The sequence below is a fragment of the Zingiber officinale genome, chromosome 9A (assembly GCF_018446385.1).
Source record: "Zingiber officinale cultivar Zhangliang chromosome 9A, Zo_v1.1, whole genome shotgun sequence".
Lineage (NCBI taxonomy): Eukaryota > Viridiplantae > Streptophyta > Magnoliopsida > Zingiberales > Zingiberaceae > Zingiber > Zingiber officinale.
In genome coordinates, this window is record NC_056002.1 from 100,074,255 (window position 1) to 100,146,343 (window position 72,089).

At 38.5% G+C, this 72,089-nt stretch overlaps 1 protein-coding gene across 1 annotated transcript; it reads right to left on the reverse strand.

Moving 5' to 3' along the window:
* Window positions 1–4,983: 4,983 nt before the first annotated feature.
* Window positions 4,984–24,745, reverse strand: LOC122019383 (probable protein S-acyltransferase 22). The gene is made up of 7 exons (XM_042576855.1): window positions 24,675–24,745; window positions 24,526–24,597; window positions 24,176–24,304; window positions 23,999–24,079; window positions 23,466–23,660; window positions 6,451–6,556; window positions 4,984–5,060 (listed from the first exon to the last, which is right to left on the reverse strand). Exons 2-7 carry the CDS (start codon window positions 24,544–24,546, stop codon window positions 4,984–4,986), a joined length of 609 nt encoding a protein of 202 aa, XP_042432789.1. The 5' UTR covers window positions 24,547–24,597; window positions 24,675–24,745.
* Between the last annotated feature and the right edge of the window lie 47,344 nt (window positions 24,746–72,089).

Genomic DNA, 72,089 nt, shown 5'->3' on the forward strand with positions numbered 1-72,089 from the left:
TAGAGCATAAGCCGTCGGTGGTACTGTAGGATGAACATAGGTGGCCACGACTGGAGGTACAGTAGGTAGTGATACCGGAGGTGGAGCAACTACTGCTACTGTAGGCACTGGGGGCACAGGTGCCACTGGTGTCGGGTACACTGTAGGTCCAGGTGGCTGTGGTGCCGAGTACGCCGTAGGCTGGGCTGGAGCCGGTGTCGGGTATACCAATGGTACTCCTGGTGGTACCGGGAATACGGTAGGGATAGGTACACTCGGCACAGTCGAGGTAGGAACCTCTATAGGAGTCATCGGGGTCTGAGAGCCCGACACGCCCGCAGTATGCTGAGTCTGTCCCTGACTGACAGGCTCATCAATAGTAGGCATCTCTGGCATATCCATAGATCCTGTGGTCCTCGTACGTGGTCGTCGAACACCACGTCTCGCCGCAATACGCGTAGATCTCCTCATATCTGTTAAGTTATATTACAGATATTACTACCAATATAACAATCATAAAATAAACATCATACCTATTTGTTGTCTGGAGATGTTTCGTCGTTGTCCAGTCCCCAAATTGACCTCGGAATTTCGTACAAAAAAATCACCGAAAATCCATATAAATCCAAAATGGAAATCCAAAACATAACCATAACGAAAATCCGGAAATGCCCAGTTTGACTCACAAACTTGGCTCTGATACCAAATAAATTGTCACGCCCCGGAGGAGTCCCTGTCCGAAGAAATTTCGACAGCATCTCCCCTGTATGGCGGACAATCTGAAACTTTTCTACATCCTCATATACCTCAGCCACATGCGGCTGGAATAAAAACAATAATAAAATACAACCACACAAACATCCACGCTGCTTATATATAAGTAAACAAAAAAGTAATACCACGACTTGAAACCAACCCTACTCCACTACACCCATAAAACACAAATCCGACAAACTCACCTCTTCTGCCGTCCAGGTAGGCATGTAGTAAAACATATCAAATAAAAATCCATCGACATCATTAAATCCATACAATGTCTATACCATCAACCAGAACAAGTTTATCATAATCTAAGTAAGAAAATCAAAAGACCAACAATATCTTTGAGATCTGCAGGGACTAGCAACTGGAACTCTCTCCTGACAGCATCAACCTGAAAAATAACAACAATGGAGGCAGGGTGAGTCCAACACTCAGCAAGTACAACTGATATACAAAGTAGGGAAATAACACCTAGCACTGATCATGCGTACAGTCTCCTGATATAAGAAAGATAAAAATGCATCTGAAGTAAACAGGAGAGAAATTGTACTAACCAGGACCTGGGTATAAGGACAAACAGTCCGAGTGATATAGAAATCCAGTATGCATGTCAAACATAGGTATCCAAACAATATGCAACAAATAAATGCAGCAAAAACAAACACAAGCAATAAATGCATCATGCATATGATGCCAATGATGCATCCTGGTCACCCCTGACGCAGTCAATCATCTCACACACAATAGTGAGGTCGAGTGGGTAGGGTTGTGACAACCGTGCACTCTGTCGTCACTACTCCTGATGAGTGACGGAGTGGATGGGATGCTGTCAGAGTACACCTATCCTCCTACCCCAAATCATAAATGGGGGAGCGCAATGCTCTCAACTCCCGGTACACGATGACGGGGAGGAATCCCTGCCGGCTAACACGTTGCATCACGCTACCCATGAGCGGACCAACGGAGCCAAACAAAGTCTCTGCTGCAACACACACTGCTTGAATCGACCACTAACCCATGAGTGGTGGTGTGTGCAGATCCATGTAACTGGTGATGTGTTCAACAATAATGGAGTGTACTATCGCACAGCATGCAATCATGCAAATTGTGCATGACACTAACCACAAAATATCCTGAGCTAATCCATATATATATAAAAGTGCACCATAGGTCAACGAATCAAATTAAAGGTACACTGAAGGTATAAAACCTAGGTTTTGAACATGGTGAAGCATGGTGTATCACTACCCCTATAAGCATGTATCAACAGGTAAGGAATACATGAGATGCAAAACAAGCAATCAACCAATCATGTAACAGGTATCGGGTAGTGATTAACCGAAACAAATAAGAGAACATAATTATTGCTACTTGTTAAATTCACTACTATGCATATCAAAGACATAAAGTCAAAAGTAGCCACCTCCAATAGAAAAGTCCAAACCGGTAGTCGAGATACTCATCTCGAATCAGACTCCTGTAATACATAATATACAGATTTAGCTAATTACATATAAATTAATTAGCTAAATCAAATCCTCAAACCTACCTAATTCAACAAATATAATTTAGCAATTCAACATGTATCAAATAGCTAAATCAACTACTTATCTAACAAGAACCCTAATTCACACATAATTCAATATATGTACCCAAATTACCCGTTCTGGTTAACTCTGTTGACGATTCCAACTTCACAGAACAGTACCTCACCTTCTGAAATCCACCGTACTGCTTAGATCTATCTTCACATAAGCTAGTTGCTATCAGAACAAGGGTAGCTGCTGGAAACCTAAGTAACGCCCTGCAATTTCACTGTCCTGATCAAAGAGATCAAGGAGTCAACAAGATAATCTATCACCAACAAATTTCTAGCAACAATTATATATATTACCTATTCCCTCTTACTGCCTGTGATGACATAGGATCCGACAAGGTTACTGCTGTCACTTGACTGCTAGCCGACCGGTACTAGGGCACAAGGAGAGTGGCGATAGGGCACTGCAGGAGAGCAGTGCCGGAGATGGCTAGGGCACAACTTGTACCTTTAGCGTTGGGCGGCGATCTAGGGCAACGACTCAAGAGAAAAGATGACACGAGTATCACTCGGACCGATCTAGGGCACAACCAAGTGGAGGCTCGGATGAGGCGTCAGCGCTAGGGCAGCGGCAAGGGATCGGCGGTATCACAAGCCCAAAGAGGAGGAGGAGTCGGCCGGAGAACTAGGGCTGAGGTGCGATACGCGGTGGTGCTAGGGCACAGGCGAGGGCGGCCGGCGCTGGGGTTCCTTTGTGCGGGAAGAAAAACTTGGCCGGCAGCAGATTAGGGCAGAGAAGCAGATGATCGGCAGTGGCGAGGGAAGAAGGAAAAGAATTGATGAGAAGAGGAGAAGAAAAGATCGCATCGACAGTTTTTGAAGAAGAAAACCGTCGGGCATGAGTAAGGGCACGGCGTCGGCGAGAAAGAAAAATAAATAGAAAAAGAAAAAGGAAAAAAAAATTAAAAGAAAACTCAACTTTTCCTCGTTAAAATAGGGGAGCCTAAATAGGCTTTTTCGGGCCCCGTTTTTATCCCCGTAAACTTGTCCACACGAGCTCCGGAAAATTCCCGAAAAATTTCTAAAAATTTCGAAAAATTCCCTTATTAATATTCTCTATTTTTCGGTATTTTACATTTTTTATGACATGCCATATGTTTTGTGCACTTTGTGCCATCATGTTATACTTATGTAAGGCTTATGTATGATGAAAAGCCTAAGAGATGCTTCCCTTAAGTTGGGATTAAGAGCACTCTTCATGATATGACAAGAACAAGATATGCTATGATATGACAAGAACATGATATGCTATGATATGACAAGAAACATGATATGCTATTTTACTTTTGTATGGCTTGTACCGGGGATGGGCTCCTAAGTTGCCCCTAGGTCGATGGTCAAAGAAACGGGCCTAGTAAAAAGGGATGGGCTCCTAAGTTGCCCCTAGGTCGATGGTCAAGGAAACGGGGCTAGTTCCTAGTAGGTTCAAGATTAGCTACCTTGGATCTATTTAGGATGTGCGCAAATTCATGTATGTGGTACAAAGTCGGGCCCTCATGTTGAGATTATGTTTAAGTACCTATATGATATATGTTTTCAAAAGAACATCTTGCATCTACTCATTTCATGCTATAAGTTACATGTTTTCAAAAGAACATCTTGCATCTACATGTCTCATGATATATGATTTCTTATGCTTTAGAAGAATGCTCTATGGAGAAAATTCATGTTATGTGATCTTTATGCTTTAAAAAAAAAATGCTCCCTTGAGATATGTTTATGATGCCTAGATGAACATGCTACTACCTTTTGATTATGCTCTCATATGTTATGCTTATTCTCTTTTGAGATATGCCTATGATACTTAAATGAACATGTCACTACTCTATGGCTAGTTTATGATTTATGATTTTTGTGAGTAGGAAAGGAACTTACTAAGCCTATGTGCTTATAGTTTTATCTTTTCTTGTACTGCAGAAAAGGGTAAGGAATGGCTACACTAAGAGGAGCAGCAGGAAGGGCGAAAGATGTGTGTGGCAGTGGCATGGTGGAATAGATCCATTTGTGTTTCAAAACTTATATATATCTAAGTTGTGCATGTGAAACATGTTTTGACTTTATGCTTATGCTTTTGATAATAACTTGAGCTCATATGGATAGTTTATGGACTTATGTTCTTCTTGTTTCATGTTAATATGCTTATGATATCATGAATCATGTCTCAAATGGTTGATATTAAATCAAGTTATATGCATGAATACTAGGATGTTCACATGTTATGTTAAAGGATTAGCTTGTTAGCATGTTTAATATGTGATATGATTATATTGTTCACATATCATGTTTAGTTAATATGCATATGATCAAATTGAATTTTTAACCTCGCGTCCACTGTCATGATTTCATATGCATATATATGTGTATATGTATGATTCAAGTAAGTAACCCCGTTCCTCCCTTAGGGTAGCAGAGGGGCGGACGTTACAGAGGGGACATTCTCGGGGTCTACATCAGTGATTACCCAATTAGCTGGGTTACCAATGGAAGTTCGTTCGGGACAAGGAAGAGGTTGAGGAAACCCATTCCTCCTAGGAAATGCGAAACCATTCTCATCCTGAACAATCATTTTCATGGCAAGACATGCATCTATGTCGATCATATCATTGCCATGAATAACTTCCAACCCATCTAAATCAAGTTCCAAGTTAATTGCTATTTGAGTAATCAACCCACCAAGAACTATTGACACCGAAGACACCCTCGCGGCTCTCACTAAGGTTTGCTGAAAATGAAAACCGGAATCAAAATCAACCTTATGCAACATAGCCCATAAAGCATAAAGTTCTACTTTCTTAACGACTCCATCACTTTCCCCTCTACCAAAAATAATTTTGCTCATGACACGATGTAGGTATCTAAAAACAAGGTTTTGCATGAGAGAAGCCTTGGCTCTAGAGGGCTCATAGGGATGATCTAATCCGGTAATAGAATTCCAAAAATTGTTCCAATTAAACCTAGAGTCAAACCTCCGAGAGCTACTGAAAGACAATCCAAAACAAGTGTTGAAATCACTAAGTGCCCATTGAAATTCTTGATTCATTAATCTAAAGGTTATCTTGCCAACATAATCATCCTCATTGGCAAAATGGGCATCTAGTGAGCTTAGAAACTCCAAAACAAGGCGAGGATAAGTAGGTAGATGTGACATATCACTCCAATCTAAGAACTCAATCATCCAATCTATATCATCCCTAATTCCCATCGTATCTAAAATAGTTGAGTTCATATACCTAGTACACACGATCTTTCTATTGACAAGAATTGCAAATCTAATAATTTGATCATCATTTCTAAATACGACATTGAATTCGTTGTCATTACCTTCGTTGCGTGAGGTCCTCTTTCCTTTGCCTTGCACTAGTTGTTTCCTTTTCTCTTTGGATGGTTCCTTTCCTTTGTCTCCACCAGCCTTGCGAAGTCTCTTCAATAGGTTGGACATATTGTCAAGCTTGAGTGGGGAAGGATATTGTTTAGGGTTGGAGGAAATAGATCTTAGGGTTATGAAAGTGGAGATCTTGGATCTAGGAGAAGAGAAGAATTTAGATCTTGGTGAAGTTTGTGAAGAAGAAAGGGTTTTAGGTCTAGATCTGAAAAGGTTTGTGAGAAAGGTTGAAGAAGAGAGGAATTTTGGAGAGAAGAGGGTGTTGAGATGAGGTGGGTGTGTGGGGGACACGGCCTAGATCTGGTCGTGTATAGGAGACACGACCTGAATAGGTTTCTCCACACGGGTCGTGTAGATCTACATGGCCCCTGCCTTCTCCTTCTCGGGTATCTTTGCACGGCCGTGTCTGGGACACGGCCTCACCAGCCTCCTTCTCTAGAATCAGCACACGGCCGTGTCAGATGACACGGCCAGTGCATGCTTCCGCACAGGTTCCTTCACACGGCCATGTGTGAGACACGGCCAAGAAGTTCTCCTCCTCTGGATTCTTCACACGGTCGTGTGTGAGACACATCCAAAAGGTTTTCCTCCCTTGGATTCTTCACACGGCCGTGTCTGGGACACGGCCATGCACCTTTTCTTCTTTGGAGACTCCACACGGTCGTGTCATGTAGACACGGCCAAAGCATCTCCCTTCTCTGCACCATAAGCCTGGCCGTGTACAACACACGGCCATACTCTGTTTTGTTCCACTTGATGCTTCTCCTTTCTAGCTCTTCCAACACTTCCATGCACATGAAGAAGTCATGGCCAGCTAATGGAAGTGAAATTTCAACCTGATAACAAAGAAAAAACCAAGTAAAAACACTACTAATGAACAATAGAAATATGGAATGAAACTAATTAAAAGAAACCCTTGGGTTGCCTCCCAAGAAGCACTTGTTTAAGGTCTTTAGCTCGACCAATCTTGATTACTCCTCTGTTTTCCTTGCCCTTGGAGGGCAGACATATTTGTCACTTTTGTTGGGAGGTCTCCTCCTAACATCTTCCACCACATTATTTCCTTCGTTTGGTGGCCTCCCATGAGGGTGGAAGTTCCATTCTTCCAATTTGTAAATGCTTGTCCTGCTATAAGCATTTAAGAGAGAAGATACATGGTTAGAGGTTTTAGATAAATCATATTCCAATCGTTCCTTACCAATCACCAAAGAAAGTTTATGATTTTTAACATCTATAAGAGCTCCTACTGTAGCAAGGAATGGTCTTCCCAATATGATAGGGATTTTTGGGTCCTCCTCCATGTCTAATACAACAAAATCGGTGGGAATTATACTCCCACATACTTCTACCGACACATCTTTAACGATACTCTTAGGGTACCTGCAGGAGTGATCAGCAAGTTGCAGTGCCATGGTAGTAAGTTTATAGTTTTTGAGACCTAATTTATTACAAATAGAATAAGGAATGAGGCTAACACTTGACCCCAAATCACAAAAAGCTTTCTCAATAAATTCAGTTCCTATATTGCAAGGAATATAAAAGCTTCCGGGGTCTTTCAACTTTGGGGAAGTGTTCTTTTCAAAAAGAGCGTTGTATTCCTCTGTAAGTGCAATGGTCTCTATGTCTCCCTTTCTTCTCTTGTTTGACATGATGTCCTTCAGGAATTTGACAAACTTGGGCATTTGAAGGATTGCATCAATAAGTGGTACTTCAACACATATTTCTTTTACCTTCTCCAAGAATTTGTCAAACTCTTCATCCTTCTTTAACATAATAAGTCTTTGAGGAAAAGGGACTGCTATACTTTGATGGTTAAGTGGAAGAGTCTCTTCAACCTTAGTGGTACTCTCCTCATTATCTTGAATCTGATTTGGTGTTGGAGAAGAGAGCTCTTCTTCCGTGTGCATCCCTTTTGGAGTAGTCACTTGGGGATCTCCCAAGGTCCGTCCGCTCCTAAGCTCAATTATGTTGCATTGCTCTATGGAATTGACATCAGGCTTGCCAGGTAATTGTCCTGGTGCTCTAGAAGATGAGGAAGCTAGTTGGGCAATCTGACTTTCCAAGATCTTTTGATGTCTATCAGAATTATCCATTGCTCTGAGTGAGTTTTAAAGTTTCTTGTTTCATTTCATTCTAAGTGGACATAATTTCTTCAAACATCTTTGCAATTTTAGACGTAGGAAAGCCTTGAGGAGATTATTGCTGAAAATTTTGCTACTCCAATTGAAAATTAGGCCTTGCCCCCATGAATGGTCCTTGATCTTGATTATTTCTATAGGAAAAATTGGGATGACTTTTCCATCCAGGGTTGTAGGTATTTGAGTATGGGTTGTTCTGCCTTTGATTGAAACCCATGATTACATCACATTGCTCTAATTGATTGATTTGTGCAGTGATAGCTCCTAATGGGCATGAGTCATTTGAAAGTTCAGAACTTCCACATACTTCACAAGAAGAAATAATGGCATTGACCGTACTTGAGCTAGCTCCCATATTCTCAAACCTTTTTGTAAGAGCATCCAGTTTTACAGCCAATAAGGTCACTGCATTAACATCAAGTTTTCCTGATGCTTTTGTTGTTGGGTTCATACAAGAATAGCCACCACTTCTTTCATTAGCCCATTGATGGTGGTTTTGTGCTACACTTTCTATTATCTCATCGGCTTCATCCAAGCTCTTATTCATAAGTGCCCCTCCAGCAGCTGAATCAAGGGACACTTTTGTATAACAATTAATGTCGTTATAAAATGTATGTAGCACTAACCACCTTTCCAAACCATGGTGTGGGCATTTTCTGAGCATACTATTGTATCTATCCCAAGCTTCAAATAAAGATTCAGAGTCCGCTTGCTTGAAACTTGCAATAAGATTCCTCATATAAGCAGTCTTACTTGGGGGACAAAATTTGTCAAGAAATTGCTGCTCACATTGCTCCCATGTGGTGGTGCTATTTGGAACCAAAGAATTCAACCATTACTTGGCAATATCTCTCAAAGAAAACCCAAATAATAGTAGGCGTACTGCCTCTGAAGGAACACCATTCATCTTCATTGTCCCGCATATCTCATAGAAGACCTCTAAATGTTGGTTCGGGTCTTCATGCGGTCCTCCACCAAACTGATTTTGCTTCACCATAGATATAATTGCATGTTTTATCTCAAAATTGTTTGCTTCAATAGAAGGCCTTGAAATACTAGATCGAAAACCCCTAGCGTAAGGTGCTGTATAATCGTTTAGTGGTCTATTCGCCATGATAGAATGTTCTTGTTCTTCTTGTTTTCTTTGTAGAATTTTTCTTCTATGAAATGTTCTGCATATCTCAGGATCTAAAGGAAGAAGTTCTCTTGCAAAGTTAAACCTTCACATACACAAGAACAAGATAGCAAGATATGTTCAAAAGAAAAGAAAGAAGAACGAAACTGAATTAAAGACAAGAAAAATAGAGAAAAGTTAGGTTAGAATGTTAAGAATTAAAAAGTGCAGAATTAGAATTACAAAAGAAACAAGATGTAGCAAAAAATACAAGAAAAAGTTATGAAAACAGAATTCTAAAAATTAGGTTTAACTATGCAAATGAAAATAAAAGTTATGTCTAGTCTAACTCAATTGAAAATCCCTAATGTTATAGCGCAGTCCCCGGCAACGACGCCAAAAACTTGTTGTCTCTCTAAAAGTGTACGGAAATATCGCAAGTAATATAAAAGATTATCGTATCCACAGGGACTGGAATAAGCACTAAGAATATCTCAACGCAAATTAGCTAGACAACAAATCAATGGGTTGACAAAGTCTAAGTGTAACTATGAAAAGTAAACAAAGGAATGAAAGAATAGGTAACAAGAATAAAGGCAATGATAAGGTATATTCTAGGAGTTTTGGTTTCTTTGTAAGGTTATTCAATGTAAATGATCTACCAAATCTTTTTTCTCAATTGTCCATCATTTGTAGAAGGTTGTCGGTTCTCTCTTGCAATAGAGAACCGACCTAGGACTGAAATCCATACATTGATTGATCAATTAGGCATGAATCTATGTTGTCCTTACATGGGCTTGCCTGTCACGTGCGTCCCTCGAAAAATCAACATAGGAATCCATCACTCATCAACCCATCCAGATATAAAGATTAATACAACATATCTATCCTACCCCCTTGAATGACCTTATTTCACCTTCAAGATTCTCCCTCAAACGTCCTTACACGGGCATGTTCCTGTCACGAAGATCCCTCAGAAAATCAAATGAGAAATCACCTCTACAAGATCCACAAGGTATCCAATCATTCAATCAAGCATGGTAATTATGCACAATCTCAACAATCCACACAAGAAAGAATAGATACAAACAGGACAAAATCATAGAAATAGGAAATTGGCATATTCACAAGAGTTTTACATCAAGATATCCTTACAAATACTCCCTCCATTCCTAGAACAAAAGATCTACTCCATAAATCCAAGAAAGAAATCCCAAGAAACAAAGATTACAAGCATTCTTAATCCCTCAAATCTAAGAAATGAGAGAAAGAAAACTTATCTACGGAGAAGAATTGTCTTCAGATCCAATCCTTCGATCTTAGAGTCGAATCGGTGAAGATCCTCCCTAGAATCGACAGAAAATCCCTCCAAGATGAAGGGAAATCGCCCAAATCTTCCTCTCTCCCAAAGGGGAGAAGATCCCCTTTCAAATCTTGAAGGAAGCCTTATATAGAAGAGGGGTTTGGGCGCCACAAGGCCCCGAAGCACGGCCGTGTGAGGTTGACACGACCTGCTCCATTCTCTTCTCTGCCAACTTCACACGGCCGTGTGAGGTACACGGCCATGGCTTGCCTCTACCAATGATCCCCTTGCACGGTCATGTAGATCTGCACGGCCTGTACTACCTTCGCCTCTGGAAACCCGGCACGACTGTATGGTGCACACGGCTAGCACTCTCTTGCTCACTGGAAACCTCACACGGACGTGTAAGGTACACAACCGAGGCTTCTCTGGTCCCTGGAAAACTACATGGTCGTTTGGTGTACATAGCCTAGCCTTCATTGGGCTTCAAAACATGGCACGACAGTGTGAGGTTCACACGGCCAGGCCATCTCCCTTCTCTGTTGTAGCTACATGGCCTCTCATCTCCACACCACCTGGGCAAACCCCCATGGCAGGGTCGTGTGGGGTTCAGGAACAATGCCTTCCTACATTGCTTTGTTTGCAGATTTGGCCTCGAACACGCATCCTTCACCAAATTTGACTCCTGTGTACAGAAAATGCACAAAAGCAGATCTCTGAACAAAAAGAGTAAATATGCTAAAAAGGAAATCTAGATGTACGAAAATGCATAGATCAAGCATGCTCAAAATATGTGAATGTGCGTCAAATCATGCTAACAAGTGTATACAATCTACGCACATCAGCTCTCACTAACAATCTCCCACTAGCACTAATGTCAATCATTGTAGGCTCTAAGGCCCAATGACCTAGTGTGACCATCATGCTTTCTCTGTGCCAAAGCCTTGGTCAAGGGATCAGCTATGTTAGCTTCTGTGGGTACTCTGTAAATTTTCACATCTCCTCTATCGATGATCTCTTGAATGAGATAGAAGCGCCGTAGTCTGTGTTTGGTCTGCTGGTGTGAGCGAGGTTCCTTAGCCTGCACAATTGCTCCATTGTTGTCACAATAGAGCTCTATAGGATCTGCTATGCTAGGAACCACCCCAAGCTCAATAATGAACTTGCAGATCCAAACTGCCTCCTTTGCTGCTTCTGATGTAACAGTATACTCAGCCTCTGTTGTAGAATCAGCAACTGTGTCCTGCTTCGAACTCTTCCAGCTCACAGCACCACCATTCAAGCAAAACACGAACCCAGACTGCGATCTATAGTCATCCTGGTCAATTTGGAAGTTGGCATCACTGTAACCCTTTACAGCTAGCTCACCATCACCTCCATATATCAAGAAATATTCTTTAGTCCTTCTCAAGTACTTAAGAATATTCTTGACCGCTATCCAGTGACGCTCACCTGGATCTAACTGGTATCTGCTCGTCATGCTCAAAGCATACGATACATCAGGACGAGTACATAGCATGGCATGCATGATAGATCCTATAGCTAAAGCATAAGGGATCTTATCCATGCGGTCTCTCTCCTCTCTAGAAGAGGGACTTTGAGTCTTCGAAAGACTCACACCATGTGACATCGGTAGAAATCCTTTCTTGGAATTCTGCATGGCAAATCGTAGTAATACCATGTCAATATATGTAGTTTAACTTAGGCCAAGCAATTTCTTAGATCTATCTCTATAGATCTTTATGCCTAGAATACAGGCTGCTTCACCTAAGTCCTTCATTGAGAAACAATTCCCCAGCCAAGTCTTTACAAACTGCAGCAAAGGGATGTCATTTCTAATGATTAGTATGTCATCCACATATAATACAAGGAAGACAACTGTGTTCCCAACAACCATCTTGTAGACACTGGGTTCATCTTCATTCTTGATGAAACCAAACTGTTTGATCGCATCATTGAATCGAAGATTCTAGCTCCGAGAAGCTTGCTTTAGTCCATAAATGGACTTATGCAGCTTGCATAGTCTGCTAGTATGTAGTGGATCTACAAAACCCTCAGGTTGTGTCATGTACACATCCTCGAGCAAGTTTCCATTCAGAAACACGGTTTTGACATCCATCTGCCAGATCTCATAATCATGGTATGTTGCAATAGCAAGCATGATCCGAATGGACTTAAACATCACTACTGGAGAAAAAGTTTCATCATAGTCAATACCATGAATTTGCTTGAAACCTTTAGCTACCAAACGACCCTTATAGGTAATAATTCCATCCATGTCAGTCTTTCTCTTAAAGACCCACTTACGCCAAATGGGTTTGATGCCTTCAGGTGGATCAACCAAAGTCTATACTTGGTTGGTGTACATGGATTCCATCTCAGATCTCATGGCCTCTAGCCATTTCTCAGAATTTGGTATCATCACAGCTTCCTAATAGGAGGTAGACTCATTCTCAACGAGCATAACATCGTCATGGTCAGACAAGAGAAATGAGTATCTCTCAGGCTGACGACGTACCATGTCAGACCTGCGAAGAGGTGGTCTACTTGAACTGGTTGTTGTTCCTCAACCTCTTGTGCAACAATCTCATCATCCACAACACTTTGCAGTTCCAGTTCAACTTCCATCAAGGTTTCAGTGCTATGGTGTAACGCCCGCCCTCCCTGCTACCCTAAGGGACGGGGCTACGATACTCTACGTATAAATTTTTCTTTTTAAAATAGCGGAAGACTTAAAATAATTTTTATAGTTTTAATAAAACTTTTCTTTTAAATTTCTTTTGAACTATACTATCACATGGCATCAAAATCATAACATCAAATCTAGTGGAATCATAATGTCAAGCCACACATGTTTAGGTATCACAAGTCATAAAATACCAATGCATAGTTCTTTAAAGAAACTTTAAGCAGGTTCTTATTTATTTGGTTGCCTAGCCACTGCCACACACATCTTCATTGCCCCTCCTGCTGCTCCTCTAACTCATCCAGCTTTTTCCTTTATCTGTGGTACAAGGAAAGTAAGCTATGAGCACTCATGACTCAGTAAGTTCCTTTCTTACTCACTAAAACCAACAATCAGCACATAATCAAGAATGCATCAACAAGTCATAATCTCAACTAATCATGGCATAACATAGCATTCTATTCAAGCAAATCATGCATCATAATATAATCACAACTAGTCATAGCATATCAAGCATCACCATGGCTGAAACATATACATAGTGCATTGCATAAAACATAGCTAGACATGGCATAACAAACAAGTATCATGGTATATCAAAGCATGGCCGAACATGTATATCAAAGCATCATACTATGGCCGAAACATGTACATCAAGGCATCATCTTATCCATGGCCGAAATCTATATATCAAGCATCAACAAATCAATGGCCGAAACATGTCTATAAGGTATAGCATGAACATAACGTAATCATACCTTATCATGGCATATCATAATCAAGAGCATAACATGAAACATAGCATAATCATAAGGTGTATGCAATATGATTTTGGAAAACATGTATCCGAAAAACATGTGTATGTCTCATGATCTTTTAAACCATTTTCTTTTACATATATACTTGAAAATAATCTCAACATAAGGGGGATCCCGGCTATGTACCACTTACATATTGAGCGCAACCTTGTAGGTCCAAGGTAGCAAGTCTTGAACCCTACGAGGCAAACATACTAGGCCCTTAGTCCTAGGGGTACTTAGGAGCCCATCCCTAACGAGGTCCTTAGTCCCCAGGGCGCTTATGGAGCCCACCCTTGGTACAAGCCACTCACATATAAAGTAAAGTACATGTCATACATATCATGTATCATAAAAGCATGCATCACTTAGGCACACATCATATCATAAAAGTATGCATCACTTAGGCATACATCATGTCATAAAAGTATGCATCACTTAGGCATACATCATATCATAAAGGTATGCATCACTTAGGCATACATCATGTCATAAAAGTATGCATCACTTAGGAATACATCATATCATAAAGGTATGCATCACTTAGGCATACATCATGTCATATCAATATGCATCACTTAGGCATAGATCATAAAAACATGCATATCTTAAGCATAAAGCATATCATCAAGCATGCATGATTTAACCACATATCATATCATGAAAGCATGCATATTTTAAGCACTAACATAGCATCAATCATGCATAATTTAACCACATATCATAACATAAGCATGCATAATTTATGCACAAAGCATATCATATCATAAAAGCATGCATATCATATCATAAGTCATAAATCACAAGCATACATATTAAGCATAAGGGTGTATCTTGTGATTATCCTATCATAGGAAACATGGTATCATATTTATCTTGGTTTTAAGCTTCCTAAACCCTTGTGGCCGAAACCCTTTAGAGCTCAATTTAGGTTAAACACAACATCCAAGCATGTGGCACCTAAATTATCATCATAACATTTTCATAGGAAGCATTATAAACATGATTAACTTAGTTTCTAAGTTCCTCAAGTCCCTAATTTCATATGGCCGAAACCTTAAGGTGTGAAACAAGGTTCCATATGACATAAAAGCATGGACAACTTTAAATCATATTTATAACATTTTTACCAAGGAACAAGGTAAACACATTTGACACATTTGAATTAGTTCCTAAGTTCTTTAAGCCCTTAACATATGTCATGGTCAAAATTTAACAAGTTCTCATTAGGGCAACAAACAAGCATACAAGTATGTGAACTTGGACTAATATTATGTATAAATTCATACAAGGCATCATCCAATAGGTATGGCCGAAACATACCCTAGCATCATTTTAGGTCATAAAACAACATATAGCAATTGAACCTTGGCTTTCTACTTATCATTTTTCATGTAGGGTGACATGAGCATAATTAATTTAAGTCCTAGGGTTTCTAGGGCATCTAAACCTCCATGGCCGAGACTTACAAAGGTCCATTTTGGTCATGGAAAAATCATACAAGCATGTGACACAATCAATAGGTTGTCATATTTTCATAAGAAGCATTTTAACACCTTCGGTTTAAATTCTAGGGCCTCTAGGTCATTTAAATCCTACTTGGCAGAAACTCATCAGTGTTTAAACTTGCTTCAAGTAACATAAAAACATATGAAGTCATACAAGTTTCATAGCATGTGTAAAGACAAGCATAATGAGCATACATATAAATTGTGTCTTAGGCTTTCTAGGTTTCTTTTTCTCTTTTTCTTTTATTTTTTTCTCATGGCCGAAACCTACCATTCTTTAGCTAGGTTTTTAAGTGGCCTAAAGCATGAAAAACCTAAGTAAGTTTCATGGTAAAATTTACTAAGAAACATATATATAAATTTGGTTCATGAACAAACTTGGACTCTTGTGATCATACATGTCATATGTCATATAACAAATTTTTCTACACCCTAATTAAGCATGAGGGCATTAGAAAACTCTCATATCTAAACATCACAGAGGTCTTGAGCATATTAAAATTTTATTTAAGCTTTTCTAAGCTATCCATCTCATCATGGCCGAAAAACCCTAAGAAGAGTTCATGAAGTTCTAGCAATATTCAAACATACAAATCTTTTAAGATCTTTGTATTCTATCACATGAGCATGTTTATTTAAATTTAAGGGTCTTCCTAACCCTAAACCCTTTCTTGGCCGAAACATATAAGTGGGTTTTCTTTTAGTTTCAAATATCTTCTAAGCAAGAAAACTAATACATGATCCTTAATATTTCATAGGGAGAACCTTGTACTAGTTGGGTAAAACAATAAATTTTCCTAGCCTCTTAAAAATGTTTTTGGCCGACATTCTAGGGTTAAGTACTTCTCTGATCAAGCATCATATAGGTATAAAAACATGAAGAAGAACCCTTTTCCATGGCATAGAAAATCTATCATGTAGTGAAGACTAGTTAAACATCACTAGATTTTTGAAAGCTCTTCTTAGCCGAATTTTCTCAAACTTGTTTCTAGGTTTTAAGATCCTCATAAAATCCGAAAAAAAAACACATAAAAGCCTTGTACCACAGGTGAGGGGAAGCTTACATCCTTTTTCGCTTGTGGATCTAAGGTATGGTGAAGAAGAAGTAACCTCTTCTTTTAGTTCCTTTCCCTTGAATTCCCTTGCTTAGTCCTCCTTGTGTCTTAGGCTTCTTAGGGGAAAAACCTTGGCTTTGGGGCTGAAGATGGAGGAGAGGGGACTGTGGTTTCGGTGAGGGAGAGGATGAGTGGAAGAAAATGAGAGAAAAATAATTCTCTCTTTTCTTGCTCTCTTTTATGTTAAGGGGGAAGAGGTAGCAAACTTGATTTTTGCTTTCCTTCTCCCTTAGCCTTTTTTTTCATTTTATTTTTCTTATTTTATTTTCTATTTATTCTCACCATTCATGATAAAATAAGGGGGAATGAATCCCCTTAATTCCTCTTTAAGATTTCGGCAAAACCAAAGAGGAAGAGGGAGAGAAAGGGAGGAAGGCAAGTTGCCTTTCTCTTGCTCTTTACTTGTTTTCTTTTGGCTATCTTTTATTCTCACCTTTATCATGAGTTTCCCTCCTTTGCTATCAATATCTTCTCTCTATCCCAACTGGTTATTACCCATTAATTCTATGAAATATAATATAAGAGGTTCAAGGTTCAATCCTTGACCTCTCCCTATTTTTATTTCTTTTTATTTCCTTTTTGGTTCAACTCATTTCCTATTATTTTCTAAGGTTAAATCCCACATTCATATATTTATCTTACAAGCTTAGTGGGTATTACAGTACCCCGTACCTCATAAAAAGTTCGTCCTCGAACTTTAAAATAGCTCCGGGTACTTTTGTTTTATATCGTCCTCGCGCTCCCAGGTGGCTTCTTCAAATCGTTGATTCCGCCACAATACCTTTACTAAAGGTATTTCTTTGTTCCTCAATCTCTTTATTTCTCGGTCCAGAATCTGGATGGGTTTACTTTCGTAACTCAGGTCTTCCTGCACCTTTACCGACTGAGGCTCAATCACTTGATCTGTGCTGGGAGTACATTTCTTGAGCATCGATACATGGAACACGTTGTGAATGGTAGTCATGTCTGAAGGTAGTTCTAGTCTGTATGCAACTTGGCCCACTCTTTCCAAAATCCGATACGGTCCTACGTACCGTGGGCTTAGCTTGCTTCTCTTTCCAAACCTCATTATCCCTTTCATGGGGGATACTTTAAGGAATACCAAGTCTCCGATGTTGAATTCTAGCGGTCTGCGCCGTTTATCGGCATAATTCTTCTGTCGACTCTGAGCAGTTTCTATTCGTTGACGGATCTTTTGTATAGCTCGGGTGGTGTCATCAATAAGTTCCGTTCGGAACCCCATTTCCTTCTTTTCACCACTTTCATACCAACATATAGGAGATCTACACTTCCTTCCATATAGAGCTTCGTAAGGTGCCATTCCAATAGTAACTTGGTAGCTATTATTGTAGGCGAATTCTGCCAGGTATAAATATCGGCACCAGCTCCCCTTGAAGTCCAGGGCACAAGATCTTAACATATCTTCCAATATCTGATTTACTCTTTCAGTCTGCCCATCAGTCTGTGGGTGGAAGGCTGTGCTAACAACAACTTCGTGCCGAGGGCCTTCTGAACGCACTCCCAAAAGTGCGAGACAAAACGTCCTTCTCTATCAGAAATAATGGTCTTAGGGATACCATGTAATCTGACGATTTCCTTAACATATAGTTGAGCTAGTTGTTCAGTTGAATAAGTCATCTTGATCGCCAAAAAGTGTGCAGACTTCGTCAGTCTGTCCACGATCACCCATATAGCATCATACCCGTTTGTCGTCTTGGGTAGACCTGAAATGAAATCCATGGAGATTTCTTCCCATTTCCATTCTGGAATTTGGACAGGTTGTAATAATCCACCGGGTCTCTGGTGTTCAGCTTTTACCCTTTGGCACGTCAGACAAGTACTAACGTACTGAGCCACTTTTCTTTTCATACCGGACCACCAAAATTTCTTTTTCAGGTCCTGGTACATCGTAGTGGAACCCGGGTGCATTGCATAAGGCGTTGTATGAGCTTCTTCCAGTATCTTCTTTCGCATCTCTGGATCCTCTGGAATACATAATCGATCCCTGAGGTATAATATTCCATCGTCTGCGATACGGAACCCGTCATTCTTTCCTTCTGCGGTCTCTTGTTTAATTCTTTGAAGGCTCGGGTCCCTGGTTTGCTTCTCTAACATGTTCTCGAATAACGTCGGTGTTATGGTGAGGGTAGAGAGTCGTCCGGACATGGTTTCAACTAATGGATATGAAACATGTTTCAGTTTCTCGATGGATTCCCTTATTAGTTCGCTTTCAGCACTGAATAAAATTCTAGCATACTAACTGAAATTGGATATCTGACCTGTGACGATAGTAGAGGTGTTCGCCACGTCATCCTGAGCGAGGGAATAGACTCTGGCATTGGTCATAGTGGGAGGGGCCTCCAATCTTCCTTGGCTGATTGAAGTCCCTTCTATGGCAGCTTGCATCTGGGGAAGCTGTGCAGGGGCACTCATGTTCTGGAAGTTCTGCGGAGGTAGTGCCTGAGACTGAGTAGGGCAATTTCTCGCCAAATGACCTTCCCTTCCGCAGTTGTAGCAGAAGACATACTCCAGAATGCATCTTCCCACATATGACACACTGAGGGTACTTAGTCTGCTTATTGGCCGGACCACCTTTTGTTTTATTCCACTGTTTCCTCTTTCCACCTGAGTTTCCTTTCCAGTCAGTTCTGGTACTGTGCGATTTTTGTCCTCCGGTCAGTGCTTGGTTCTTGCCCTTATTCATTGCTTCCTGATAGTGCTCGGTAATCAGGGCGCTGCTGACCAGCTCCTCTGTAGTCTGCGGTCTATTAACTCCGCCGGCTACGTTCAGAGCTATCTCGGGTCGGAGCATCTTTATCATCAACCGGACCCTTTCTTTTTCAGTACGGACTAGTTCTGGGCACAATCGAGCTAAGCGGTTGAACCTCTTGACGGCTTCATTGACTGACAGATCACCTTGCCGGAACTCAGTGAACTCGTCATAGTGCTTGTTGGTCACTCGCATATGGAAGATTTCCTCTAAGAACTCTGTCTCAAAATCTGCCCACTGCATTTGGTTTATTTGTCTTTTCGCCTTTACTCTGTCCCACCACATCCGGGCATCTCCGGTAAGACAGAACGACGCGCATTTGACCTTCTCGTGTTCAAGCCAATCCAGTAGTTCCATTATGTTCTCCACGGTTTTGAGCCAGGCTTGCGCATCCCATGGTTCACAGTTTCCCGAGAATGCTTCCGGCTTAAGCCTTTGCCACTGAAGTAGATAGGCCTCTTGTCGGACCATCGGAGTAGGGGCTGCCAGGGGCACTGGTGCGGCTGTAGGTACCACAGGTAGTGGATTCTGATTTGCCGGTGACCCATTAAGGTAGTGATCAGCTGTTGTTGTTCTGCGATCTGATGCTGGAGGTCCGCGACTACCTGTGCCAAATCTGGTGGAGTCACTGTTCCTCCGGTTCGGGCATTGCGTGTCCTAACCATGTTTATCTAAATACGGACAAACAGACTAGTGTAAGTGGTTATCGTTTTTAGCCAATCTAACCTATTGTTTTGTTTCTATATATTTGTTCTGGTATTATTCCTAACCTACCAATATGTAATCCTAATCTAAATTATAACTAAAAGCATAGAATAAAGCATCAAACATAAGCAAGTAAAACATTAAATTAAAGCATAAACAACATAAGGAAAAATAAGGAATATAATGACAAACAATGTAACATAAGGAAATAAATCATAAGCAATGTAGTAAAGAAATAAAGCATAGGCAATATAACAAGAAATAAAATAAAGCATAAGCATATGACAAGAAAATCAAACATAAGAATATAACAAGAAAATTTAACATAAACATTCTTACTTGGAGCAGCAGGTAAGAGGCTTGATGTGTGTGTAGTGAGCTGGCAATAAACTTGGCTCTGATACCAACCTGTAACGCTCGCCCTCCCTGCTACCCTAAGGGACGGGGCTACGATACTCTACGTATAAATTTTTCTTTTTAAAACAGCGGAAGACTTAAAATAATTTTTATAGTTTTAATAAAACTTTTCTTTTAAATTTCTTTTGAACTATACTCTCACATGGCATCAAAATCATAACATCAAATCTAGTGGAATCATAATGTCAAGCCACACATGTTTAGGTATCGCAAGTCATAAAATACCAATGCATAGTTCTTTAAAGAAACTTTAAGCAGGTTCTTATTTATTTGGTTGCCTAGCCACTGCCACACACATCTTCATTGCCCCTCCTGCTGCTCCTCTAACTCATCCAGCTTTTTCCTTTATCTGTGGTACAAGGAAAGTAAGCTATGAGCAGTCATGGCTCAGTAAGTTCCTTTCCTACTCACTAAAACCAACAATCAGCACATAATCAAGAATGCATCACAAGTCATAATCTCAACTAATCATAGCATAACATAGCATTCTATTCAAGCATATCATGCATCATAATATAATCACAACTAGTCATAGTATATCAAGCATCACCATGGCCGAAACATATACATAGTGCATTGCATAAAACATAGCTAGACATGGCATAACAAACAAGTATCATGGTATATCAAAGCATGGCCGAACATGTATATCAAAGCATCATACTATGGCCGAAACATGTACATCAAGGCATCATCTTATCCATGGCCGAAATCTATATATCAAGAATCAACAAATCAATGGCCGAAACATGTCTATAAGGTATAGCATGAACATAACGTAATCATACCTTATCATGGCATATCATAATCAAGAGCATAACATGAAACATAGCATAATCATAAGGTGTATGCAATATGATTTTGGAAAACATGTATCCGAAAAACATGTGTATGTCTCATGATCTTTTAAACCATTTTCTTTTACATATATACTTGAAAATAATCTCAACATAAGGGGGATCCCGGCTATGTACCACTTACATATTGCGCGCAACCTTGTAGGTCCAAGGTAGCAAGTCTTGAACCCTACGAGGCAAACATACTAGGCCCTTAGTCCTAGGGGCACTTAGGAGCCCATCCCTAACGAGGTCCTTAGTCCCCGGGGCGCTTATGGAGCCCACCCTTGGTACAAGTCACTCACACACTACAAGAAAAAAGCTAAACAACAACGCTTTTTTGGCGTTGTCGTATGTACTTAAAAAGTGATGTTGTAGATGGTGTTGTAGAAAGTCATATCAAAGACAACGCTTTAAAAGCGTTGTGGTTGGTCACAAAGACAACGCTTTTTAAGCGTTGTCTTTTCGTTCTTAAAAAGCGTTGTTATAGATGCTGTTGTAAAAATGCACATATCAAAGACAACGCTTTAAAAGCGTTGTGGTTGGTCACAAAGACAACGCTTTTTAAGCGTTGTCTATTCGTTCTTAAAAAGCGTTGTTAAAGATGCTGTTGTAAAAATGCACATATCAAAGACAACGCTTTAAAAGCGTTGTGGTTGGTCTCAAAGACATTGTTTTTTAAGCGTTGTCTTTTATTACTTAAAACGTTGTCTTTTAAATTTATAAAATATTGTTTTTTAAGCGTTGTCCAAATACGCAAAATTATAAAAACACTCAAAATTTACATATAATTGAATATCCACAACCACAATCATTTTTATAATAAGACTATTTAACAAATAAATAAAACTTTATATTATACAAACAAAATGTATACATATTGATCCACAAATTAAATTTGTATCATACAAGTTATCCTTAACTTCATGACAATAATTTTTCAAACACACAAGTTTTACAAAACCTCATCATTGACTAACCGCTGTTGTTGGTGTCCATCGCATGGAATTGCTTCTTTAAGTCCAGCAATCTCTTCTTCTGAAAGGCTTTCAGCTATCACTCTTAGACGAGCCATCTTCTTCAACTTGTCATCAGCACACCTGGGGTTGTAGGCAATCAAGAAATTTTGTATGAAAACTTTCATACATGTAAATCTCGTACTAAATAATATGTCAATGTTATATATACATGTAATTCATACCGTAAGTGTGTTTATATCGTAACTGACAAGTTTTCTTTAGGGCCAACTTCTACTCAAGCTCTTTAAACACTGCATCAAAATAAAAAAATTGGCATTAGTTCTGTGCTAAATGAAAATCATATTTAGAGGAAAAAGCGGGAGTGCTGTAGATGGATATATTAACCAAGCATATTAATGTTTGACCTGTCTTTACAAGTTCTAAGCATATATATTAACCAAGCGGGAGTGCTGTAGACTCCGAACCAAGTAAAAATAAACTGTGTTAGCAATTGTTTTTACTTAACTTATATTCTGCTGCATTTTACTCAATTGTTTTTAAACGAACGTGAAAAAGCAACGAGTGCTATTGACATTAATTTTGAACTAGAATTAATTTTGAACTAGAATTTCTGTAATAGAATCTAACTTAAGTTATACCATGAGATTGACAATTATTTACACAATTGAGCTGAAGCAAGGTAAAAGTTCAACTTGACATGACACATTCACAGTCCCAAAATCGAGGACGACATTCTATTCCCTTCCAACACCCATGCGTCATGGAAATATATATATTAACAAACTGTAGACATTATCCTACTATCAAATTCTCAGAAGTCAGAAGTTGGCAATGGAAATGTGAATGCAGTTCAATTTATGAATAGCTAATGATCAACTAAGTTGATTTTGGTTAGCTTTCCAGCGAGAGCTTGAATAAGAAATCGCATGCAGTTTACAAGATTCTTAGTTCACGAAATTCCATAAAAACGGGTTAATTATAACAACATTAACTACCCATATTATATTAAAAGATATATTGCATCTTTCAAAATAGGTTCACAAGAAACAAATCATCTAAAGAGGTCAATGCATGAAAACAAAATTCAAACAGCACACACCTAAGTTCGCTAACCATTGAACCAAGTGTACAATAAGCAAGTGGATTACATTTGTTATTTCAATTTTTATTCAAAAATACGATAATGATGAATAAGGAGAAATGAATGAAGTGCTGATAAAGATTTACAACTAGGCTTTTTTACCAAAAAAAAACTTTTAATTAAATGGATTTGCCTCGTACAGTAAAAAAAATCTTATTAAAAGGTTTTTCAAAAATAATCTTAACCATGGTAAATTACATTCACAATAACTTTCTAAATAATGAAAGTATGATACCTGATCCTCAAGGAATAATCTTGGCGGAGTACACCATGCACCGCGATGGAATTGATTGAAAGAACTGGTGCTGCTTAGTCCAGTAAAAGAGCTCACTTGGGACATTTGCGGACTTTGCTGCCCACCAACAGCAAGTTGCTCCTGCTCCTGATCTTGCTTCCTCAAAGCAATAATGTAATCATAGGTGCTGATTCCCTGTAAGCGCATCCATGTAGAGTAGCATGAGCTAGTTAAAGTGTCAATTTTCTCCAGAATTGATGAATAAACAACACCATATCGTTCAAATTCTACTATTTGTTTTCCACTATGGAAAATCTATCAGTTAAATAACAAGCTGTAATAGTTCAGTTGGATAATAAGTTTCAGTAATGCTCAGTGTATGGATGAATGCAAAGAATTTGAAAATATAAAAGATATATTCCTTGAAATAGAGATATTTGACCTGGATACATAGGTTTGTTTTATATAAATGTAGGAGCTGTGTAACTGGTAGTGTTTGCTGTGTCACAAGTAGAAATATGAAAGTAGTGTACCTTTTTTATTAAAAGAATATGGAAGAAGAAAAGTTGTGCAACTGGAAGAGTAGCAACCATGGCTAATAAAGTGCACACAGCCTGCATTATAGAGACATTATCAAATTAGTATCAGAACCTTGAAAAATCCTCATTATGATGTGTGATTTTCATTCATTTTCTCTTCTGAGTACTCACCACCACAATGATAAAGGGTGCCAAGGAAAAGCTACTACCCAGCTTTGAAACAATTTCAGCAGAAAATCTCCTTCTCTCAACAAAACACAGTATCAGCACAAGCATCCCAACAGCCCACTGCAGAATAAGCTGGCCCAAGGTGCACAAAGCATGGAGACCAATCAATAGTCAATCAGAATGAAAAGGACCTGACATAAAATGCATTCTATGTATCAGGTCCTTCACGTACTAAGAAAATAGTATCTTCTAAGTTGATGCACACAGATGATAAATCTACACTAAGAAAATAGTGTCAATCACTATGATTAATGAATACAACTATTGGAATGGTAGGAAATATTTGTGCTTACCAAGAGAAGAGCAAACACCATGAGGATGAAGAACCTTTTGTAATTTTTTCTTCCTATGCAGTTATTGATCCACTACTAGGAAAGATGAATACTGCATATTACTACAAGATAACAAAACATATAAGGTTGTGAATGGAGAAAACCCTCACCCTGCAATGATGATCAAAGCCATCAACGCATTTGTCACAGACTCTACAATGCTTACTATATTTTAGAACCTGCAATACAAACAGATAGAAATCATTAGAGAAAAACCAAGTTAATATAAAGCACATAAGAACTTTATTTTCTTGAAAAGATTGTGTGGCTCATCGTAAATGAGATCTCTATCACCTTTCTCCCTAATAACCAATATTCTGAATTATCCATCTTTTATGGTTATGCATTTGTCCAAAGGCCATCTGATCAAGCAATCAAAAAAAGTAAATTACTCATCTTACTGTCCTATTCTTTTTAAGACATCCTACCACACCACATGAGAAGCACCCACATTGTTTTGGTTAGCCTAGAAATTTGCAACTTATCACCTCGAATCCCAACGGTGGCATCACTCTGAATTATTGCACAACTTCTCCATCCATAGCAATCCAAACACCAGAACACGAAATGGCGAAGAATCTGCCGTGAGCAATCTGCTTGAACAAGGTAATCATGCAGCGTTGGAACTCTGTCGTGAGCATCAAAGACCAAATATTACCAAATATTAAGATCACTGACAAACCAAATAATACCTTATTTTTAACAGCTATCTAGAGGATCTGGCTTTTTGACTTGAAGCTGGTTCAAAGAAGACAAATCAAATATACAAATACTAAGATGAAAGCATAATGAAGTAGTTAACTTTTTCTACTTTACCTGATTATAAGATCTACAGCTTCTTGCTTAGTATTTTGCTGCACGAGTAATTATTAGAAAAACAAACCCAATAGTGGAACAAAAGCTAGATAAAGAAACTAGATAATTTACACGGACAGAACTTTACAGAATAACATATAATACATTGCTTTGTACTTGCATATTAATCCAGAAAACATCCTTTCACCTAAGTGACAATTTTTCCAAAACATCATCATTCACAAAACATCATCATTCACTAAAAATTTTCACAAGTTTTTAAACTTCAGTGACAACTTTTCTTTGGGGTCAACTGCTCAAGGTCGATCTGGTAACTATGCACTGCATCAAAAAAATTGGCATTAACTATGATTCCACCAAAAAAAACCACCATTCCATGAACTTAAATCTAAATAGAATTATGGCAACTATCATTCCATACCTATTCATAAATATGATCTTGTATGCACTCCGCCAACTCGGACCGAACCTCATCAATTTGTTCACGAGAGTACCCTATTTTTGTGAACTATGAGAATACACAATTTATGTTAATGGAAAAAATAATCAACACTGATCACTTTGCAATTTTAAATAGTTTATGTCAAATAATTTGAGATAAGCTAAATAATGTTACTATTGATTGCAGCGAATCTCTCTCAATAGTCTCAACTTCTTCAATAATTTCTCTCATAAATCGCATCACAAAAAAACCACATTGTTTCGCATCCGGTTGTTGAGGAGCCTATATATAGTAATTAGAGTCAAATTGTTAATGAAAATTATACACATTACAATATATGTTAAACAAAAGTACACATACCTTAACTACTTCCCACTTAACATTTTTCCTACCTTTCCTTCCCTTGGTTGAATTAAACAATTTTAAGGCCCTTCATACGTTAAGAATATTTGTTAAATAAGATTTTTATTATAATAAATATTTACTAAAAGAAATCTGAACTCACATTTCCATTACGTATTTTGAATCATCATCGCGAATGCGGCAACTTAGGGAATCCAACAAGTAAATAGCATCCTTGTAAGGTTCAATAACACTAAGATTCCAATGGAAACTAGGCAAATACATAGGATTAGATCATAAAATTGAATAAATTATCGAAAGGAAGCAATTGAAAGTGATGTTTTACTTCTTGCTTACCCGACATTACATGGCACTAACACTAGTTGATCTGTTGATGCACTTGTCAGCTTATCTGCTAAAAGAGTTGCCCTTTGATTCAGGGTTTCAAGCTTAACTGATTTGTCTTGTGCCGTTTTTGCCAGATATGGGAGTTTGTGAGGATTCATAAATCTGAATTTCTTTGTCTTGGTATCTTTCACCATCTTTTTATACAGACACCTATCATTGCAAAGAAAAAATATTTAGATACTAAATAATAAAATTTAGATACAAAACACTCATAATAAGTTGGAAAAAATAATGATCACTCATAACACTAAGTTATGGCTGATGATAGTAACATCCATACATGAGAACTTACTATGAATAGTCTTGCATATTAAACATACCAGAAATGTATACATGCAAATTCTTTTATTTCTTGAGGACAAGCACATTTAAGATACTTAAAAATATACAAGAAAAAAGATATGAGCAAAGTACTTCCTGTCTAGAAGAACAAATGGCAGAAGGCAAACATTAAGGGCCGGTTGAAAATGAATGAGCTATATTTATGTAAAGTGTACCACATCAATTGATATTAGTAAACCTCTCAATAGAAATGATGAACTATTAACTTAATGAGAATAACATGGTATGAGAAAATTACTAGAAGTTGAATTTTTCAAGAGTAAACTTGTTCACACAACAATATTAGTAAACTTCTTGCAGTTCAAATCAGGGATTTTCTGTCTTGCTAGATATTAGAATTTCCCAGCAAACATAAAGCAATGCAGTAATTTCCCAGCATAAGTAAAGCAATGCAGTTGCAACTGAGAAAATAATATTTAGATACTAAATAATAAAATTTAGATACAAAACAATCATGTGGATTAAAAAATAATAATCACTCATAATAAGTTGGTGAAATTGTAACAATAAACCATAATAAGTTGCTAAAATTGGGAAGCAAACATGTGATGAAAAAGTTGCTAAAATTGCTTAAATAAACTTACTTACCATATGTAGGCAACGATCAAATTTCCTGAAATTGGCTCCAAATGATACAAAGAATTGATGTCCTCAAGGTCAAGAAAAAGTTCACAATCTTCATCAAACACTTCATTATCTAAGCACATTGATATACATTTTCCTCCATCTAGAGCATGCTTACTGTAACAATATAACATATGTAATGCTCTTGGGACACTTGTTGACAAAGTAGGTTTTGATTTTTTTCGTTCAAACTTCTTCCTTCTAGGCTTCTAATAATTTCAAATATAAACAAGTTAGATAGCTAGGTTGAATAATAATAAAGTGGCAATATAATTAGAAATATAATAATAAAGTGACAATATAATTAGAAATATAATATCTCATATACCTCATCTTGCTTCACAATCTGCTGTTCAGGCCAAGCCACAACAGTTCCTATGGCATCACCAATTACTTCACATTCACTTGGAATTGGATATGGCAAAGGAGCGGATTTGTCCACTGCTTGATCAATGGAGACTCGAATGCAATTCTTGGGAAATGGAATACCATGAAGCATTTTTTCCATGCCATTGAAACAAACAATTGTACCATATGCAACAATATTTGAGCAAGATTCCAATGTCAATGCAACTGATTGACCCTAAAATATTAAAAAAAACATGTTGATTATATTTAGTTTATAATGCTATAATAATAATGAATATCACTATAACTTGTATTTTACCTGTAAAACTTCGTCTTTACCTACAATCTGTACGTCATCTTCTTCAATATTCTTCTGATGAAACTTCACCGAGCAACTGCCTTTGTCATCAATTGAATTGTCCCATGCACCCCTTTTATGCATTAATGCTTCAAGTTTTTGGATGCGTACATCTTGTTCTAAAATTTGCATCTTCGCCTCCTTCAGCTCCCTTTTATGCTCAGCGATTATATCTAGGGTAACATCATATTTCTTCCTTGTTCTACCAACATTGAAATAGATTGTTGGGTTGATATGACCTCCGATACCCCGGACACGCCCAGAATATTCCTGAGTTTCAAGTGCCTTGGTAAGAATATCCTCTTTTGCTCCTTCGCATTGCAGCTTACCCTCCCTCTTTTGCTGTATATATTCATCCTGTAATGCAACATTAAAAAGAATTATCAGTACTTTACCAAGGATAATTACCAAGGATATGCAATATTGGTTTAAAAAATACTGATGTCCAGGCCGGTTCTTCCCGTGATAGCTCAAGTCAAGTGCTTAGTAAGTCATATTGAACAAATATGAAGTTGACTTTGAAATATTTTTTCCTTTTTTGGCATTCAATCATATATTTACTTCTGCACAGTTCTAAAAAAGGCACATATTTGATTGAGCAATTGACTACAAGTTTAATAAAATGACAAAATTTTAATAAATTTTCACTACACAAACCCATAAAGAGAGGACCACCACATAATTGAAGCTAATTGTCTGGGTTACTGAAGCTTACAAATTGCTTACTGCCAAGAACGTTTCAAACCTGGTTGATTTATCTGCATCTGTTCTATAGAAACTCTAGCTATCACCTCTAAGTTCTCAATGCATTCACCATTAATTGATTGCAGCAAAAGGAAACCACTGCATGTAATAGACTTTTCGACTTGATCTCTTCTCCAAGTAAGAACATTTCAAACCTAGATACCTAGTAAATCCACATATGTTCTATATAAACCCGTCACCTCTAAGCTCTCAATGCATTCATTCACCATTTACTTCCTCAATACATGCTCTAGTACTGAGAATTCAAGCTATGCAAGGAATGGCTGTTAAACTCCTCATTGCACTGCTTGCCTTGGCTTCCTCACGCAAAGGGTATGCATGCATGCAACTTTACTCTCAAAAACTAGAAGATATATTGAAGTCATTATCAGAAGAACATGAAAATTTACTTACAATCTTGTGTACTGTGTTCACCAAATCTTCACCTTCAAACTCTCCTCCTTTGTTGGCGCGTCCTTTCTTCCACATAATAGCTCTATTGATGTCATTATCATCACATAATTCAGTCCCCTACAACAAAGAAAAATCAAATAACAAATGTGAAATAATTTAATGTGAATCAATTAGAGGGTTCTTAGAGGAAATATATTTTAAAAATACTTACAATTTCTTCAGCAAAGCGTGCATACCCTTTGCGTGAGAGTCGATGAGGATATCTATTTTTTTTTCCTTCGCTCTTTTTGTTGATCACTGAGTTTCTAGTTATTTCAAACAGGCGACATATCAAATTTGAATAATACATAATGAATTATGATCGAATAGTTTCAAAAGAAAAAATTTAGAATCTTACAATGAAATCTTCAGAAATGCGACTAATGACAAACGCACGCCAATCTTCTCTTGTAATTTCAAAGCCAACAGGTGGCTCATTCAACTCCTCAGGTTTGTCACGCCTGCTTAAAATAAATTTTTTGGTGAGATGGGTCTTATATTGCCTCCACTTACTGTTTGCAGACCTCAAACATCCCTTTTTCCACTTTGAGTCAACATTATAAATCAACTGTACATCAAATAAGTGGAAAACATTAATAAGATTAATTAAGACAAACATAAAATATATCTATCATTAGTAGTGAAATATTATAATTGTTAAAACATGCTAACTTGCTTACATTGACTGATTCCCATATTAATTCTTTGACAGCAATTGGGACTTGCTTCCATGTCTTGTATTTAATATTAACCTTTTGCCGAGCCAAGACACCAATGTAACTTTGCATGGCTACAGCAGCTGGTCCTATCGGTTGTCCAAAATTATTGAATGACACCTCATTTCTAATACCTTGCATTCTTTGCTTTGTAATCTTATCCAACTGTGTGCGACCTCTAGAAGTTCTTGAGGAGATAGTGTCTTTGGAATCCAACACTTTATCACCCTCGCAACTCTCTTCACGGGCAACTGTAATGACTTCTTTACCCTTGTCCAACTTTGCAAGTTGCCCTATTCTCTTACTCTTTCTAGTAGAATCCATTGATCTGTAACAACTTAGACTGATCAACATAAGTTTAGTTAGAAACATGCATAAACTCACAGCAAGATGATATATTTACACCAACAAATTCACAACAATATGAAAAAAAATAAAAGATAAAAGCAGAAACTTGCAATAACATCACAACATATCTGATTCGAATTAAAGTGAGGAATATAACATATTAATATTGTCCACAAATTCATCCTCATAGGTAAATTGTTTACACACTTATATTCAAAAGCAAAAATTCAGCAATTAAATATTGTCAATCCAACTTCCATCACAGTCTTCACGAATACATGGTGGTTCATTATCATCTTCTCCGTCAATATCCATTGATGGTAACCCCCTACTAAAACATTGATAGTGGATAGCAGTGTCCTCTAACTCTTCGCCCTTTAGGTATTCAAAGTAGTCTCTGTTTGGTGTTGCAAGTACAACACTCCATAAAGGATCTTCGGGATCTTCAATGTAAAATACTTGCTTTGCTTGGCTTGCCAGGATAAAAGCGTCAGATTTGAATCCAAGTCTATTGAGGTTTACCAATGTGAAACCAAGATCATCTACTTTAATGCCGTTATTATGCTCCACCCAATTACATTTAAACATTGGAAGTTGAAATTTATGGTAATCAACTACCCATATTTCTTCTATAACTCCATAAAAAACCATATCTGACACAATAGGATTTTTATCCTTTGCACTTGCAACTTGCATTGTCTTTGCAACTAAGTTGACTCGGAGTTTTGAACAACTCGTATAGCATCACGCTCTTTTGTAGCATAAGTAACCCCATCAATCAAATAGCTAGAGTATTTTAGTACTTGCTTGTTAGGCCCATGAGCTATCCACATCAATCTTTCTGAAACTTGATGAGTGGAATGGTCAACTACATCAGCAACCTAAATTTTTATGCAATAAAATTTTAATTATGCATAAATATGAAAATGAATGTATGCCAATATGTAATACTAAAGAAACTTACACGATCACGCAACCAAGTAATAAACGTTCGATTATGCTCATCTTGTAACCACTTCTTGGACTTAGCCTTACGAGGAAATCTTGCATTCAAATACGTCATGTGTTCCCTAATCAAATTATTTGGTATAAATAAACCAACAGAATGTAAGCAAACCACATTAAAATATTAATAAGTTAGATACATTACTCGATATAGAGATCAATCTCAAAGCATCATTTGCCAATACATAACGATGTGCTTGCGTCAACTCATCGTGAGTAGTGGAGTAGACTACTGCACCTGATAAAGGCTTAGTAAGTTCTATTTGTCGATGACTTGATGGGATCCCAATTGTGTGCACACTAGACAGATAGTCTGAGCAAAATTCAACAGCCTCTTCAGCAATATAAGATTCAGCCATACACCCTTCAGGTCGATTGCGATTTCGCACATAACCTTTCAAAATCTTCATGTATCTTTCAAATGGATACATATACCTATACCAAACCGGTCCACACAGTTTCACCTCCCGCACAAGATGAACACTTAAATGAATCATTATATCAAAAAATGAAGGGGGAAATACTTTTCAAGTAAACACAATATTGTCACAATCTCTCTTTGCATATCATCCATCCTTGAAACATCTATCACTTTATTACATAACACATTGAAGAAGAAACACAAGCGAGTGATAGTGTCTCTAACATGTTTGGGCAAAACACCACGTATCGCCACAGGAAGCAATTGTTGCATTAAAGCGTGGTAGTCGTGTGACTTAAGGCCAATAAGTTTTAAGTCCTTCAACGACACGAGGTTTTTAACATTAGATGAGTAACATGATGGAAGTTGTATTCCAAACAAAGAATTCAAAATTTTCCTTTTCTCATCCTTACTAAGTGTATAACAGTCTCTGGCAAAAATGTTTTCTTCTCCCCATCCTTGGTGCCAAATCTGTCCTGACATTCATTTCCAAAAGGTCTAATCTCGCTGCTACTCCATCCTTTGTTTTTCCTGGAATATCAAGTAACGTTCCGATAAGACTTTCACAAATATTCTTTTCAATGTGCATCACATCAAGAACATGTCGAATGTATAGATGTTTCCAATACTGAAGTTCAAAGAAAATTGATTTTTTTTCCAGCATGATTTTACATCATCATTCGACTGAGACTTTCTACTCATTTTTCCCCAATGACAATTAATTCTTTCAACTCTTTCAAAAACTTCATCGCCACTTAATGGTTTTGGAGCAGGGTTAAATTCTTGGTTCCCATTAAATGCCTTCCGTTGCCTTCGATAAGGATGAGTTGCAGGTAGAAACCTTCTATGACCTGTATAAGACATTTTCCTACTATGCTTCAACCTTGTTGAATAGGTATCTTCACCACAAATAGGACATGCATGATATCCTTTCACAATGCATCCTGACATGTTCCCATATGCAGGAAAATCATTGATCGTCCATAATAAGATAACCCTAAGCATAAAAGTTTCTTGGCGATATGCATCATATGCTTCGACACCTATATCCCATAAGCATTTTAAGTCATCAATTAGAGGTGCTAAGTAAACATCAATATCATTTCCCGGCTGTTTGGGACCAGAAATTAACAATGTGAGCATCATAAATTTTCTCTTCATACACAACCATGGAGGAAGATTATAAGTAATCATTAAAACTGGCCAACAACTATATGCAGAACTCATTAAACCATGAGGATTCATCCCATCAGCTGATATAGCCAATCTGAGATTTCTTGCCTCAATACCAAAATCTGGCCATTTGCGATCAACTATTTTCCAAGAAGGTGTATCAGCTGGATGGCGTAAATATCCATCACAAAGTCTTTTTTCGGCATGCCAAGTCAACTCCTTAGATATCTCTTTATTCCGAAACATTCTTTGAAATCTTGGAATAGGGGGGAAGTACCACAAAACCTTGGCAGGAATTCCTTCATTTATCATATTTTTTTTTCCCAACTTCCACCTTGACATCCCGCAAGTAGGGCAATTAGTTAAATCCTCATACTCCTTCCGGTATAAGATACAATCATTAGGACAAGCGTGAATTTTTACATAATCCATCCCTAATGCAGATAAGCTTTTCTTTGCATCATACAGAGATAAAGGCAATTTATTGTCATCTGGAAGTATTTCTCCTAACAAACTGAGTAGGTCAATGAAACTTTTATCACTCCAACTATATTTGGCCTTCAAGTTGAATAATTTCACAATTGCAGATAACCTTGTAAATTTAGTGCATCCCGGATATAAAGGTGTCTCAGCATCTTCAAGAAGCTTATTGAATTGGGTTGGATTCTCAGCATAACTATCATATGCATCATGAACCATATTTATTGGTTCCTCACGAACATATTCATTTGACCCTACTTGGTCACTTTCATTTTGTGAAATCCCTATCGTAGATCTTTGACATATCCATGTATGATATGTCATATCTATACCGTTACAATACAGATGTGCCCTGATAGTTTGTATATTTTTCTTCTTTAGATTGCCACATTTTGCACATGGGCAAGATATTCCCATATTCGGATCATTAGTGTTTTCCATTGCAAATTGCAAGAAAGACTCAACTCCATTCTCATATTCACGTGATAGTCTATCCTTTGACATCCAATCTTTGTCCATTCTTTATAACTAATCAATCAACAATGAGCTAATACCTAAAAATATTAACACAAACAATAGTGTGAAACTATAACAAAATATTTAAACAATTAATCAAAATTGTATTTCTACCTAAAAATTTTTGACCATACAGGTTTCTCATCCAAATGCAATCCCAATAGCAAATTTCTCACTTGGGGAGATAACCTAGTTATCTATATTATCCATATGTACATGTTTGTTAGAGTCTACGTATAGGTAGTTAGGTACTTTTGCCTTGGTATAAATTGTAGAGTCATATAATATTGGAGCATTCACCAAAACATATTCTCTATTGAAACATGTTAACCTTTAGTTGAAAAATGAAACCATTCCAGGAAAATGCTTGAATTATAACTTATAATAAGCAACTTTGTTTCTTTAGCACTTGAGAATCTGCAACTTCCTCAAAGGGACATCAACATAAGCAACTCAATGCAATAGTGCATGATGTATTAAATCATACTTAAGCCATTAAGCTCTTAGAAGGCAAGTGACATAAATATAACAATAGTAGTTGATATAAATTCAACAAACTGAGTAGGCACAAGTCACTGCCCATAATTAAGATGAGATAATGCAGAACACAAGTTTTAGATACAATAAAAATGAGAGATATTCTCTGCGCATTAAGGGTACACAATAAAAATAATAGTAGAATAACACTAGAGATTGATTAATTTCAAGCTGCACATTATACCTGACGACAAAGAAAGGCTGGAATGTGAATAATATCTGCAACTTGGCCAACAGCTTCACACTGAATTTGAGAAAAAAGGATAGCATGTTATATGCTTCATGCTATTTTTAAGGATTAATACCTACTGCCAAAGTCTATAGCTAAACGTTTAAAAATTCCAGATTAAATCATGAGAAAATACAATCAGGGGAGGGGGAAAATTGATGCAGTATGAATCCGGCAAAATGGCTAGTTCGAAAAATAATCAAAAATAAACAAAATCTTATTCTAGAGGGATGGAAGAAATTTTACCTTTCTTTCTTCCATTCCTCCTACTCTCGAATCTGCTCTGCGAGGAAGGAACTAAGATCGAAGGGTTCAGAGGAGTTGAGGAGCCGTGAGAAGATTAGGAAGGGTAAGCTGACTTTGATTGAGGAGATGGGGAAATGCGAGATTAGGGATCTCGACTTGGAGGAGTTGGGCCGGCGTGAGGAGTTTTGCGTGAGGAGTTTGGGTCGAGATTAGGGTTCAGAGGAGATCACGAGGCAAGGAGAGGAGAAGGCGCTCGTGGAGAGGAGTGGAGAGGAGAAGGAGAGGAGAAGGCACTCGTGGAGAGGAGTGGAGAGGAGAACTCGTGGAGAGGAGTGGTGAGGAGAAGGCGCGCGCGCGTTGAGGGTTTAGAGTTTAGCAAAGCTAGGGCTGCGAATTTATTTTAAGTGAGTTTAGGGGAAACATACACAACACTTTAAAAAACGTTTTTTAAAAAAATGTTGTCTTTGACCATAAACAACAACACTAAAGACAACACTTCATTAAAAACCGTTGTCTTTAGTAAAAAGTAAATACCATAGACAACGCTTTTCACTAAAAGCGTTGTAAAACAAAGAACGACAACGTTTTTATTAAAAAGCGTTGTCTATTGGGTGTTGTTGAATGCAAAAATTCTTGTAGTGACATATAAAGTAAAGTACATGTCATACATATCATGTATCATAAAAGTATGCATCACTTAGGCACACATCATATCATAAAAGTATGCATCACTTAGGCATACATCATGTCATAAAGTACGCATCACTTAGGCATACATCATATTATAAAGGTATGCATCACTTAGGCATACATCATGTCATAAAAGTATGCATCACTTAGGCATACATCATATCATAAAGGTATGCATCACTTAGGCATACATCATGTCATATCAATATGCATCACTTAGGCATAGATCATAAAAACATGCATATCTTAAGCATAAAGCATATCATCAAGCATGCATGATTTAACCACATATCATATCATGAAAGCATGCATATTTTAAGCACTAACATAGCATCAAGCATGCATAATTTAACCACATATCATAACATAAGCATGCATAATTTAAGCACAAAGCATATCATATCATAAAAGCATGCATATCATATCATAAGTCATAAATCACAAGCATACATATTAAGCATAAGGGTGTATCTTGTGATTATCCTATCATAGGAAACATGGTATCATATTTATCTTGGTTTTAAGCTTCCTAAACCCTTGTGGCCGAAACCCTTTAGAGCTCAATTTAGGTTAAACACAACATCCAAGCATGTGGCACCTAAATTATCATCATAACATTTTCATAGGAAGCATTATAAACATGATTAACTTAGTTTCTAAGTTCCTCAAGTCCCTAATTTCATATGGCCGAAACCTTAAGGTGTGAAACAAGGTTCCATATGACATAAAAGCATGGACAACTTTAAATCATATTTATAACATTTTTACCAAGGAACAAGGTAAACACATTTGACACATTTGAATTAGTTCCTAAGTTCTTTAAGCCCTTAACATATGTCATGGTCAAAATTTAACAAGTTCTCATTAGGGCTACAAACAAGCATACAAGTATGTGAACTTGGACTAATATTATGTATAAATTCATACAAGGCATCATCCAATAGTTATGGCCGAAACATACCCTAGCATCATTTTAGGTCATAAAACAACATATAGCAATTGAACCTTGGCTTTCTAGTTATCATTTTTCATGTAGGGTGACATGAGCATAATTAATTTAAGTCCTAGGGTTTCTAGGGCATCTAAACCTCCATGGCCGAGACTTACAAAGGTCCATTTAGGTCATGGAAAAATCATACAAGCATGTGACACAATCAATAGGTTGTCATATTTTCATAAGAAGCATTTTAACACCTTCGGTTTAAATTCTAGGGCCTCTAGGTCATTTAAATCCTACTTGGCAGAAACTCATCAGTGTTTAAACTTGCTTCAAGTAACATAAAAACATATGAAGTCATACAAGTTTCATAGCATGTGTAAAGACAAGCATAATGAGCATACATATAAATTGTGTCTTAGGCTTTCTAGGTTTCTTTTTCTCTTTTTCTTTTATTTTTTTCTCATGGACGAAACCTACCATTCTTTAGCTAGGTTTTTAAGTGGCATAAAGCATGGAAAACCTAAGTTTCATGGTAAAATTTACTAAGAAACATATATATAAATTTGGTTCATGAACAAACTTGGACTCTTGTGATCATACATGTCATATGTCATATAACAAAATTTTCTACACCCTAATTAATCATGAGGGCATTAGACAACTCTCATATCTAAACATCACAGAGGTCGTGAGCATATTAAAATTTTTTTTAAGCTTTTCTAAGCTATCCATCTCATCATGGCTGAAAAACCCTAAGAAGAGTTCATGAAGTTCTAGCAATATTCAAACATACAAATCTTTTAAGATCTTTGTATTCTATCACATGAGCATGTTTATTTAAATTTAAGGGTCTTCCTAACCCTAAACCCTTTCTTGGCCGAAACATATAAGTGGGTTTTCTTTTAGTTTCAAATATCTTCTAAGCAAGAAAACTAATACATGATCCTTAATATTTCATAGGGAGAACCTTGTACTAGTTGGGTAAAACAATAAATTTTCCTAGCCTCTTAAAAATGTTTTTGGCCGAAATTCTAGGGTTAAGTACTTCTCTGATCAAGCATCATATAGGTATAAAAACATGAAGAAGAACCCTTTTCCATGGCATAGAAAATCTATCATGTAGTGAAGACTAGTTAAACATCACTAGATTTTTGAAAGCTCTTCTTAGCCAAATTTTCTCAAACTTGTTTCTAGGTTTTAAGATCCTCATAAAATCCAAAAAAAAACACATAAAAGCCTTGTACCACAGGTGAGGGGAAGCTTACATCCTTTTTAGCTTGTGGATCTACGGTATGGTGAAGAAGAAGTAACCTCTTCTTTTAGTTCCTTTCCCTTGAATTCCCTTGCTTAGTCCTCCTTGTGTGTTAGGCTTCTTAGGGGAAAAACCTTGGCTTTGGGGCTGAAGATGGAGGAGAGGGGACTGTGGTTTCGGTGAGGGAGAGGATGAGTGGAAGAAAATGAGAGAAAAATAATTCTCTCTTTTCTTGCTCTCTTTTATGTTAAGGGGGAAGGGTAGCAAACTTGATTTTTGCTTTCCTTCTCCCTTAGCCTTTTTTTTTCATTTTATTTTTCTTATTTTATTTTCTATTTATTCTCACCATTCATGATAAAATAAGGGGGAATGAATCCCCTTAATTCCTCTTTAAGATTTTAGCAAAACCAAAGAGGAAGAGGGAGAGAAAGGGAGAAAGGCAAGTTGCCTTTCTCTTGCTCTTTACTTGTTTTCTTTTGGCTATCTTTTATTCTCACCTTTATCATGAGTTTCCCTCCTTTGCTATCAATATCTTCTCTCTATCCCAACTGGTTATTACCCATTAATTCTATGAAATATAATATAAGAGGTTCAAGGTTCAATCCTTGACCTCTCCCTATTTTTATTTCTTTTTATTTCCTTTTTGGTTCAACTCATTTCCTATTATTTTCTAAGGTTAAATCCCACATTCATATATTTATCTTACAAGCTTAGTGGGTATTACATATGGTCCATATCTTGAACTTCTTCAAGATCGAATGTACTCCCTCTAGTTTTTCTAGAAATAAAATCATTTTCTAGAAATACCCCAGTCTTAGCCACAAACACTTTATGGTGACTGGGAATGTAGAAGTAATATCCCTTTGTTTCCTAGGGATATCCTATGAAATAGCACTTATCGAATTTGGGTCCCAGTTTGTCCGAGACTTAATGTCGAACGTAAGCCTCACAACCCCAAATCCTCCTAAAAGACATCTGGGCATCTCTCCCAGTCCATATCCTATATGGTGTCTTTATCACAGCTTTGGATGGAACACAGTTAAGCGTGAAGGCTGCTGTGTCTAGTGCATATCCCTAAAAAGATATAGGAAAATCTGTGTGACTCATCATAGATCACACCATATCTAATAGGGTACGATTCCTCCTTTCGGATACACCATTCCACTGTGGTGTTCCAGGAGGAGTGAGTTGGGATAGAATCCCACATTCAGCTAGATAGTCACGAAACTCATGGCTAAGGTATTCACCACCTCGATCTGATCGAAGTATTTTAATACTCTTGCCTAGTTGGTTATCAGAGGATTGTGACTTATGTGTCATTAGGTACACAACCATATCTACTGAAGTCATCAGTAAATGTAATGAAGTACCTATAACCACCTCTGGCAGTGACATTGAAAGGGCCACATACATCACTATGTATAAGTCCTAATAAGTCAGTTGTCCTTTCACTGTGTCCACTAAAGGGAGTCTTGGTCATCTTGCCCAGTAAGCATGAATCGCATGTCTCATATGATTCAAAATCAAATGAGTCCAACAAACCATCTTTATGGAGCTGGGATAAGTGATTCTCATTTATATGACCTAAGCGACAATGCCAGAGATAGGTTTGGTTCATTTCATTTGACTTGAACTTTTTGGTACTTATGTTATAGATGGGGCTCTCTAAGTCTAGAATGTAGAGTCTGTTTATCAGAGGTGCACTACAATAGAACATATCTTTCAAATAAATGGAACAACATTTGTTCTTTATTATAAAAGAAAAACCTTTCTTGTCTAAACAAGAAACTAAAATGATGTTCTTTGTGAGAGCATAACAACATTCATCTAATTCTAGTACAAGCCCAGAGGGCAGAGATAGATAGTAAGTTCCTACAGCAACAGCAGCAACCCGTGCTCCATTGCCTACTCGTAGGTCCACCTCGCCCTTCGTCAATGTCCTGCTATTTCTCAGTGCCTACACATTAGTACAAATGTGAGAAGCACATCCGGTATCTAATACCCATGATGAAGAAATAGAGAGATTGACTTCTATAACATATAAACCTAAAGTAGAAACTTCATTTCTCTTCTTCTTAAGATCTTCCAGGTATACTTTGCAGTTCCTCTTCCAGTGTCCGGTCTGATCGCAGTGGAAGCATGTAGCATCCTTGGCAACCCCTCCTTTAGGTTTCATTACCTTGCCTTTGCCCTTAGCTTGGAACTTTCCCTTGCTTTTAGGCTTGCCCTTGACTTTATGCTTTTACACCATCAGAATGGAGTTGGGCTTTACCTTCTTAAGGTTGAGCTCAGTTGTTCGCAACATGCTTAGCAGCTCAGGCAGTGGCTTATCAATTTCATTCATGTTGTAATTCATGACAAATTGACATTAACTTTCTGGCAAGGATTGCAAGATCAAGTCAGTGGCCAGTTCTTGGCCAAGTGGGAATCTCAACCTCTGTAGGTTCTCTATGTACCCAATCATCTTGAGTACATATGGACTTACGGGAGTCCCATCTTGCATCTTGCACTGAACTAGAGCCTTAGAGATCTCGAATCTCTCGTGCCTTGCTTGTCCTTGATATAGTTGATGAAGATGTTCAATTATATCATAAGCAGTCATCAACTCGTGTTGCTTCTGAAGCTCAGAGTTCATGGTTGCGAGCATGAGGCATGACACATCTAATGCATTATCTTGATGTTTCTTATAAGTATCTCGGTCAGCTCGCGTGGCAGTGGCAGGAGGTGCCTCTGGAATGGGTTGTTCCAGGACGTACAATTTTCTTTCTTGTGTGAGAACGATTCTCAGATTCCTGTACTAGTCCAGTAAATTAGCTCCATTGAGCTTGTCCTTGTCAAGGACAGAACGCAGGGAGAAAGTGTTCGTGTTTGTCGACATGGCAATCTACAACATAAATAAAGCAGAAAGTAAATATCATATTCCACTTATCATTTAATTAGACCTTTAACTAAATGATGCTCCCACTGAATTATAGGGTTTTTGTAGAATCAAGTCATGGATGTGGTCAAATCACACTACTAGATTCATACCAATTAGCTATAATTCTTGTGGGACAAGATCCACATCATACTACGCCTTGAGTTAGCTTTGGCTAAATCACCCAAGACTTAGTATGATCGGTAGATAACTAATTATCAATTACATCTCTATGCAACTCTTGTTTATCCAACCATTGGAAAATGCCTATAGTTTTACTCGACCCAATTGAGTTAACTAGTTATACTCAATCTAATTGAGTTTGTACTCACTCAAGCTTTGATAGGCGGGACCAAGATTGTTCCTCCGCACCCTACCAAGATAATATGTGTTGCTCTGCTTTGGCAGATTCAACAATAACAAATGATCAAGATAGTGATGGGTATCAAAAATTGGTAGGCATTTCAAGTTGACTTGATTAAGATCTAATCTAATCATGAATGTGTATTATATACGCATTAAGGCACTAATTACCCTACATTAGCATGCATCACATACACACAAGAAAATTAAATTGTGATGAGGTCATGGTCCTACTACAATCTTCTCAAGCCAATGAGAAGACCGGACGGTCAACCTAGGGATAACGGCTTCTTCAAGCGCCTCCTTTGACCGCCATGTGTTGACAGCATCCTGCTCGTAACTCCTTCTTGAGTGGACCTTCCACAGCTTCATTTTGTACATTAAAAATATGAAACTCGAGTTACATTCAAGTCTAAAGTCTATTTACAACAGGAACATAAATAAAGGAGGCACGACGCGCAGGTCGCATATCATATACAACACACACAACATTAAAATGGCGTGCAGACCATATTATGAATTACAACACAATTTTAAACCAATAAAATTGGGATTCTGGGCCATGACCATCACAATATCATACATAATTCTAAATTATGTATTTTACATAAATTTCTATAATTTTACTACTGTTTTTATCAATTTTATGAGTCACAACTCCGCGGCGGTCCCGTTTAGCGATTTTCGGGCGCAATAGCGAGACAATGTCCCTTGCGGGGTTAGGGGCAGCGCCCCATCTTACGAAATGAATATCGTGAGTGTCCCAAAATGATCTAAACGTGCCTTAAGTCACTGTCCCAAAAAAAAAGTTTTTGTTTGGGTGAGACCTTGCCATTTCGGAAGATTTTTCTCGGTATTCGAAGCCTACAAGTGTCCAAGCACTTGTTGTTTCGTTTCGCCTCTATGAGAAAAATACTCACAAAATCCAAAAAAAAAAGAAAAATTATAGAAACTTACATATCTAAATCTTTTTCATAATAACAAATACAAACATGTACATGCTTCGCACGTGTCTCTGATACCACTATGAGCAATTCGAGACAGAAAAACCGCTTTTTGCGTTGCGGAAATCCCGAAGCTAGCCACGGATCCGTGCAAAGATAAATAATAAAAATTCATGTACATGTTTGTCTACACTAGATCTACCTTAGATCTACATGAAAAAGGAAGTATACCCTTGTAGCGATGCCCTTCGCTTATCCCGCTCGTCCAAAAGGTTGCCGGATCTCGTAGAGTGTCAAGTGTACACTCCTCTACATGTATCCACATGGAAAAAAGATGGAGAAAAACCACTTAGAGTGTGATAGCACCCTTGTATGGTTTCGGCAATGGAGGAGAGGGAGAGAAGAAGAAGAGAGAAAGAAGAAGAAGTGAATCAATGAGCACACAATTGTACTTACACCTTCATCTAATGTGGACGGCCACTTAAAATGCATTTTAAACCTCCATGTAATACCAAGAGTCATGGCTCTTGGTCTTCCTCATGAGGTGGCACATAATGATGTGGCCTTGATGATGTGAAACACCATCATTGGTCGGCCCATGCCAAGTCACAATGAAGTGGCATTTGGTCAAGTCAAACTTGACCCTTCATCTTCTCTCTCAAGTCAAGTCAAACTTGACCTCTTATCTCCCATGGTTGATCAAATCTAACCTTTGATTAAAATCAATTTAATTTAATGAATCTCTATTCATTGGTTTAAATTGATTCAATGAATCATAATCTAAATTAGACTCATTCGACACATGAATCAAATTGAGTCCAACTCAATTAGTCTAATTTGGATTACTCTTAATCCAATTTGGTTCATCACATGAACCTAATCCTTTTGGTCCATCATATGAACCTAATCTCCATCTAATTTCCCTTTGTGTGTGACCCTATAGGTTCTTGTAACGTTGGCAATGCTCCTAAACTCATTTAGAAACATAAGTAATGAGCGGTATCTAGCAACACATCATTACTACTCAAGTTATAAGAATGTTGAGATCCAACATCGCCTTTGTGACTACTAATTGTGACTCTCACAATATGTGACAATGGTCTTCTATCCTAGACATCTAGATTGATTAAATTGAGGCATAGACCGTGTCATCCTCTAATCAATCTATGTCTTGAACTCCAAGTAGACTAACTCTAATCAAACAAGCTCAATATCTTATATTGACTTATTTGGGCATGACCATGCAATTAGTGGTCTCACTCTATCAAGTATCATGATGTCACTCCCGTCATATATGAGGGATAGATCCCATCTACATCACTCACTTCCCTCCGCACAATTTGTTACATACATAGTAGTCGCCTTTCTAGTCCACCCATTTATGGGTGATATTTAACAAAGCCAAAGTATGCAACTCCTTATGTAGGGAACCATGGTGACTTCAGGTCCAAGGACTAATAGTCATACTAATAGTCACATGATAAAGTATATGACACTCATATAAACGATCCATGATACTTTCTCATGGTGGGTCATTCAGTATACATTCTCCAATGCATACCCATGTGTCAACTTGATATCTAATATCTATGACTTGTGAGATCAAGTCATCGAGTTAACCTACATGCTAGTCTCATCGCATTAACATTGCCCCTGAATGTTAATACTTGACTAGTAATAATTAAGAGTAGTGTTATGTATATCATCTCACTATCAATTCAACCAATCGATTGATATAGATAAGAACCTTCTACTCAAGGACGCTATTATACTTAGTTATTTGGCACTAATACAAGTAAGTGTTGGACCCCGTGGTAGTTTTGATGTGATCAACCAAGTTGGTTAGGTCCTGCTGTGTTTGATCCCTGTGTCTGAGTGTGTAGGAGCTTAGGAGCACAAGAAGTCGAGCGGAAGACGCAGCTAGCGAGAAGGATGGCACGGGAAGGGAGCCGGCGGGCTCGGTGTGTCCGAAGGACGAGAGAGCTGCGGAAGAGTACTCCGGTGGGCATGAAGAGCGTGCGGGGCGTTCGAGGGATGTTAAGCCGGGACGGAAGGCTGCTCGAGGAGAAGGTCGGGAATTGGGTTCGGGTGAGCCCTATTCCGGTTGGCCGCAATCACCCAAAAGAACAGAGCGTCGGAAGCTGAAGAAACTAAGCTGAAAATGGAGTTGCCAGCTTGGAGGCGCCTCCAGCTTGAAGGCGCCTTCAACAGGTCAGTTTTGACCATTTGCGCTATAGATAAAACTTTATCCGCTAACCGAGCTAGAGGCGCCTTAAACCCTGTTGGAGGCGCCTTGGACCCTCGGGATAGACTTTCCAGGAGCTATTTAAAGGCCCCTGGAGCTAGGAATTCAATAACAACTCAAGCAATCAATCTGTAAGCAATTCCTAAGCAACTAGTGAGCTTCCAAAGTGTAAAAGGCTTCTCCGCCTTCAAAGAAAGAAATTTTTTCTTACTGCGCTTTTTCTACTGTCCTGGATTAACAACCTCCTTGGTTGTAACCAGGTTAAATCCCTGAGTCTCTTCTGTTTCTATTTCTTTTTCTGTTTCCTTGAATTTAGTTGCTATTATTTTATTACTGCATTTAATTTCTTATTTGAAATCCGAGGAGGGTATTTTTATTTTTTGTTTTCAGCAATTCACCCCCCCTCTTGCCGGTCTCCGCTGCGCCTACAATTGGTATCAGAGCCTGATCGCCTCAGAAGGACTAACCGCCAACTGAAGCACTACGATCAAGACGATGGCCGGAGCGAACATCCATCCCCCGAAATTCGACAGAGACTTCGCTTCATGGAAGCAAAAGATGGAGATATACCTTAACTTTGATTTTTCTATTTATTTAATAATGAAATCTGGTTATGAAGCACCAAAGAAAGCAAACGGGGAAGAGCTCGAGAAATACCTCTGGAACGAGAAGCAACGTGACGAGTTTATGGCAAATGCACGGGCTGAATTTCATCTTCTAACCACAATACCAAATGAAGATCTCGACAAAGTCGGTGAGTACAATAGCGCAAAAGAACTTTGGGAAAAGTTCTTAAAACTCCACGAAGAACAAATTGAAGTTGAATCCGACTCCTCGATGGACACTGATCCGACGTCAGAAGAGTCCGAAATTGAGGTAAGTGCCAAGACAGAACCAGTAACCGAACTCCAACTTGAAGACCTAGAATACTCATCACAAATGAGCATCGATGAAGGGGGAGAAACATCAGAAGACGGAAACAACTCAACAGGGGGAGAATCAACCGCCGACAAGGTAAGTCAGGTATGGTCTCCACCTCTTGGCAAATTAATTGTTTCAATTGAAATATTGCCGAAAGGTTTTCGTGAATTACAAATTATTTCGTCGAAAGAATATTTTAAATTAAAAACTGAAAAACTATTAAAGAATATTGAGTTAAAAGACACAATTTGTTAATTAAAAGATTTTGACAAACTAACAATAGAAAATGTACAATTTTTTGCATGCTCAATATTTTGTGCCATAATTCTAAAAACCTGTGAATTAAGAACTTATGAGAAGTTAAAATGGAAATTTAAAAATCATAATATTTGATCTTAGTTGAAATATTAGACTTAGCGCTTTTAGAGAAGAAAATTAAACAGTAAATTTCTTTATGGAAGCTTTGTCTAAGGAAGTGGTTGTTGCTCCAATAACCAAGAAGGCCTAGTGTCTCGCCACGACCTGGAAGCTGAAATATTGAAATGAAAGGTTTAATTAACTTTTAGAAAAAGCATTTAAAAATTAGAATTACATAATACTTTGAAAGTTTAATCAAACATTTTTGAAAATTTTGTTTATAACTTCATTTTTAGAAATATTTTTTCCTGGAAAAATTCTAAAGACTTAATTTGCTTCATGACATATAAATATTTTGGAAAATTCAATTAAACTTCGTAATTTTTTCAAAAATTCATTTTTACTTAGAAAATTTTCAAAACTTCAATTTTACTTAAAAAAATTTTCTTACTTAAAGACCCCATTTTTGCTGTGACCAAAGGGGGAGAGTAAGGTACAAGTTTAGGGGGAGTAAGGAGAATTAGGAAAATGAAAATAAATGAAAATTTTACCTTTTTTTTTGAAGATGTGTTGCAATTTTATTTATTGCAAAATTATGCTTAAATATGTTAGTTTAGTAATTTTTCTTTAAAATTACTATTTATGTCTATTTGTAAACCCTAACTTGAACTTGGGTTGATGCACATCAAAAAGGGGGAGATTGTTGGACCCCGTGGTAGTTTTGATGTGATCAACCAAGTTGGTTAGGTCCTGCTGTGTTTGATCCCTGTGTCTGAGTGTGCAGGAGCTTAGGAGCCCAGGAAGTCGAGCAGAAGACGTAGCTAACGAGAAGGACGGCACGGGAAGGGAGCCGACGGGCTCGGTGCGTCCGAAGGACGAGAGAGCTGCGGAAGAGTACTCCGGTGGGCATGAAGAGCGTGCGTGGCGTTCGAGGGATGTTAACCTGGGACGGAAGGCTGCTCGAGGAGAAGGCCAAGAATTGGGTTCAGGTGAGCCCTATTCCGGTTGGCCGCAATCACCCAAAAGAAAGGAGCGTTGGAAGCTGAAGAAACCAAGCTGAAAATGGAGCTGCCAGCTTGGAGGCGCCTCCAGCAGGCTTAGAGGCGCCTCCAGCTTGAAGGCGCCTTCAACCCTGTTGAAGGCGCCTTCAACAGGTCAGTTTTGACCGTTTGCGCTGTGGATAAAACTTTATCTGCTGACCGAGCAAGAGGCGCCTTAAACCCTGTTGGAGGTGCCTTGGACCCTCGGGATAGACTTTCCAGGAGCTATATAAAGGCCCTTGGAGCTAGGAATTTAATAACAACTCAAGCAATCAATCTGTAAGCAATTCCTAAGCAACTAGTGAGCTTCCAAAGTGTAAAAGGCTTCTCGGCCTTCAGAAAAGGAGATTTTTTCTTACTGCGCTTTTTCTACTGTCCTGGATTAACAACCTCCTTGGTTGTAACCAGGTTAAATCCCTGAGTCTCTTCTGTTTCTATTTCATTTTCTGTTTCCTTGAATTTAGTTGTTATTATTTTATTACTGCATTTAATTTCTGAGTTGAAATCCGAGGAGGGTATTTTTATTTTTTGTTTTCATCAATTCACCCCCCTCTTATCGGTCTCCGCTGCGCCTACAGTAAGTATAATAACCATAAAGAAATGTCTTTATAAATATAGGAATATGATATATCGAGTCCATACAACAATCATCACATGATTGGCTCTAGGGCTCTCACTAACAAAAGGAAAGGAAAAATCAAACATTTCCTCCCTTAAATGGGGTAGCCTAAACAGGCTTTCTTGGGGCCCAAAATTTATCCCCGTAACCTAAGCCATATGAGCTCCAAAAAATTTCTAAAAAATTTCTAAAAATTTCAGAAAATTCCCTTATGGTGATTCGCCCATTTTTGGTATTTTACATTCTCCCCCACTAATAAAAATTTGATCCCCAAATTTTCGTTAGCTACTATCAGCAAGTACTAACAATAGATAGATAGTATAAATGCTGAACGAAAAATAACCCACATACCTAAAGTAAAAAGGTGGGGATATTGAGCTCGAATTATATCCTCGAGCTCCCAGGTGGTCTTCTCGTCTGAATGATGCTGTCATCCGACTTTAACCAGTCGGATAGTCTTGTTCCACAGCCGATGCTCTTTCTGGTCTAGGATCCATACCGGAACCTCCTCGTAGGTAGCATCAGGCTGAAAGGGGAACTGGTATATCAAATAGCACATGTGATGGGTTGGCTACGTATCTCCTCAGCATAGACACGTGGAATATGTCGTAAACGCCTGCCAGGGACGGTGGTAGTGTCAGACGATAAGCTACCGGTCTAATCCTCTCCATGATCTGGAAAGGTCCAATGTATCATGAAGCTAGCTTACCTTTGAGGCCAAATCTCTTCACCTCTTTCGTGGGTGAGACTTGTAGAAAAACATGGTTGCCAGTAGAGAACTCCACGGGTCTCCGTCTCCAATTAACATAACTCTTCTGGCGGTCCTACGCCTTTGACATCCTCCGTCTGATAGTACGGATCAACTCTACCTCCTGTTGATCTCTATGAAGTCCTAGCAACTGGGCCTCCCCAACCTCATCCCAGAGGGTGGGTGTCCGACAAGGCCTACCATACAACGCTTCAAACGGTGCCATCTTGAGAGCCGAATGAAAGTTGTTGTTGTAGGCGAACTTTACCAATGGCAAATGGTCCTCCCAACTACCTCCAAAATCCAATACACAAGATCTCAACAAGTCCTCTAGAGTCTGAATGGTCCACTCTGACTGTCTATCTGTCTGCGGATGAAAAGCTGTACTGAAACGGAGCTAAGTGCCCAAGGCCTGCTACAGACTGTACCAGAATCAGGATGTGAACTGACGGTCTCTATCCAAAATAATACTCAAAGGAACACCATGTAATCTGATGATCTCCCAAAAATACAAATCTGCCAATCGATCCAGGGAATCAGTCTTCCGGATCGCTAAGAAGTGAGTGGATTTGATTAATCAATCAACGATTACCCAAATCACATCATGACCTCGACGTGTCCTAGGCAACCCACCATAAAATCCATGGTAATGTGTTCCCATTTCCACTCATGAATAAGAATCTGCTGAAGTAATCCGGCAGGTCTCTGGTGCTCAACCTTCACCTGTTGACAGACAAGACATCTAGCTACGAATTCTGCGATGTCTTTCTTCATGTCGTTCCACCAGTAGGAATGCCTCAAATCTCGATACATACGAGTCCCACTTGGGTGGATAGTAAATCATGAGCAATGAGGCTCCTGAAGTAACTCCTCCCTGACCGGGTGAGATGGAGGTACGCATAATCGTGTTGGGATGTATACTAAAAGCCTAACTTTTTGTATGAACATTTATTTTGAAATAAGAATCACATTGGTCAAATGTCTGCATTTATGTTAAATGCAGTTGTCCATTTAATTTATATTGTAGATAACATGGTGTTTGATGTGACACAGAAGATCATGTTATCAGTTCCTTATAAATTATAAATAGTAGCTCACAACCAAAATGGAATGGGACAAACTATTGGAGTGGTTGTAGTGTAATTTGATATTAGTTTATCTTAATTATAAAATTACACTAATACACTGTGTGTATTGAGCAGGACAATTTGAGGTTGTTTCTTTTTATACTGACTACATAAAAGAACAAAATCTCTGTTATTATGGATGTGCATACTCTTAATCCCGATATAATAACAAGCACATATACTTAGTATTTATTTCTTTGATTTATCAATGGGTGAGATTTAGTTCATTAAATTAATAGGCCCGATAAGTTGAGAAATAATATTATTTATATGGTGTGTTGTTGATTATAGGAGGAAATTGTGTCCTAGTAATCTAGATTGATGATGTCCCCTTAAGGAGCTCATAAGGATTGTCATGTAAACCCTGCAGGTGGACTTAGTCCGGCATGACAATAAAGTTGAGTGGTACTACTCTTGGAGCTAGATATTAATTAAGTGAGTTGTCAGTAACTCATTTAATTAGTGGGCATTCGATATCTTAAACACAAGGAGACTAACACACTCATGATAAGAAGGAGCCCATAATGTAATTTGGGATTGGTGCGGTAGTGCAATAATAACTCTCTAGTGGAATGAGTTATTATTGATGAACTTGAGTTGTGTGTTCAGGGCGAACACGGGATACTCAAGCTCATCGGGAGACCAAAACCAATTTCTCCTCTCGGTCCCTGTTGTAGCCTTTATAAAGCCTTGTATCCACAACGCCCACTTCTTACCCAAGTAATGGGTTGGGCACATCCTTGCTTGGAGAAAGGGGGGCCGACCAAGCATTGTTTGGAGTCCAAGAGGTGGTCAGCCCAAGCATATCTTGGTGTCTAAGATGTGGTCGGCCACTAGTGGCAGAGAAGGAAGTTTTGTTTTAAAATAAAATTTTATTAAAATCTTTCCTTATTTGTAGTTATCTACAATGGTTAAAAGAGAGATTTTATTTTTATTAAAATCTTTCCTTTTTGAAGTTATCTACAATGGTTAAAAGAAATATTTTAGTTTTGTTTAAACTTTCCTTTTTAGCATCCACTAAAGAAATAAAAGGAAGATTTGATTTTTGTTAAAATCTTTCCTTTTATAGCCATCCTCATGGTTTTAAAAGAGAGTTTTAAAATTTTAAAATCTTTCCTTTTACAGATATCTACAAAAGATTAAAGAGAGATTTTAATTTAGTTAAAATCTTTCCTTATTTGTAGTTATCTATAATGTTTAAAAGAGAGATTTTAATTTTTGATAAAACTTTTCTTATTTGTAACCATGATTTAAAAAGAGAAGTTTTAATTAATCTTTCCCTTTTTGTAGTTGTCTACATGTTTTAAAGAGAGATTAATTTTAAAACTTTCCTTTTGTTGCCATGTACAATAGGAAATTTAAAAGAGAGAGATTTTAATTGTTATTAAAATTTCCTTTTTTACCATGAACAAGGATTATAAAAGAGAGGTAGGGGTTGCCTTATGATTATTGAATTGATCTCTCTTAGCTCCTCCCTTTTCCTTGGTGTGGTCGGTCATCCTCTTCTGTTACGCCCGAGAATTCTCGAAACTGCATTATAAATATTCTACGATTTTTCTGGAATTTTTAGATATTTTTCCGGAATTTTCCGAGTAGCGGAAGCAGCAAAAATAATTAGGAAACGAAAACGGCCTTAGCGGGAATTGAACCCGAGACCTATGGTCTAGGGATAATGTTAGTAACCAGTTGAACCCAGCAGGGCCGTGCTGAAAGGAAAGGGAAACGATTTTATTTAAGTTGGAGTTGGGCGGAACTTTACCACTTAATATAAATAGAAAATTTAAGTGGGGTTTGGTTTATTTTCTATTTGGTTCGTGACCTTTCCTCCTCCCCAACCTAGTTCCGCCGACCACCTCTTCTTCCCTCCTCCTCCTCTCGGCGCACCAAGCCCAGGGTCAAGGGAACATCTTCTGGCGACGACTCCAACACGAAAAAGGTTCTTCTCCGCGAGAGGAACGCGAAGACGTGAGCGGATCGTCGAGAAGATCATCTCCACCGAAATTCTAGCGAATAGAATCGTAAGAAATTACGAACCAGAGGTAAGAAACCCTTCACCTGCAGTATAATAGCTTCCGTTTGAGTCTTTATGCTTTAGTTAGGGTGTATGCAGATTTTTATTGATATCTAGTGTGTATTTAACTCTGTTCGCAGATTAGAGATTTAGTTGAGCACCTCTAGATGGGCCGGACACGTTTTCCCACTTCAGATAGGAGGTTAGACGTTGTCGGGTGCCTAGAGGTGGTCTCGCTAATAGGGAAAAGAGTTAGGGCATCCTAGGTGCTCGATTAAAGGTCTAACTCAGTACTAGACAGCTTAATTAATTCATTAAATGCACTAGAAGCATTTAAAATAGCAAATTAGTTTTATTCTAGATTATATGGGACTACGGTCCAATGGGTAGGCTCCCACAGTCGCCTCTATGTTCAGACAACCTAGCTCTAGGTTCAGATAACCTACAAACAGTAATTTAGAACAGTTTAGCTATACTCAGTATTTTACTTTTCAGTTGGCACTGTACTGGATTAGATATCCATTGGGCTGGGCTCCCATAGTCAGTCCCTAGGTTTAGATAACCTAGTAGCTCTACTAAATTCGGGACTTGCAACCCCGGGTCTAGTTAGAGATGCGCGCATATCACGTACAGTTGCCGGGCCCCTCAGCAGCATGTTTAGTATTTTCACTTACTATATGTATATGGTTTTCAACCTTTCAGAAATTAGTTCGTGAATTCAGTACAGTTCTAGCAGTAGATCAGTATTAGCGTAGCTCAGTTCTTAGTATCAGCTTACTTTTTCTTTGTGAATATGCATGATGACTTTATGTTTAGCTTTAGATATGCCATGATTGTATGCTTATATGCCATGCCATGCTTAGTTTATTCAGTATATCCTGCATATGTTTTAAACAGCATGATTTAAAATCATATTTGCATCGTTGCATGTTTTTGTGAGGTAGATGGTTTCTTACTAAGCTTTTTAGCTTATAGATACTATTTTCCTTATACTGCAGATACAGGTAAAAGGAAAATGGACTAGCAGTGGAGGCTGGAGGTCAATGCAGATCGAGATGTGTGTGGCAGGAACTGGAATAAAAGATCCTCTAGGGATTTAGCACCTACTATAGCATTTGACAGTTTATTAGTTTTAGTTTTCGTATTTTTATGCACTTTTAAACGTTAGAATGTTTAACTCATGGAAGATTGGTTTAAGTTGTTAGAAATTATGTTAGAATACTAGTCTTATGTCATTAGAATGTTCCTCATGTAGTGTATAATTCATATGTGAGATTTCGGCACGCCCAAGTGCTGAAATCATAGTTCAGGGCTGAAATCAGAACTATGATCGGTCTACAGACCGATCAGAGGGTAGATTGTGCCGCTGGATCGGTCAGCCGACCGATCCAGACAGATACAGTATGCTACTGTATCTTCCTGGATCGGTCCGCCGACCGACTCGATTCCGGGTGCCTGGATCGGTCAGCCGACCGATCCAGACGTACCTGGATCGGTCTGCCGACCGATCCAGCCACACCTGGATCGGTCTGCCGACCGATCCAGCCACACCTGGATCGGTCTGCCGACCGATCCAGTTGGGAACAGAATGTTCCCCAGCTTCGATCGATCTGCGGATCGATCGGCAGGTCAGTAGGTAGTTGGGAAGTTCAGTTTCTAGTCCCTAGCTCGGTTGGGATGTTCAGTTTCCCTCCTTAGCATATGTATACCAGTAAAGAAGGTCTTTAGACCTTTCTTATCAGTTGTATCCGTCCTTAGTAGAGTAAAATTTCAATTAGCCCAGCTTTTCGCGTTGCATTTAGCACAGCATAATGTAGCGATCGGCCTTACAGCCTAGTAGTAGAAGGCGGGTCGTTACAGAGTGGTATCAGAGCAGTGTTCCATACTTCCTACACACACATCAGCATTGAACCTGCAGCTTCCAAGTAAGAATACCTCTACTATATTTATGCTCCTTGTTTTGTTATTACAGTTCATGTTTATATGCCTACTGCTTGTTAGTATGTGATAGTTTTTCAACATGACATCAGTAGTTATATAGCTGTGATTACATTAGTTATGTTACGTTCTCTATGTCGTTAGAAATGGCACGAGGACGCCCAGCTAGAAGGGCACTAGCTACTGAGCCCCAGCAAGAGGTAGGCAGTTCAGTACCTCCTCCAGACCTTACAGCATTAGTGGCTCAGTTACAGCAGCAGCTAGCTGAACAGCAACAGGAAATAGCCACCTTAAAGGCTAATCAGCAGAGTACCCCCACAGTCACCCCGGAACCGAATTTGACAACTCCGGTAGTCTTAGAGGTTCCACCAGCTCAGCCTACAGTACCAGCACCTGCACCAGCACCAGCACCAGCAGTCCCAGCAGCTGAGCCAAGAAAGGAAGCCTATCTGATCCAGTGGCAGCGAGTCAAGCCAGAGAACTTCTCAGGCACTAGTGAACCATGGGATGCACAAGCCTGGTTCAAAACACTGGAGAGCACGATGGAGCTTCTGGACTGGCCAGAACACGAGAAGGTGAAGTGTGCCTCCTTCTGCCTGACAGGAGACGCACGCATGTGGTGGGAAAGAATCAGAACGAAGCGCCCAGTGAACCAGATGTCATGGGCTGACTTCGAGAAAGAATTCTTCGAGGAGTTCTTTCACATACGGGTTACAAACCGCCACTACGACGAGTTCACTGAGTTTCGTCAGGGCAACCTTTCAGTTGAGGAAGCCGTGAAGAAATTCAACAGGTTGGCTCGTCTATGCCCAGAGCTAGTCAGCACAGAGAAGGAACGAATCCGGTTGATGCTCAAGATGCTGAGGCCAGAGATAGCAGTGAATGTGGCTGGTGGCATACATAGGCCACAAACGAAAGAGGAGTTAGTGAGCAGTGCCTTGACCACAGAGCATTACCAGAACAACATAAAGCAGCAGAAGCAAGTTTCCTCAGAGTCCAAGGGCCAAGGAAACTCTCACACTCAAAGAAAACAACGCCACAGCTCTAACTGGAAAGGGAACTCCAACAGCAAGCGCAAGTCAGGGAGTGACCCAAAAGGAGGACCATCTAGCAAGAGACCCAGTTATCCAAGGTGTGTTACTTGTGGGAAATTCCACCCAGGGGTTTGTCGCAGGGGCACATGAGGATGCTTTGAATGTGGACAAGAAGGGCACATGGCCAAGCAGTGCCCGAACAAGACCGGTCTTCCTCAGCCACAGCAGATTCAGCATGCAGGCCAGCCAGCTCAGTTATATCATATGCAGGTCGCTCTAGAAGGTCCACTTATCAGCCAGGCAGATTAGAAGCCCCTCCAGCTATGGCGAATGCGAGGATCTACTCACTCACCAGAGAGGACGTAGCCAATGCCTCGACATTTGTTACAGGTCAGCTTAGCATTTTTCAGCAAATAGCAACTGTTCTATTTGATACTGGGGCAACCCATTCTTATATAGCTAGGGCGTTCGCCGCAAAGTCAGCAATAGCTCCAGAGGTACTCAGTGGTCGGCCGACACTACCTTCGGAGAAGTTATGACGCCCACGACCGCTCGTAAGTGTCGGTCATTATAGCGAGGGAACTCTTTTGTGATCCGATCCGCTAGAAATGATCGACTCGATGTCATCCTTGGAATGGATTTCCTGATGACACGGTGCTTCCATAGAGTGCCGTAAATGGAAAGTCATGTTCCAACCCGAAGTGTACAGCTCGAGTACATCGGAGAACCAAAGAGAAAAGCGAAAATTTCTCTCAGCTATGAAGGCACGAAGTTGATGGATTCGGGATGTACGGGTACCTAGCACATGTATTCAATACCAGCCAGGACACAGCTAGCAGAGGTCCAAGTTGTATGTGACTATCCAGCAGTCTTCCCTCAAGAGTTACCAGGCCAGACAGTGAGATTGAATTTGAGATAGAGCTCTTCCCGGCACCAATCCTATTTCCAAAGTGCCTTATCGCATGGCTCCAGTAGAGCAAGAAACTTCATGAGCAACTACGGAGCTACTTGACAAGGGCTTCACGCCCTAGTCACTCACTATGGGGCGCGTTGCTCGTGAAGAAGAAGGATGGAAGCATGCGGCTATGCATAGACTACGAGCCTCAATCAGTCACGATCAAGAACAGTATCCTCTTCCGTGATAGATGACCTATTCGACCGCTTAAGGGAGCAAGATGTTCTCTAAGATTGACCTCGATCGGGATATCACCAAGTCGAGTCAAGGAGGGTGATATACCAAGACAACATTTCGGGACCAGATACGGACATTACGAGTTCGTAGTCATGCCTTTTGGCGTGACAAATGCTCCAGCTACATTCATGGATCTCATGAACAGAGTATTCAGAGAGTACTTAGATAAGTTTGTTATCGTGTTCATCGATGACATCCTTATCTACTCAAGAACTCAGGAAGAACATGCAGAGCACCTGAAGACAGTACTACAGACGCTTCAGCAGAACCAGCTATACGCCAAGTTCACGAAATGTGAATTCTGGCTTGATCAGGTGTCCTTCCTGGGTCACATCATCTCAAAGGATGGTGTCATGGTAGACCCCAGCAAAATAGAAGCAGTAAGTAACTGGAAAAGACCGAGGAATGCCAGTGAAATTAGAAGCTTTCTGGGATTAGCAGGATATTACAGAAAGTTTGTAGAGGACTTCTCCGGGATAGCCTCCCCACTGACAGCTCTTACCAGAAAGAACAGGAAATTTCAGTGGACAGAGGACTGTGAGAACAGCTTCAGCGAGCTCAAAAGGAGATTGACCAGTGCTCCTATCTTAGCCTTACCAGGAAATACAGATAGCTTCGACATTTACAGTGATGTCTCTAAATTGGGATTAGGAGCAGTGCTGATGCAAGACGGAAAGGTGATTGCCTATGCCTCCAGACAACTCAAGGATTATGAGAAGAATTACCCTACTCATGACCTTGAGCTTGCAGCAGTAGTGTTCGCTCTCAAGATTTGGAGACATTACTTGTATGGAGCCTAGTGTAGAGTATATACAGATCATCAGAGTCTGAAGTACTTCTTCACTCAGAAGGATCTGAATATGCGACAGCGCAGATGGCTAGAGCTGGTCAAAGACTATGATATTGATATTATCTACCATCCCGGAAAAGCCAATAAGGTAGCAGACGCACTCAGCAGAAAATCCAGTGCTACCTTATTATCTCTTACAGCCATGTCACCGCCCCTACAGAAGGAGATCGTAGATTTCGGTCTCGAGCTCATCGTTGGACAACTCTCTACTATGACCTTAGAGTCTACCTTTCTTGGTGATATTCAGTCAGCTCAGGAGCAGGACCCTGAAATTCAGAAAATCAAGCAAGGGCTAGCAGAATCAGGAAGTAGAGAATTCAGAGTGTCCGATGGAGGGGTGTTGTATTTTGGTGACAGACTCTGTGTTCCAGATCAGGAGGAGCTACGGAGACAGATTTTAGATGAGGCTCACAGGACTCCCTATGCGATGCATCCAGGTTCCACCAAAATGTATCAAGACCTGAAGAAACGTTTTTGGTGGCCCCGGATGAAGCGAGACATCGCCAGATATGTTAGCATCTGCCTTACCTGTCAGAGGGTCAAGGCAGAACATCAGCGACCAGGAGGAGTTCTGCAGCCTATACAGATTCTGGAATGGAAGTGGGAGGATATCTCTATGGACTTCATAGTGGGACTACCCAGAACCACAAATGGTTTTGATGGCATCTGGGTAATAGTCGACAAGTTGACTAAATCAGCCCACTTTTTAGCTATCAAGATATCCTACTCCATGGAGAAGCTAGCTCAGTTGTATCTCCAGGAGATCGTCAGACTTCATGGAGTCCCACGTACCATTATTTCAGACAAAGGCAGCAGATTCACATCACACTTCTGGGAGTGTGTACAGTCAGCATTGGGCACGAAGTTAAAGTTCAGCACAGCATTCCATCCGCAAACAGATGGTCAGACAGAGCGAGTAAACCAGGTACTCGAAGATATGCTCCGAGCGTGTGCCCTAGATTTCAAGGGAAGTTGGTGCAAATATCTGAGCTTAGCAGAATTTGCATACAACAACAGCTATCAGGCCACTATCGGCATGGCACCTTATGAGGCTCTCTATGGGCGGAGGTGTAGATCTCTAATCTGGTATGAGTGGTGAACAGAAAGAACTAGAGCTTCAGATGATCTAGTAGCAGATACCACAGCCGACTGCAGATCCGCCAGAGGATAGAGACTGCTCGAGCCGCCAGAAAAGCTACAGCGCAGACCCTTAGAGTTTTCAGTCGGAGATACAGTGTTCCTCAGAGTAGCTCCCATGAAGGGAGTAATGCGTTTTGGGAAGAAGGGCAAACTTAGTCCCAGATATGTGGGACCATACCTTATCAGCAGAAGAGTGGGCAAGGTAGCATATGAGCTAGAGCTACCCCAGGAAATGGCAGCTGTCCACAACGTATTTCATGTCTCTATGCTGAAGAAGCATACCCCAGATCCCACCCAGGTGATTGAGCCCCAGTCGGTACAGATCCGCGAAGACCTCAGCTATGATAGTCGGCCTATTCAGATAATAGACCGGGCAGTTAAGAAATTGCGGAACAAGGAAGTACCATTAATCAAAGTTATTTGGCACAGTCACACAGCAGAGGAGGCAACTTGGGAGACAGAGGCCAGCATGAGATAGAAGTACCCATAGTTGTTCTAAGTTCGAGGATGAACTTTTTATAAGGTATGGGGGATTGTAATGCCCGAGAATTCTCAAAACTGCATTATAAATATTCTACGATTTTTCTGGAATTTTTAGATATTTTTCCGAAATTTTCCGAGTAGCGGAAGCAGCAAAAATAATTAGGAAACGAAAACGGCCTTAGCGGGAATTGAACCCGAGACCTATGGTTTAGGGATAATGTTAGTAACCAGTTAAACCCAGCAGGGCCGTGCTGAAAGGAAAGGGAAACAATTTTATTTAAGTTGGAGTTGGGCGGAACTTTAACACTTAATATAAATAGAAAATATAAGTGGGGTTTGGTTTATTTTCTATTTGGTTCGTGACCTTTCCTCCCCCCCAACCTAGTTCCGCCGACCACCTCTTCTTCCCTCCTCCTCCTCTCGGCGCACCAAGCCCAGGGTCAAGGGAATATCTTCCGGCGACGACTCCAACACGAAAAAGGTTCTTCTCCGCGAGAGGAACGCGAAGACGTGAGCGGATCGTCGAGAAGATCATCTCCACCGGAATTCTAGCGAATAGAATCGTAAGAAATTACGAACCGGAGGTAAGAAACCCCTCACCTGCAGTATAATAGCTTCCGTTTGAGTTTTTATGCTTTAGTTAGGGTGTATGCAGATTTTTATCGATATCTAGGGTGTATTTAACTCTCTTCGCAGATTAGAGATTTAGTTGAGCACCTCTAGATGGGCCGGACATGTTTTCCCTCTTCAGATAGGAGGTTAGACATTGTCGGGTGCCTAGAGGTGGTCTCCCTAATAGGGAAAAGAGTTAGGGCATCCTAGGTGCTCGATTAAAGGTCTAACTCAGTACTAGACAGCTTAATTAATTCATTAAATGCACTAGAAGCATTTAAAACAGCAAATTAGTTTTATTCTAGCTTATATGGGACTACGGTCCAATGGGTAGGCTCCCACAGTCGCCTCTAGGTTCAGACAACCTAGCTCTAGGTTCAGATAACCTACAAACAGCAATTTAGAATAGTTTAGCTATACTCAGTATTTTACTTTTCAGTTGGCACTGTACTAGATTAGATATCCATTGGGCTGGGCTCCCATAGTCGGTCCCTAGGTTTAGATAACCTAGTAGCTCTACTAAATTCGGGACTTGCAACCCCGGGTCTAGTTAGAGATGCGCGCATAGCACGTACAGTTGCCGGGCCCCTCAGCAGCATGTTTAGTATTTTCACTTACTATATGTATATGATTTTCAACCTTTCAGAAATTAGTTCATGAATTCAGTACAGTTCTAGCAGTAGATCAGTGTTAGCGTAGCTCAGTTATTAGTATCAGCTTACTTTTTCCTTGTGAATATGCATGATGACTTTATGTTTAGCTTTAGATATGCCATGATTGTATGCTTATATGTCATGCCATGCTTAGTTTATTCAGTATATCCAGCATATGTTTTAAACAACATGATTTAAAATCATATTTGCATCGTTGCATGTTTTTGTGAGGTAGATGGTTTCTTACTAAGCTTTTTAGCTTACAGATACTATTTTCCTTATACTGCATATACAGGTAAAAGGAAAATGGACTAGCAGTGGAGGCTGGAGGTAAATGCAGATCGAGATGTGTGTGGCAGGAACTGGAATAAAAGATCCTCTAGGGATTTAGCACCTACTATAGCATTTGACAGTTTATTAGTTTTAGTTTTCATGTTTTTATGCACTTTTAAACGTTAGAATGTTTAACTCATGGAAGATTGGTTTAAGTTGTTAGGAATTATGTTAGAATACTAGTCTTATGTCATTAGAATGTTCCTCATGTAGTGTATAGCTCATATGTGAGATTTCGGCACGCCCAAGTGCTGAAATCAGAGTTCAGGGCTGAAATCAGAACTCTGATCAGTCTACAGACCGATCAGAGGGTAGATTGTGCCGCTGGATCGGTCAGCCGACCGATCCAGACAGATACAGTATGCTACTGTATCCTCCTGGATCGGTCAGCCGACCGATCCAGCACGATACAGTAGCAATTCCAAGGGTTCCGGGTGCCTGGATCGGTCAACCGACCGATCCAGACGTACCTGGATCGGTCTGCCGACCGATCCAGTTGGGAACAGAATGTTCCCCAGCTTTGATCGATCTGCGGATCGATCGGCAGGTCAGTAGGTAGTTGGGAAGTTCAGTTTCTAGTCCCTAGCTCGGTTGGGATGTTCAGTTTCCCTCCTTAGCATATGTATACCAGTAAAGAAGGTCTTTAGACCTTTCTTATCAGTTGTATCCGTCCTTAGTAGAGTAAAATTTCAATTAGCCCAGCTTTCCGCGCAGCATTTAGCACAGCATAATGTAGCGATCGGCCTTATAGCCTAGTAGTAGAAGGCGGGTCGTTACAACTTCTCCCTTCCCTATTCTTTGTGCCCGGCGGCATTGTATCCTAGCATCCCTTGGTGGTTGGTGGCCGGATTTTCTCTCTTTTCTTCCTTTCTCTTTTTCTTCCTAAGGGTCGGCGGCACATCAAGTTGGCATCTTCTTGTGGTCGGTTCCTTGGAGAGGAAGAAGAAGAAGAAGGAAATTTCCTATTTTGGCATCCCTTGGTGGCTCGAGTTTCTTGGAGGCAAAGAAGTGGTTCGGGTGGAGTTATCTTGGTAGATCATCGCCCACACAACGCCCAAGAGAAGAAGAGGAATACAACAGAAGATCAAGAGGTTATTAGCTATAAAGAAAGTTATAACTAATTAATGGTTTTTTGCTTCGAATTAATTAGTTAGTTTTTTTTGAATGGATTCTGAAACACCAACACAAGAGGCTAGTGATTTTATGTTTCGATTTCGTGCTATTGATTTTGTATTTCGATTTTGCGTTTCGATCTTATGTTTCTATTGTGGTCTCTATAGTTAAACCTAGGATTACTATAAGAAGTTAAATATCCAATTTCTTTGAAAGGCTTTGTCTAGGAAGTGGTGGATGATCTTATAACCAAGAAGGTCTAGTGCCTCGCCATGTTTAACCTGGATGCCAATCTTTGAAATAGATATTTAGTCAACTTCTGTAATATAGTTTAACTTAGGAAGATCACATCGGTTAAACTTGGAGTAAAAATGTTAAGTATCATTTCCAATCCAAGTTTAACTTCTGAAGGATAATTTAGATTAATAATGTTAAGCATTGTTTGTAATCCAAATTTAACTTCAGTAGAGCACATGGGTAGCTAGGATAGTTCTATGCTTGTACAAATTTTTGTACAGGGGAACTAGAACGGTATTCTGAGTAGCAACCAACAAATCGACCTCGGAAATGTTGGATCGTGAAACGTCGATAGAGGGGGGAGGGGTGAATATCGATTCGAAAAACAACGAGTATAAACGCAGTGGAATAATAAAAACTGAGATAAACTGAACACGGTGTTTTTTTACTTCGTTCGGAGCCTGTGACGACTCCTACTCGAAGGCCCGTACTCTGTGAGTACTTCTGTTGGGCAATCACTACAACAACAACAACAACAACAACCAAGCCTTTTCCCACTAGGTGGGGTCGGCTGTATGAATCCTTTTACGACATTGAGCTCTATCTCCTATTATATCATCATCTATATTTAAATAAATTTTATCTTGTTTTATTGTTGCTAACCAAGTCTTTTTTGGTCTTCCTCTTCCTCGTTTGATATGCATGTTTATCATAGTTTCACATCGCCTAACTGGAGCATTTATTGGTCGTCTAAGTACATGTCCGTACCATATTAAACATGTCTCTCGGAGTTTTTCCTCAATAGATGCAACTCCGACTTTCTCTCTAATGCTCTCATTCCTTATTTTGTCAATCTTCGTATGTCCACACATCCACCTTAACATCCTCATCTCTGTAACTCTCATCTTATGCTCATGTGCTCGAGTCATAGCCCAACATTCAGCTCCATATAACATAGCAGGTCTAACAGCAGTTTTATAGAACTTACCTTTAAGTTTAAGAGGTACTTTACGATCACATAAAACACCCGATGCTCCCCTCCATTTCACCCATCCTGCTTGTATTCTATGTAAGACGTCTCTCTCAATCCCTCCATCATTTTGTAAAAATGATCCTAAATATTTAAATCTCTCGGTTCCCGGCAACTCGTCCTCTCCTATCTTAACAATTGTTTCATTACTTCTAATATTGCTAAACTTAAATTCCATATATTCTGTCTTTAATCTACTAAGCTTAAAACCTTTCCCTTCTAGTGTTTCCCTCCAAGATTCTAGCTTAGCATTTACTCCTTCACGTGTCTCATCTACCAAAATAATATCATCTGCAAACAACATGCACCACGGTACTGTGTCTTGAATGTGCGCAGTGAGTTCGTCCATAATTAGTGTAAAAAGATAGGGACTTAAGGCTGATCCTTGATGCAACCCTATCTTTATTGGAAATGCTTCAGTTACTCTGCCTGAAGTCTTTACTCTGGTCGTTACATCCTCATACATATCCTTAATTAGTTCAATATATGTTACGCTAACACCTCTCTTTTCTAAAATTCTCCATATAATTTCTCTTGGGACTCTATCATAAGCTTTTTCTAAGTCAATGAATACCATGTGTAGATCTTATTTTTGCTCCCGATATTTTTCAATTAATTGTCTAAGGAGATGTATAGCTTCTATTGTCGACCTTCCAGGCATGAACCCAAATTGATTTTCTGTCACTGTGGTCTCCTTCCTTAATCTTTTTTCTATTACTTTTTCCCAAAGTTTCATAGTATGACTCATTAGTTTAATACCCCTATAGTTTGCACAATTTTGTATGTCTCCCTTGTTCTTATATAAGGGAACTAGAGTACTTATCCTCCATTGATCAGACATTCTTTTCGTTTTCAATATCATGTTAAATAATTTTGTAAGCCATTCAATACCTTGTTTCCCTAAGCACTTCCATACCTCTATCGGAATATCATCTGGTCCAACGGCTTTTCCATTGTGCATCTCATTTAAAGTTTGTTTTACTTCTGATGTTTGAATTCTACGATAAAAATTAAAATTTCTATGCTCATTTGACCTAATTAAATTACCTAAGTTAAGTTGGTCACCTAAACATTCATTAAAAAGTTGATGAAAATACCTCTTCCACCGCTCTTTTATTTCTCCATCATTTACTAATACCCTATTACATTCATCTTTAATACATTTTATTTGGCTAAGATCTCTTGTTTTCCTTTCTCTCACTTTAGCTATTCTATAAATGTCTCTTTCTCCTTCTTTTGTATCCAATCTTCGATATAACCGTTCAAAAGTTTCATTTTTTTCTTCACTCACTACTTTTTTAGCTTCTTTCTTGGCTATTGTATATTTTTTTAAGTTTTCCTCATTCTTACAAATATATAATTCCTTATAAGCTATTCGTTTTTCCTTCACTTTCTCTTGTACTTTCTCATTCCACCACCAAGATTCTTTACTTAGTGGTGCATGTCCCTTAGACTCACCGAGTACACTCTTAGCTATTATTTTCAACTTTGATACCATCTTATCCCATGTTGTATTAGAGTCATCGTATATTTCACCTAATGCTTGTACTTCTACCTTCTCCTTAAATATATTTTGTTTTCCATCCTTTAACTTCCACCACTTAATTCTAGGAATTGTATATATTTTCTTTCTATTGATACTATATTTGAGGCGTATATCCAACACTACTACCCTATGTTGGGTAGTTAAGCTTTCTCCAGGGATGACTTTACAATCTTTACAAATCTTTCTATCCTTCTTCCTAAACATAAGAAAGTCAATTTGCGATTTATTATTCCCACTTTTGAATGTGACTAAGTGTTCTTCTCTTTTCTTAAAAAATGTATTAGCTAATATAAGGTCATATGCTATCGCAAAATCTAATATAGTTTTCCCTTCCTCATTCCTCGTGCCAAACCCATAACTCCCATGTACTCTCTCATAATCCTCATTTTTCATTCCGACATGCCCATTTAGATCACCTCCTATTAAAATCATTTCATTTGGTGGAATCTTTTGTAATATTTCATCTAAGTCCTCCCAAAACCTTGATTTGGTAGCTTCATCTAATCCTACTTGTGGTGCATATACGCTAATTATGTTCATAGTTTCTTTCGCCACTATTATCTTAAGGGCTTAATTCTATCCCCTTTTCTAACTACTCCTACAACTTCATCTTTTAACAAATTATCTACAATGATACCCACTCCATTTCTTGCTTTACTCTTTACAGTGTACCATAACTTAAAACCGGAGTTCTCTATCATCTTTGCCTTCTCGCCTATCCATTTTGTCTCTTGTACACACAAAATACTAATTTTTCTCCTAATCATCATATCTACTACCTCCATTGATTTACCAGTGAGAGTTCCTATATTCCATGTTCCAAATCTTAGATTATTAGTTTTCCTATCATATTTGTTCTTATTTAACCTATGGTGTGAGAACTTTTGCCTATTTAACACTACACCCAAGTTCTCATGGAGATGTAGCGGTCCTTGCTGAAACGTTACAGTCGAACCCTGTAACGCGAACTCTTGCATATTTATCACTACACCCGAGTTCTGGAGATGTAGCGGTCCTTGCCGAGACGTTACAGTCGGACCCTGCAACGCGTTCCTTCCGGGGAACAACCTAGCATTAGCACAATAGTTTAATGGATTCATTCATTAAATATTTGTCATAGTTTGACGTCGGCTGGCAACCTAACGCAACCCTCCTCCTTTATCCGGGCTTGGGACCGGCCATGACCGGTCATCATGGGCGGAGTTCGTTGGGCAATCACTAGCAGTTCGAAAATGATTACACTTTAATAGTACAGAAATGCTAGTAAAATAAAGAAATGTACCGATAAGAATTAAAGAAAAAAGAAAGGAGTGTATTGTCGGATCTTTGTTAGCGTCGCTGGAGCGTAGAGCAGTAGAGGAAGCAGTAGAAGCCTTTCATTCTGTTGTATCTTTGAGCTCACCTCTGACCCTTCTTTTATATGAAGCTCGGGGCGCCCCGGATCCCTTCCGGGCGCCCTGGTGGGACGTGGCAGGTCCAACCATCAAGCTCCACGTGTCGACGCGCGAGTTTGGATAAAACTTACCTCCGGGCGCCCGGATCCCTTCCGGGCGCCTGGACCTCCGGGCGCTCGGATCCCTTCCGGGCGCCCGGACCTCCTATTTCCAGGAACTCCTTCCCCTGCAAAATAGAGTTAGTCCGAGGCAAATATATATCCTATAAAATAGATTGTTAGCACAGTTAGAGTTCAAACAAATTAATAAAAAAGAGTATGACTTAGATTCCGTCTTTCCGAGACCGGAATCTAGTCACAATCTCAACTTATATATCCGAAATAGATCTAAGCCGGATCGACGCCTAATGTTCCCTTCCCGGGAACGCGTCCTCTCAGTCACTACCCTCTAGTGACTTACCTTACTTACCAGCCAGACGTCCGGTCAGCCATTCGACCCGTCTGGACTTCTCGCCAGCTATCCGGTCAACCCGTCGACCTAGCTGGACTTCTCGCCAAGCATCCGGTCAGCCCGTCGACCCGCTTGGACTTCTCGCCAGCTATCCGGTCAGCCCGTCGACCTAGCTGGACTTCGTGCCAGACATCTGGTCAGCCTGTTGACCTGTCTGGACTTTTCCTGCACACTCGATTAGAGTGTTAGACAACAACAAGCTAACTTAACCTGATTTGTCATTCATCAAAACCTGGGTTAAATCGTTAGTGCTAACCGCACCAACAATCTCCCCCTTTTTGATGGAATGACAACCTGGTTAAGTTAGTGAAAACATACGCATAAAACAAGCCTTTAAAGGGTTTTTAAGTTAGTTTGTATTTTCAATTCTGGTTTAGCTAACTTAACCACCTAACCCTCCCCCTTTGGCATTCATCAAAAATAAGCATGAATTAAGTAAGCATAGACTTCAGACAAAGTAAAAAAAATGTCAAGATAATTTGGGGGAGTTTAAACAAGTTTTAATTTTGAAATGCTTTTCAAATAAGTTTTCAAAATTACAATTCCAAAACTGAGTTTGAAAAATCTAATTTCCACAATTTTCAATAACAAAGCAATTTTTAAAACTAGTTTTTGCAAAATTTATCTTTCAAATTAAATTAAGTAAAATCAAATTTTGAGAACTAGATTTTTAAATTTAATTTTCAAAATTAAGTGAAATCTAATTTTCAAAATCAATTTTCAATAACAAAGCAATTTTTAAAACTAATTTTTGCAAAACTTAACTTTCAAATTAAATTGTCAAAATTAAGTAAAATCAAATTTTGAGAACTAGATTTTTAAATTTAATTTTCAAAACTAAGTTAAATCTAATTTTCAAAATTAATTTTCAATAAAAAGTAAAACCCAAAACAACTTGGTTGTATAAGAGTTAGTTTGCAAATATAGTTTTAAGGAATTTTGTCAAGAAAACATTTTTCAAATACTAACATAAAATGTTGAAAGTATTTGCTAAAAATATTCAAAGGAGTTTTCAAAATAATTTTGTAAAGTTCTTTTTCAGAATCAACTTTTCACAAAAAAAATATGCACATTTTTAACCAAGTTGAGTTTAGACTTTCAAAAATAAGTTTAAGGTTCAATTTGAAAAACTGAAGTAGTTTTATTTCTCCCCCTGAACTTGACATTAAATCAAATGTCTAACCAGTTTGTTACTGACTGACTTATCAGAAGATAGCAGCTTTCACTCGGTTAGTCAAGTTAAGTTCAACCTTAACTTGATTAATGTATATTTTGTATTTAACGCCCAGACTTATATCGATGCACTGAAATAAGCATATTAAGTCTTAGGCAAGTGGCCTATACATCTCACCCCTTTCTATGTTCGTCAAACACAAGCAAGGTAAGCCTAGGGTTTTGGTGAGATGCTCAAAACTAATCCTATGGGTACATGCTTTCTAAGGATTTTAAACTAGTCTAAGGCTAAAAATATTTTTAAAATTCTAAAAATAGGAACGTTTTGAAAACAAAATATGTTTTAGCCTATAATTTGAGAATAACCATTTTTGAAAATATTTTTGAAATATGAAATTCCTAGTCTATGAAGCACATTCCTAGTTTTCCCCGCAAATTGCTAAATTCACTTTTAGGGAGTGGTTTAGTGAATATGTCAGCTAAATTTGACTTGGACTCAACGTATTTGAGTTCAATGTCACCCTTAGTAACATGATCCCTGATAAAGTGGTGCATGATTTCAATGTGTTTGGTTCTTGAGTGATGCACTGGATTTTTTGTTAAATTTATTGAGCTAATATTGTCAATTAAAACTTTGACATTTGTGATTTTTAAGTTGAAATCTTTTAAAGTGTGCATCATCCATAATAATTGTGCTACACATTCTCCTATGGCTATGTATTCTGACTCAGTTGTAGATAGTGCAACACAATGTTGCTTTCTACTAAACCAGCTAACAAGTGAGGGGCCTAGTAGTTGGCATCCACCACTTGTGCTTTTGCGGTCTAATTTGCATCCAGCATAATCTGAATCAGAATATTGTATTAATTCAAAGTCATTGGTCTTAGGATACCAAATTCCTACGTTTGTTGTTCCCTTAAGATATCTAAAGATCCTTTTGACTTGAGTCAAATGGGATTTTTTAGCACAGGTTTGGTATCTAGCACACATACTAACTGCAAATAAGATATCGGGTCGGCTTGCAGTTAAGTAAAGTAGACTACCTATTGCACTTCTATAATACTTTAGATCCACTGGTTTTCCATTTGGGTCATTGTCTAAGATTGTGTTTACTGCCATGGGTGTTTTTATTTCTTTTGTATTTTCCATTCCGAATTTTTTAAGTAATTCTTTAGTGTATTTATGTTGATAAATGTAATTTCCTTCATTTGTTTGTTTAATTTGTAATCCTAGAAAATATGTCAATTTTCCTACTAAACTCATTTCAAATTCTTGTTCCATTAGGTTGATAAATTCTTCTAAAAAGTCTGAGTTAGTTGAACCAAATATTATATCATCTACATATATTTGTGCTATAAATATGTCATTCTTTAGTAATTTAACAAACAAGGTTGGGTCAATTTGACCTTGGTTGAATCCTTTGGATGTTAAGTAAGATGTTAGCCTTTCATACCATGCCCTGGGTGCTTGTTTAAGTCCATATAATGCTTTCTTTAATTTAAATACATAATCAGGATGTTCTAGATTTTCAAATCCAGGAGGCTGACCTACATAAACTTCTTCTTTTATCAGTCCATTGAGAAAGGCTGACTTAACATCCATTTGATATAGTTTGAGTCCCTTATGGGCTGCATAACTTAGTAACATTCTAATGGATTCTAATCTGGCTACTGGGGCATAGGTTTCATCGTAATCAAGTCCTTCAACTTGACTGAACCCCTTGGCAACTAGCCTAGCCTTATTTCTAGTAATTTCCCCAGATTCACTTAATTTGTTTCTAAATACCCATTTTGTTTCTATTATTTTCTTATCTTTAGGTGGTGGTACTAGATCCCACACTTCATTACGCTCAAATTGAGCTAGTTCCTCTTGCATAGCGATGATCCAATCTGGATCAAGTAGGGATTCGGCTACTGTTTTGGGCTCAATTTTTGAAATCAGGAAAATTTGACTTAGGTTCCTAAAGGATGATCTGGTCTGAACCCTTAGGTCTGGGTCACCAATTATTTGATCAGTTGGATGGTTAGGGTTGATTCTTATAGTTCTTGGAGGTTGATTTGCTTGAGTGTGTTCATCTTCTTCATGATCTAGGGATTGATTGGTTTCTTCAGAATTATTATTTTCAATAGGTTGAAGTTGATTTTGTCCTTGGGTTTCTTCAAATTTTACGTTTGTAGTTTCCTCGATTTTTAATGTAATTTTATTATATATTCTGTAACCCCTACTGTTTAGAGAATATCCTACAAAAATTCCATTTTCTACTTTAGAGGTAAATTTTTCTAAGTGTTCTCTAGTATTTAAGATGTAGGCTGGACACCCAAATACTTTAAAATATTTTATGTCGGGTTGTTTGTTATAAAATATTTCAAAGAAAGTTTTATTATGTCTTTTATTTAATGTTGTTCTGTTTTGTACATAGCAGGCTGTACTAACAGCTTCTGCCCAAAAATATTTAGGTAAGTTATACTCATTTAACATAGTTCTAGAGGCTTCTAATAAAGTTCTATTTTTTCTTTCTACAATTCCATTTTGTTGGGGGGTTTTAGGACACGAGAATTCGTGATGGTAGCCATTCTCAAGACAGAACTTGTTGAAGTTATGATTTTTAAATTCTCGCCCGTTATCACTCCTAATTCTTTAAATTTTAATATCTTTTTCATTTTCAATTTGTTTGCAAAAGTTTGCAAAGATTTCAAAAGTTTCTTCTTTATGTTTTAAGAATTTAACCCAAGTAAATCTACAATAGTCATCTATTATTACTAAGCAGTATAAGCTTCCATTTATGGATTTGACTCCATGGGAGTCAAAAAGGTCTAAATTTAGAAGTTCTAATATCAAATTGGTTTGTGGCTGATTGGTTGGTTTGTGAGTGGATTTTGTTTGTTTACCTTGTTGACAAGCATTATATATGGTTGAATCTAGGTTAGGTAATTTCGGTAAGCCTCTCACTAGTCCATTTAATTTACTTATGTTTCTAAAGTTGGTGTGAGACATTCTCCTATGCCATAACCAAGTTTCTTCTTTTGTGTGTTAAATAACACTTAATTGAAGAGGTGGTTAAGTTGATAGCATAGATGTTGTCCTTTCTAAAACCTTTTAGACTTATAGTAGGATTATCTAGATGTTTGATTAAACACTCTGTGAATAGAAATTTAACCTTATACCTAGTATCACACAATTGACTTATACTCAGGAGATTGTATTTAAAATTCTCGACAAGTAGAACATTTGTAATTATGAAATCTATTTTTAATTCAATATTACCTATTCCGATTACCTTGAGTTTGTCGTTGTTTCCAAAGGCAACTGTTCCTAAGCTTTTGTAAGTGAGTTGAGTGAACTTGGTGTGATCTCCAGTCATGTGTTTGGAGCAACCACTGTCCAAAATCCACTTGGTTTCCTATAATGAGTAGGAGTTAAGGTTAGTCTTTTATTTTTAAAGTTAGTTTGATAATTTTAAAAGTTAAAATAATTTTTACAGAAAAAAAATTTAGTTTGAATTCGAAATTTAATTTTAATTTAATTTGAAATTCAAAAAATTTAATTTTAATTCATTTGAAATTTGAAATTTAATTTTAAATTCGATATTTAATTTTAATTTAATTTAATTTGAAATTTGAAATTTAATTTTAAATATGAAATTTAATTTGATCCTTAGTCATCTCACCCGATTTAAGTTTTCATTCAGGGAATCCTATAATTTTGTGAGATGGGTTAGATTTTAATTATGGAGTTTGGTTTAACTTGTGTTAGATTCAGGTTTAGCTTTGGTCTCTACAAATAGGCATTCTTCGGATAAACTTCTAAGCTTGGTGAGTCACATGGACGTCATTAGAAGTAACCAACCTTTCGAGGTTTTCCGAATAGTCCTATCCACGGAGCTTAGTACTAAATCTTGGTCTAACTAGTTAGGATTCATTTAAGGGTAGCTTCGGTCAGTTCCACTTGGCCAAATGCACCAGATCAAAACCATATCTTTCTAAACATGTGATGCCTAAGCTTCCCTAACGTACTATCATCTAAAAATTTCACCAGTACCATGATTCAAGTTAAACTTGATCTCTTTTTAACTAATCCTAACTACCCTGCCGAGTTAGTTAGTTTTGAAGGTGCCAGCTATTCTGGAGCTTCCCCCTGAATTATTGGCCTTTAATTTAAATTTATATTTTAGGTTTGTGTCGATTTCTTTTATAATTATAATTAACTTGGTGATAATTTATATTTTGTTGAGTTTTAATAAGTTTAAATTTTGATTTGTGTTTTGGTTTTTGATTTAGTTTATTCGAGTTTATATAATATATTTTTTCTTTAGGTATGCAATATTGATTCATTCCTACTTGCGTGGTCAAACACACTTTCGGAACCCAAGATTCATTAGTTGATTTGTATTGGGTTATTAATGACTTAAAGGTTTTATTTGAGTTTGACTTGTATCCAAGTCCGGTTTTATTATAACATGCTTTTTGATTGTTCAGAATTAAGTCTAGATTTTTTGATCTTGTAGTGAATTTTTCTAGTATTTCTTTTAAGTTATTAATTTATGATTTTAATGATGAATTCTCTTCAAGTATTAGATCTTGAGTTGGATTTAAAATTTTTAGTTGTTCCTTGAGGTCTTGATTTTCCTCAAGAGGTGATTTGTTTTCATTTTCTATCTTAATTAACTTACTATTTAAGCAGGAAATAATTTTAAAAAACTTTTTGTTTAAATTAAAATATACCTCATCCGGGCCTTCGGAAACGAGTACGGACTCGTGGCTTGATTCGGGTTCAAACTCGTCTTCATCTTCCAACTTGTCTTCCATTTCAGCTTCGCGGGCCATCAGCGTGAGATGGCTCTGGTGTTTCTGCTCTTCTGCCTCCGATTCGTCTGAGGAGTCGTCCCACGTTGCTTTGAGGGCCTTCTTTTTGGTTGGCTTCGGTTTGTCGAACTTCAGTTTTGGGCATTCGTTCTTGTAGTGCCCATTTTTATTGCATCCGAAGCACGTTACGTTCTTTTGTTCCGAGGGAGAACTGATCTTTTGAAGGTCCTTCCTGCTGAAGCTTCTTTTTCTCCTGGTGAACATTTTTCTTACCAGGTTCACCAGGTGTTCTTCATCTTCGGTATCTTGATCAGAATCTTCTTCAGATTCAGGCTTGTTCTTCTTTTCTTTGGATGAGCCTGCAAATAAAGCAATACCTTTCTCGGCTCCAGCATTAGTTTGTTCATGTAATTCTAACTCACAGAAAAGCTCGCCTAATTTTAACTTAGATAGATTTTTCGAAATTTTGTAGGCATCTACGATTGATGCCCACAAGCTATTACAAGGAAAGGCATTTAGTGCGTACCTTATTAAATCTCTGTTTTCCATCTGGTGGCCTATCGCGTGGAGTCCGTTGAGGACGTCCTTGATTCTTGCATGCAGTTGACTTTCCGTTTCCCCTTCCTGCATTTTTATATTAAATATTTTATTTAAAAGTAGGTCTCTTTTTGTTACGTTTGCGTCGCTCGTTCCTTCGTGTAACTCGATCAGTTTGTCCCACAATTCTTTAGCATTCTGATGTGGTCCGACGCGATTCAGCTCT

Coding starts and splice junctions, on each gene's coding strand:
- LOC122019383 (XM_042576855.1), bottom strand. CDS start 24,546: ATGGTGTTTGCTCTTCTCTTG. Junction 24,080..24,175: donor CACCCTTTATCATTGTGGTG/GTGAGTACTCAG, acceptor TCTATAATGCAG/GCTGTGTGCACTTTATTAGC. Junction 6,557..23,465: donor GATTATTCCTTGAGGATCAG/GTATCATACTTT, acceptor CTTTGTTATCAG/GTTGAAATTTCACTTCCATT.